The sequence below is a fragment of the Miniopterus schreibersii genome, assembly GCF_964146895.1.
Source record: "Miniopterus schreibersii genome assembly, chromosome: X".
NCBI classification, from domain to species: domain Eukaryota; kingdom Metazoa; phylum Chordata; class Mammalia; order Chiroptera; family Miniopteridae; genus Miniopterus; species Miniopterus schreibersii.
In genome coordinates, this window is record NC_138104.1 from 67,848,033 (window position 1) to 67,917,942 (window position 69,910).

The following is a 69,910-nucleotide window of genomic DNA, read 5'->3' on the forward strand; positions in this document are numbered from 1 at the left end:
GGAGTTCAAGAAGGCGGAGTGAGGGGTCCAGGCAGATTAAGTCAGAATGCTGGGAGAGCACCCAAAACCTGAACAGAGGTAGCCAGAAAGGGCCATGGATGGGGAGACGATTCCTGGGTTTCTAATCACTTGGACAGAGCCACTGGACCTAGGGGCAGGAGCCCTCTGGATGTCCAGGCCCTGCTGGAGGAAAAGGTCCAGAAGGCAGTTGGAGGACAGGCCTAAACGCAGGCTACCTCTTGCAGTGCTCAGGCAACCCCTTGAGGTAGCAGCCTGTTGAAAATGACAGAGTGAGGGTGAGGCGGGCAAGGCAACCACTGCAGGGGTCTGCTCTCCCACCCCACCAAGCTGACCAGTTTGTGCCAGAATGGAGCAAATGCCAGGAGGTCCCAGTCCCGCTCTGTGGAAGTTTTCAATTCAGTTAAGCCAATTAAAGTCTGAAAGATGAAAAAGTACAGAAATGGTACATCCCTGCCCTTTTGGTGCCTATAAACCATTCTAGGCAGCCAGTCCAGGCCGGAACATCTCTGTCAGGGCTGCAGAACTGATAGGCCCACCCAGTCACTTCTGTTCTTGGTCATTTCAGTGGTGGCTGCTGTCCTTATTAATGGCCAACAGAGGCCATTGCCCAGACTTACAGAGAACCCAGGGAAACAAGAATATATGCCATTAGATCTCTACAGTGGCCAACAGTCAAAGATACACCTTGATTTAACTGATGGCTCCTGTCTGCCCTGTGACCTGTGGCCTTAGTCAAGACAAGGAAGGTTATCTCAAGCACAGTCTTAGACTTGGGAAACCCCAGATCTGGAGCAGGGACCCTGAGCACTCTGAGAGTGGCCTGCTGGGGATTGTGAGCATCCCTGCCTTTCATCCCTGCACCTCACCCTCATGCTCTCTAGGACTGTGATTCCCCCACTCCCAAGGCTCCCAGCTCCTCCTTGGCCAGCCAGGCCCCCTCTCATTCACTTTTCTTTCTTTTTTTTCTTTTTTTAAATTTTATTATTGTTTAAAATAATACAGATGTCCCTTTTTCTCCCCAATGACCCGTTCCACCCCGTTCCTTCCCCCTCCCCAGTCCCTCTCCCACCATTGTCCGTGTCCTTGGGTTATGTATACATGCACATAAATTCTTTGGTTACTCTCTCCCCCTCCACCCACCCGCCCATCTCATTCACTTTTCTAGGCTTCCGTCCTCACCCAGGGATGACCATGCAGTGGACTTCCCACCAACTCAATAACCACGTGTCTCAAAGAGCTAAGACCCAAAGAGCAGGAAATACATGCTCACAGGTTGTTGCAATACCAAGCAGAAGAAAATGGGAACAGTTATGGGATTCTAGACTTGGCAGCAATCAGTTTGGACAGATACTTTCTGGAGAACGTTCCACTTGAGTTGCCCCTCGAATTCTTTGCAGGTCATCAAATGGAGATGGAACAGAGGGTGTGCAGGGCAGGGCGCATGCAGAGTGCCCTGAACTTGAAGGCTGTTGGTTGTGGCAGGGTGAGCAATGCCAGTGCCATGGGCAGACCAATGTGGGGCGCTGTTGAACAGCCGGAGCTGGAAGGCCCTGTGAAGGAATGAGGCTTTTTACTTAACGGGGAGAGAGGGGATTTTCTGGAGGCCAGTGCAGCGTGGAAGCAGAGAGACTGACAATGCCTGAACCAGGGAAGGTAGTGACCCAGAACACAGTGGTGACAAGCCATCCAACTGGACAGAGATTATTAAGTGGTAGATGGGACATGGGGTCTGCTTGGTGGGGGATGAGGGAGAAGAAGCAGGCCACACATGCAAGCAGGGTGCCAAGGGATACTGAAGCATGGAGGGGCACAGGGCCAGCAGAGAGGCCATAGTGAGGGGCAAAAATGCTTTCTGCCTTGGCAGAAGGCCAGGCATCACCTCTCTGCCCAGTCTCCTTATCATCAGTCACTGTGAGCCCCCATCAGCCACAGCAATGACAGCTCACCAGTTAGGAGCAGCTCAAGGACCCAGCATGGCTCTGTCTGGGCTGCTATTGCTTAATGGAGGGCATGGCCACACTGGGGGCAGGGGCAGGGCGTTGGAGGGGGAGGACGGAGCTGGCCTTGGGTGAACCCTGGAGGGGTGGGGGGTAGGGATGCCATGCTCCTGGCCTACAGGGTACCCTGCCCCTAGGAATGGGCATTTCTGTTGAGCCACTGGGATGAACCCCCCTAACTACGCACCATTTACTCTGTCACCCCCAGAGCCCACCAGTGCCATGTGGCGGGAGCCAGTGCTTTCCAACCAAGTGTTATTCAAGTGGGTGTAGATGCTGAAAAGATAAAAGGTTCCAAAGGAACAAAATCTTCCATCTGCTTCCCTTTTAGAAAGAGCCCCTATAGAGTCCTTAGGTGGCTTAGTGGGGGTCACACAGGCACACAGCTGGCCCCTGTTGCCTTGGCCACATGTGGAAGGTCTCCAAATGCAGACCAATGACCTACCTACCAAGGGCATCAGAGCCTGCGGTGAGTGGCCACCACTCTCTTCAGCCAGTACTGCCAGGGATGGCATGACTTAGGGACTCTGCTCAGGGACAATTGACTCACGTTTATGCCAATGCCCCTGCCACCTGGCCCCAGCACTCACAGGACCAATTGCTTGGTCCTCTCCTGGCAACCCTGCCTGCCTGGGACCTGGAAGACAGCTGAGCCTAGGAAGCCAACTCACAAGGGGGTTTGTGGGTCTGATGCTGGCTGAAACCCGTGTCTGCCCAGATAAACCAGACCCTGCCCCCCCCACCTCCAGCAGCCAGCAGGCTAAGCAAAGGTCTGGAGGGGGGAGAAAAAGCTGGGGGGGACAAAGGCATGGGGCATGGGTGGAGATGCCAAGTGAAGCTGTCTGCAGAGGGCCGAGGAGTGCAGGTGACAGTCTAAAGCTTCCATCACTGTCTCCAGCGGGTTCCTGGGCCCACCGAGGCCTGTGGTCAGAGGCAGAGACCTGGGTCCTCATGGCTCTGCCACCTCAACTCGAATGGCAGAGTGATTCCTGCCATGTCCTACCTGGGTGGGTAGGGTATATTCGTACAGCAACCCAAAAGGAGCCCAACCTGCCTCATATACCACAAAAGCTTTGCTTCCTTCAGATCCCAGAGCTCTGCTGCACCATGCATCTTTGAGCTCACGGCTTATCGCCATTGCTCCTGCCCTCACCCAGAGAGGCTGAATGACCCACAAAAGCCCCCACCCCTTCCCCCTGTTTCTGCCTCTCCAGTCTGTCTTCAGCCAGTAGCCCTCTGATAGGTGGTGACCCATGTCAGGTTCACCTTCCCAGGCCATCCCCTAGTCCTGCCCACCAAGGGATCTGCAGCTCCCTTCTCCCACCAACCTGTCCCATTATCTGCCTTCTTCCTGCTGTCAGAACACTCTTTCCTCCAGAAGAGTGGCTCACTCCACCACCTTGTTCTGATCTTTTCTTAAATGTGCCCCTTCTAAGAAGCCTTCCCTGACCCCTGCACCCAACTGAAACTGCGCTCCCATCGCTCTGATACTGGTTTCTCACCAGCAAGGCCTGCTATGTACCCATCTCCCAGCCAGATGGAGAGTGTGGGAATGCATTCAGTCCTGTCCACCCTTCTGTGCCAGGTGCAGGCTTGTAGTAGATGTTCAGTAAATATTTGTCAGATGGCGAACTGGAAGGATGGGCAATGGGAAGATGTGTGGGTGTGGGAGAGGACGGCACATTTGTGGGTCTGCCACTTGGTTCCTACATCTTCCAGCAATGAAGGCTTTTAAAACATGGATAGCCATTTTCTGAGGTGCCTCTCTATTTCCCAGACTTCTCAGGCAAGGACTGTCCTAGGTACACGTGCTTTTTCTTGACAGGTGGGGCAAACATCTGGAGGAACTGGGGCCGCCATCATGTTACAAGCCCCCTGAAGGTTGTGGTGCATTCACTAGGCTCTGAGTGGTGGGCTGGGCTCTCCTGAGAGCAGCAGGACATAGGGCTCTGGGCTATTGTGTTTCCATGGGAGGTTCTAGATCAGAAATCTGGATTGGAGGCAAGTTCTGCCTCCAAGAGGATTCTCCTGAGCCAGGAGCTTCCTCAGAGGTGAGGGATGAGGCCCAATTGATCCACGTTGCCAGGAGGCCTCTGCTGGTGTGAAGACCAAGGTCTGGTGTGCACTGAGACTACTTCAGTCCTAGTTTAGCGTATGGCCTTGGGGGATGCTTCCACTCATGCGCAGGCAGGCTGCAAAGCCAGGAAAGAAAGGTAGAGAAAGACCAGCAGGAGAAGCTAAGGGCCTGGGACAGGCAAGCCCACCAGGCTCAGCAAGCCCTTGTCATATAAACCGCCAGACCCTGTGAAGACCGAGGGCGGGGCAGCCCAGCCAGCAGTTCCTTGGGCAGGTGTGGGCAGTGGCAGTGGGGTATGGGGACAATGAGAAGAATGACAACTTCATGATGCTCTGCAGAGGAGTGAAGGTGGTGTAGCCAAGGAGTCAGCTGGCTGCTCTCTGTGTGTGGGTTGGGTGGGTGGCACTGTGCTGTGGGGCAGGGCAACAGAGACCTGTGGCTGCTTTCCAATTTCTCCTGTGTGCCCTGTCCTCCACCCCTTCCCTTCCATTCCCTTCCCTCCTTCCCCCTTCCCTCTCTCCCTCCTTCCCTTCCCTGGCCCTTCTTCTCTTCCTCTCCCTCTCTTTCCCTCTCTTCCTTCCCACTTCCTCTGGGCCTCCTCCCTTCTTTGCCCCCACTTCCCAGGTACCCACAGGGCAGCAGAGACACCCTGACCTGACACCCAGCTGGCCCTGTCCAAGGCTTGGCCTGCTCCCTGGATCCCTGTGCATCACCGACCCTGAAACCGTGAGCTGTGAGCGGCAGAGGCTGAGCCAGGATTTATAGCATGCAGGTCTCACAGGGCGAGTCTTAATCAGGCAAGAGCCAGAGCAGGACAGATTGAACGATTTGCTGGAGGAGGGGCATGGCCTTGAGAGAACCATGGCACAGCTAACCCACCCATGCCAGGGCAAGACCCTCACTAATCAATCCTGCCCTCCCAGCTTGGGTGCTCACAGTGGCAAGGCTAGGGGTGGCCTGACAGGTGAACCTGGCAGGGTAAGAGGGCCACTGACCCAGACTGGGGGATGAATTTTGCACTTAGTGAGTCATGACTCGGACTGAGTCAGAGAATTACAGAGAATGATTTACAGAGAATGTTCTAGAAGAGTGGACCTCAGTTTTGTCTCAACTGTGTCCCTGACTTCTTCTCACCTCCTCATCCCCAGGTGTCTACACTTGACCACTTCCCTGCTGCCACCACCTCCGCTATACCTTCCCCAGGCACTGGGACCTCAGGTGGCCACCTTCCCTTAACTGAGGCTGTACCTGTGAGAAGGCCCAGCACCCTCTCCTCCCAGTGCAACAGGCAGGATGGGTGACATGGCCAACAGTTCCATCGAGTTCCACCCCAAGTCCCAGCAGCAGCAAGAGGCCCCACATGCAGGCGGCTTTGGGTGCACGCTGACTGAACTGCGCTCCCTCATGGAGCTCCGAGGGGCTGAGGCGCTGCAGAAGGTCCAAGAAGCCTATGGAGATGTCAGCGGGCTCTGCAGGAGGCTGAAGACCTCGCCCACAGAAGGTAAGTCTGCCCATAGAGACCAAGCACAGCTATCTGTTCACAGGAGACTCTGAACCATGTGCCACCCAACACTCCTCTTGGCTATCTAAGGGCATCCTGAAGATGTTCCCTACCCCCAGGGCAGGCTGGGTCAAGGGCTGGGTGGTGCTAGTGCAGCAGCTTCCTAGAGACACTCTAGACCATGACCATGCCCTCCCAGGTAGCCATTTTCCCCTGAGCAGGAGATGGTCTGCATGGGATAAGGAGGTCACCCTCTGAGCAACCTGCAGTCTTCAAGGAGCTGTGGCCGGACCCCTGCACCCACACCTTCATAATCAGCAGCTCCTTGCTCTCGTCTCTTCTTCAGAATAATATAAGTCTAGGAACAGAAAAGGGGAAGGGAGGAGGCAGCGCCAGGCCAATGCATGCAGGCAGGATGGCCTCTTTCTGCGTGTTCCAGGCGCCCCGTGTGCTCACCCCTCTGTCCAGTTCAGCAGGACTAGAAGAGGAAGAAGAGGTTCAGAGTGTGGGCCCTCTGAGGGCTTGGGTTGCAGGAAGCCTCTCCTTGGCAAGGGAATAGGTGGCTTGGGGACAATGGGACCTGGGAGGGTGGTACCCAGAATGCTGAGTGGAGGTGGCACTGGTGGCAAGATGTCCCAAAGAGGTGCAAGCTTGAGGCAGTGTAGATGTGAGAAGATCTGCCACAAGGAGCCTCTAGGGGACCTAGGGAACATCCTGTAGAAGGTTCTAAGAGTAGAGGCCTGACTGCCATCTTGGGTTCCTGCCTCTGCCCTGTGGTCCTTTTCCCTTGATCCAGAGGCAGTCTTCTGCCCTGCCCTGTACCAGCCTCCCCTAGTCCTTCCTGCTGGGTCTGCTGGGACACCAAGACCACCAGGAGCCAGGCTTGGCCCCAGGTTCCAGGAGCTGGAGTGTTTTCTGGCCCAACTGGCACCTCCCTGGCAAGGATGCTGGAGCTATCCCAGCCCAGTGCCAGGCTTACTCTGGCCAGCGCTAATTGATCTCATCATCTCTGCTCTCAGCCCTGGCCATTGCCTTTGTCTCCTGCTCCCTGGTCCCATCTGTCTGTGGATGGCTTGTGGGCTGGAAAGGGAAGTGGAGATGGCCCACCTGGGAGGAAGTGGGCCCAAGGGCCAGGTGAGAGGGTGCCCACCTGACCAGGTCAGGAACTCCAAGGTGGGTGGGCTTCCCTGGACTTCCTGTGTCTCTCTTGGTTTGCACTTTAAAAGGCCCAGCCTGATACAATGTGTCACGGGGGCAGATGGTTTGACTCAGGGCCAGAGGATCTCTCTCCTTCCCTCCTCCTTACCTCCCCCATGATCTGGGGCCATTTAGCCACAAGAGCTCAGGCCTCCCCCAGATAAAAGGAAGCAGATGGACTTCAGCTGGCAGCTCTTTCCTCTGCCTGTCAGGCTTTGTTAAATATTTAAAATGTCAAGGCCCCTGGGAACTTGCCTGATTCTGCCACAGCAGCTCTGGAGCACACCCGGTGCTTGTGGAGGAGCAGGCATGGAGAAAGGCAGGTGTCCAGGTAGGTGGCCCACCCCCAATAGAAAGAGCCAGCCAGGCCTGGTCTGTGTCCTGAAGGATGAGTGGTACAAGGACCACCCCTCCCCTCTCCAATCCCTGGAGCCCTCAAGGTCTGGGCACCAGGAGTGGTTGACTCTGGCCCTCCAGCAAGTGTGGGATCTTTGAAAACCTGCTGACTTAGTCCCCAAGTTCTCACCCAGACCCTCACTCACTCTTGCTCAGACAGTGGACTCATCTCATGGGAAGGATTAGCTGTGCCCCAGGCCTTACACCAAACCCCTGGCAAGGTGGGCAGACTGGCCATGCTGGCAGAGTGGTGCTTTGGGGAGGGTGGGCAGGTATATGGTGTATTGGGAGAGGGGACTTTTAGCAATCCGAAGAATTCCAGAAGCCAAAGAACCTGGGTCTTAGGCCAAGCTCAGTGGTAGGCCTGCTTGGGGGACCTGGGTCCTGGCCCTTCCCGTCTGGCCTCCACTGGCAATCATGGAAAGGAGGGGGCAGATTAGCCTGGAACCACACGATGCGGTCTTAATCCAATTCCAATGGCATCTGGCCTCTGCTCTGGGCAGGGCGCCCATCTGTGTCCATGCCAACTGGCGGCCCCGCACCCTGGACCTGGGCTGCCCTTGGGGTCCTGCTAGGCCAGGGAATGCTTGGAACCAGAGGGGCTGCAGCTGCCTCCCCACACTGTGAGTACTTTAGTGGCAGCAGCTGTCAGGACCCCAGAGCCCACAGGAAGGTCAAGGCCTCCAGCTAGTCTAGGGCAAGGGAGAGAGAAGCATTGCTGCAGCATCAAGGGCAAACCAAAGCCAAGGGACAGGCTGAGGGAGGGAGGGATGGAGAGAGGAAGGGAGAGAGGGTGGAAAGGAGCTCCTGGGGACTAGGCCCCTTGAGGGCCCAGCTTCCCTTAAGGACAAACTGGGTTTGTAGGGCAGGGAAGACAGGATGCAGCTTCAAGTGGCACCACAGACCATAAGCTCTGGGGGGTGGGCATCCCTCTCATGGACTCCAGATCAATGTCTTTTCCTAGGGTAGGGGTAGGGGAGACCTGGGTGCCTGGGTGCCTCCACAGTCCTGACCCACCCTTTATATCTTCTATAGCTCACGGACACAGGCCCCAGTCAGGAGTGGGGCACAGGCCCTCGGCTCCGTCCCTGGCCTTTAGGAGCTGAGGTCCTGAGCTTCTCCCAGACACCCAACTGGGAAGGTGCAGACTCCAGAAACTTGAGCCACAGCTGGCCCAGCACGATGAGGGGGAGAAGGGCAGGGACAGCTGCGGCTCTGCTGGGAGGGGAGGACAGTATGTGGTCATCGCCTTGCTGAGGAGACGTGCCAAGTCAGTGCCGGCTGTGGGCTTTTCCTCTTATCAGTCCTTCCACCTCCAAGGGGCCCCACACTGCTCCTCCCCAGAAGCCTTCTTTCCCTGCCCAAGGCACCCACCCTCCTTCCTCCCAACTCCTTCAGCGCCACACTTAGCATTTCCTTGTTCTCAAGTCTTTTGGGGCCTGGTCTGGTATGCCTTCCCAAACTGCCTGGGAGCACCCTTCTGGGCAGCCCCTGTCCCTCAAAGAGACCTTGGGAGTGGCCACTACTCAGGGCTGAGAACTGCAAGTCGCCATCTGTCCACCAGGTGTCAGTGTGGGCCTGGCTCTGGGGAAAGAGGAGAGAAAGGCTAGGGGAAAAGGGCAGCGCTGGGTGTGGGGAGCACCGCACAGATGAGCCTGGAAGGAAGCTGAATCTTGAGGGTTGAGGGTGGGGCAAGGGGACTGTGTCATCCTATCTACTTGCCTTTGGGGAAAGTTGCCAAGTGGGTGTCTCGCCTTGGGAGGCAGTGGCCTGGACACCAGTCCCACATGGAAGCCTTTGGTACTTTCATGCATGTGCCTGAGGATATTCATGCTCTAGAGTCTAGAGCCAGAGGCCTCACATAGGCCTGGGTAGGAAGTGGGTTGTCCCAGGAAGAGAAGTAAGGGCCCAGCTTCCAAATGCCAGGCTAGCTCCTTTGTAGCCCTTAATTCTCAGCCCCTGTGTCGACCAGGCCTACCTTCCCTCCCAGCCCACACACAGCAGCTTGTCCAGTGTGTGGAGGTGCCTCCCAAGCTCTAGAACCATCAGGTCAGGCCCCTGTCAGCTTCTCAGCCCACGTCACAGTGCCCCATCTGCTCAGGCTGCAGGGGCTTTCACACTGGGACTTGTTTCTCAAGTCTTCACCCTCCTTGTCCTTTGCCTGGTGGCCTGAGGACACCATGGCATGAGTGTGAACCATTGACGATGCCACTAATCTTATAGACGTACAACAACTGCCGAATATGCAGATGCAATGGGGGGGCCTGTGGGCAGGGCAAGGAGCTCACATCCTGTCCTGCCCTTTATTGTGTCCACCAGCTCAGGGATGGAAGTTGGAGCTGCTTTGGGGTTTGGAAAAGGCATTAGAAAGGAAACAGCTGTCTCTGGAAGGCAGGGCATGAGAGCACAGGGCTGGGAGTAGTCTCTGTACACCTTCTAGGCATCATGGGTGCCAGGCCCTTGCTCAAGGGCATGAGCAAGACTGATGAAATCCCTTCAGAGGGACCCCCTGTAGTCCCTAGACCTCCCCAGGAATATCAGGAGGATGGTCCAGCCCTTCCTCATGCTAGGAGCTCCACATTGTCTAGTGGTTACATGTCCACGCTATCCGGGCAGCTGGAGGGGCCACATCGGCACTCCCTCACACATACCCCAAGGGTTGCCAGGCCAGTGCAGTGTCCACCTTCCGATGCTTTCAGTCCAGAATGGGAAGCAAGCTTGCTCGGGAGAAGGGGAAGGAGCAGGGCCACGTGGGGCGGGGCTGCGGGCTGCCCTTCCCATCACCTCTGCACCTCCACTCTCCATTGCAGGCCTGGCAGACAACGCCAATGACTTGGAGAAGCGCAGGCAGATCTATGGGCAGAACTTCATTCCTCCCAAGCAGCCCAAGACCTTCCTTCAGCTGGTGTGGGAGGCCCTGCAGGACGTGACCCTCATCATCCTGGAGGTGGCCGCTATCGTCTCCCTGGGCCTCTCCTTCTACGCACCACCTGGAGAGGAGAGCGAAGGTGAGGGGCAGGGCCTGGAGGGCCAGCAAAGGGGGGGAAGGGGGGCAGCGCAGTGGAGCTGGCAGCAGGGGAGGAATGGAGCCTGAAATGAGGAAGGGCCACAGGATGTCCCCACTACAGCGGCAGGAAGGAGCCAGCTAGAGTGACTCCCCTGCGCCCTCTGTACTCCCCTCTGTCCTTGGGCACAGCGTGCGGGAATGTGTCAGCTGGGGCAGAAGATGAAGGGGAGGCCGAGGCTGGCTGGATCGAGGGGGCAGCCATCTTGCTGTCTGTCATCTGTGTGGTGCTGGTCACGGCCTTCAATGACTGGAGCAAGGAGAAGCAGTTCCGAGGCCTTCAGAGTCGTATAGAGCAGGAACAGAAGTTCACAGTCATCCGGAATGGACAGCTCCTCCAGGTCCCTGTGGCGGCGCTGGTGGTGGGGGACATCGCCCAGGTCAAGTATGGTGAGTGTGCCCATCACCACCCACTCCGCAAAGGGAACTCAGCTCTCATTTCAGGGGTGGCGTGAGGCAGAGGAGACACCTCCCCTCCCCCAGTGCAGGCCTTTTCCCCAGGAGCACGGGTGCTCTCACCTATGGGAGGTTGGAGGTGGGGATCATGGGCAGGAGGCCCCAGGAAATAGGCTGTCCCCACAGCCTGTCAAGGGCTTCCCCAGCACTGCAGGACACTTCTGTTGTCCCCACTCTCTGGGAGCTGGACCATAGGGCTAGGGGTGGGTGGAAAGGAGGAAGCTGAAGGAAGAGGGCCCTGCATCTGACGGGACCTCCCCTGGGTGAGGTAGGAGGCAGCAGGGAGGAAGGCCGCCTGGACCCATAGCCTGTGGTTCTGGCTGCCTGGCCGGCCTTAGGAGACCTTCTGCCTGCCGATGGCGTGCTCATCCAGGGCAACGACCTCAAAATCGACGAGAGCTCCCTGACTGGAGAGTCAGACCACGTGCGCAAGTCAGCCGACAAAGACCCCATGCTGCTCTCAGGTGAGGCCTCAGGGCACTGGCCCAGCCCTGACGAATCTGGGAGGTGGCTGGCCACCATCCTCGGACCAGCCCAGCATGGAGGAGCCTTGGAAGATATTTGGCCCATCAACCCCCACAACCAGCAACCCCCCCAATAGCCCTTCTGGTGATGGAGTCTGAAAACTTCACCCCCTTCAAGGTCAGAGCAACCTATGGAAGGCGTGGTGGCGGCGTTCCAGCCTCAGGGAACGACATGGGCTTTTCCAACCCCAGAGGACCTTGAAGTCCTGAAGGAAGCCCTCAGAGGTGGGAACTGGCTCTGGGTCAGCACAGTGTTGTGCTCCAAACCAGACCCTTAAGAAGAGCCAGTGGGGACAGTGTTCCCTTTCCAGAAGGTTCTGTCTTAGCCCAGTGTTTATCCCAGTGGCAAATGCAGTGTACAACAGAACAGAGAGGTTGGAGGCCCCAGGTGAGCCTTGTGAACAGTTCAACCCGTGCCTCTGAGACGGGAACTGCTCCAACCCAGGGAGGAGGCTTTGGTCTAGGCTGAGGGTCAACATAGCCTCCAGGGACCTCCAGATGCTGAGTCCCTGCTTCAGGAATTCCCAAGACAGAACCTGTAGGTGCTGAGCATGCCTCCCACCTGGCAGTGCGAATCTCTGTCTTGATCTCTCTGTGTTGGCTGTGCCAGGCACTCATGTCATGGAAGGCTCTGGAAGAATGGTGGTGACAGCTGTGGGTGTGAACTCCCAGACAGGCATCATCTTTACCTTGCTTGGGGCTGGCGGAGAGGAGCAGGAGAAGAAGGATAAGAAAGGTAAGGCCGCACAGACCTCAGGTTCCCAGCCCTGATAAGTGCCGGCCCCTCTTCCACTCAGCTCGCTTGCTCTTCTTTGCCTGCCTGCTGGCAGTTCCCCACTGGCCCAGTCCCTGGCTCCAGCTCTAGGAGAGAAAGCCCTCAAGAGGTGGGAGGCCATACCCTCTCTTCTGATTCCTTTCAGGGAACCCCCTTCTGGGGTCTTTGCCCCAGAGCCAGCAGGGCAGACCCCCCAGTTCTGTGTAAAGGCAGATTCCCTCAGATGGCTGTTCCCCAAAGGCATGTGTGTGCCAGGGTGAGGGGAATGCCCTGCCTTGGCAGGAATGGGGTCAGAGTGACAGGTGCTTGAGAGAATGCTGCCTACCCTCAGGGGTGCTCAACCACCATGGTAAAGTGCTGAGGGTCCCAGGCCAACATGGCAGCCGGGAAATGCAAGTCATGCAGCCCGAGGTGGAGGGCTCCAGAGCAGAAAAGACCCAACAAAGGATGTCCGGGGCCAGAGGAAGCTGAAATGGGCAGGGGTCTTCACTCCAAGGGAAAGCAGTATCGAGGGACAAATATCTTCTGAGAAGCCAGCTCTGATAGCCACCCTGGCCTCCCTGCTGCCTTCTCTTGCCTTTGCTCTGAGCCCCAGGCATGGCCAGTGCCCCCTCCAGTCCTCAGAACAGGGCTTACAAAGCTACAGAACTGCCCTCAGCACCCGCACCCGGCCCTGGTCCTTCAGGTCAGGGCCTCATTCTCTTCTATGACTCAGGCCTGTGCCTGCTCACGACTCACCATTCTCGGACCTGGGGCTCCTGGTCCTGTAGTCAAACCAGGTGGGGAACAGAATTTTCTAGATGTGTGCCTCACCACTGAGAGAACCTACCAGCGTCTACTAGAGGTGTAAACAAACCGCACACATGTGGGTGGAAGGAGTGCTCCAAGCCTGCAACCAGGGCCCCAGAGTCAGTGAGATGCTGGGGCTGGTGAGCTGGGCAGGGGACAGAGGGGTGCCGATCACTGGTCCTACCTCAGTCAGTGAAGGCCACTGGGCCTGAAGAGCAAGTGGGATCAGTCTACCCAACCCCAGCAACACAGGGACAGGTCAGCATAAGGACATGCTAGTATCCCCAGCCCTCGACCACCCTGCTCCTGGAGGTGGTGAGGGAAGAGATGGATGAACTGCTTTTGCCCAGAAGCAGTGGGCCCTGTCTCCTGGCACCTTCCAGCTCCTGGCTGGCCAGGCCCACCCTTCACAGCCAACTGGCACTAATGGACCCTCTTCCACCTTTGCCACACTCAGCACCCTCTCCCTGCAGAGCTTATCCCAGTGTCTCTCCACAGTAAAGTCTCTCCAGGGAAGCCCACCTGACTTTGCCTGGTGGTCTTTCATCAACGACCTGGTAGCTAGTTGGCAAGGCACCCTTTCCACACTCCTTCCTAGGCCCCCCTTCTTTGACCTGGACAAAACCACTCCAACCCCTCCCCCCAGGTCCCTCTCCCCTTGCCCTTCTCCAGCACTCCAGGCTGGGCTACTTAGGAATCAGAGGGGGCACCTCCACCAGCTGGCTTCCTGGAAGAGGGGAACCCTGAGGGGACCCTGGAGGGGTAGCAGAGCTGGGCAGGCTCAGGAGAGGGAGCAGCAGCACCCACAAGCCCTCACTGACATCTTAGCCCAAGGACCAGACCACTGTGGAGATAAGAAGGTGGCCGCTCCCAGTGCCTCCCCCAGCCCTTGCTGTATCCTGACTGAGTCTATCTGCCCAGCACTCCCTGCTGCCACCCACTTGTTTCTTACCTTTGGGCCTTGATTCCAAGTCATCTTTCTCCTTAGGGTACCTTCCCCTCCTTTGGCTCCTGTGCCTCTTCAAGCTGACCACAGTCTTCCTCTTCCTGTAGTGCTCATCCCAAACCTCCCTCCCTCCCCCACAGGCCTCCCCTGGCCCTGTCTGCAGCCTGGGTCCTCTGGGCCCATTCTTCCTCTGGGCCTCCACAGCCGCACTGCTTCCGGCAACACCCCCTCATTTCGCTGTATTGTCACCATGTGTCTACAGGTGTCTCCCCTCCCCACAGAAGCTTCCTTCACCTCTGAACCCCTCTGCACCTTCTCAGGGGTCCTGGGCAGAGAGGATCCAACCCACATTCCACTCTGCCTTGCAAGGAGCCTCCCCCTCCTCCTTGGGACCCCCAGACCAAACCCTACTGCCTGGGACCCACCTGGCAACCTGTGTTCATGGATCCCTAGTGACATAAGCTATTGGGTGGCAGCTGACAGATCAGCCCACAAGCCTCTCCTGCCCCAGGTCAGTCATCTCTGGGTCCTGCCAGCTCACATGTGGCCTCCAGGAGGAGCTGGGCTACAAAGCCAGGCCCCAAGCACAGTGCAAGGCTCCCTGCTGCAGTCCCCTCACCTGTCAGGTCTCCTGGGCCCTTCCAGAGTTGCAGCCCTTGGAAACCAGAGACACAACCAGCACTGTTTACCTTGACCTTGAGAAGTCTGTCATTGCACAGGACCTGACACCTAAGTGCAGGCTTTGGTTGCAATGAGCACATTCATGTAAGTTGTTGGCTGCAGGAGCTAGAGGAGGCAGGCTGGGTCTTTGCCCTTGGGTGCACCCACCACCTGATCCCTCCACATAAGTCCACCTAGGGTCCAGCCTATTCCATGACTCTGCTGCTCCTTCCAGCATAGGTGCCCAATGCCCAGCCCAGTGCCCTGAGCTGGGCGAATTCCTAGAGTCTCTTTTGTCCCTCAAAAGTACAGAGCTGGCTATGAGCCAAGCTGCAGAGAAAGCACATCTCTAAGCCAGCAGGCATTAGGAACCATCTAGCTAAACTACTAGCACTGGTTCTGTCTGGGGGAAGGCACATCCTGACTGCGAAGGCCTGCTCAAGGTGGCAGAGCTGAGACCAGATACCTGACAGCTCTCACTCCCTGTGGTGATGGCCCTCCTGGAAACCTCCTACTGCCAGCCACATGTGACCCAGGGTCCATTGAGGGTTGGCTTAGGGAGTTCAATGGAAGGCTGAGGTCAAGGCCCAATGGGAAGCCCAAATACTCACAGCGCCTATGTGCCATGTGCTGGGAGGTGACGAAAGGGCATCAATGTGAGCCTGAAGAGGACAGGGCCCTCCTCCCCTCTCTCCTGCCTTTCCCCTGTGCTCGCTGCTGGACTGGCTGTGCCCTGCTGTCCTATGTGCATGTGTGTGTGCCAGGGCCATGTGGGTGTTCTCAAGTCTCCGTGTCTGTCGTTCCTTTTCCATTGTAGGCAAGCAGCAGGATGGGGCGATGGAGAGTAGCCAGACCAAAGGTAATGCGCACCCTGCACTCAGGATGGGGTGACGGATGGAGGGCACGACTCAGGGTGGGGGGCTGCCTACCTCAGTTGCAGGAGCAGCACCTAGAAACCAGGTGAGTGGGCAGGGCAGCCCCCTGCAGACCCTGCCAGGAGTGTGCAAAGATCACCTGTGAGCTGGCATCCCGGTGAGGAAACTGAGGCTCAGAGAGGGTGACTTGCCAAAGGCCTAATCAGGCCTGTGGGTTTCCCAGTTCAGCTGCCTTTCTGCTGGGCAGCTCTCCAAGGGGCCGAGACCCACTCTTCTCTCAGCCCAAATGCCTGGTGGGAGCCAAGCCTCTGTGGCCAGAATGAAGGCTTATCAGCAGTCATTCATAGGCACCAAGGATTCAAGGGTGGATAAAGCACCATCTCAGCCCTCAGGACGATCACAGTCCAGATAGATGGCCCCAGGGGTGGTATTAAAGTGCAGTGTGGGACCCAGGGACCAAAACAGGGTCAGACAAGAAAATAAGAATTCAGAGCATAGCTGGGGTTGGGAAAGCATTTGGAACAGGGTGACAACCGATGGCTAGGGTCTCAGGCTGGGGCAAGGAGTGACAATCAGTGGGTCAAGAGGCTCTAGTGGCACAGCTGAATGAGGCCTTGAGTGTTGCTGAGGCCATGGGGTCTGGCCTGAGGCCCGTGGGAATAAGCCTTTGGTGAGTGGTCTCAGGCAGCCAAGGGAGAAGGGATGAGTAGGAAGACTGGAAGCAAGAAGGAGCAGCAACACAGCGAGGTGGCAGGAGGTGTGCAAGGGTGGTGTCAGGAGCACCAAGAGCCCCATTGGGTAGGGACAAGAGCAATGGAGTCAGAAAGATGAGTGGCAGGGCTGAGTGCCCCCTCTGGGTAAGCAATGGGCAGGATCACTTGAGGCAGTGTGGTTGGAGACCCTTAAGCCACAGAGTATGTGAGGTGACAGAGGTGATGGAGGCAGGGTAGGAGACACACCACCATCATCACCACACCAGGGGTAGCATGAGGAGTGCAGGGCCACTGGGGGAGTCATGAGGAGGCTGCCTGTTCCAGAGAGAAGGCAGGGAGGTAGCTAGAGGAAAGTATTGAAAGAGTAGTTCCATGGAGAGAGGGGTGCAAGGTTTGCCCAGGGCAGCCCATTTGGGCAACAGCCTCTGGCAACCAGGGAGCAGGCTGAGAGCACTCATGGTGATCTGAGTCAGTGCTGGAAGTAGGGGCTGTCAGGAAGAGACAACCTGAGCAGGGAGCAGGAGAGGAGAGTGCAAGGGCTCCTGGACCTCCCTGAGAGGAGAGGGGAGGTGGCTTGGACACTGGTGGGCCAGTGAGTCAGTCAGCTCAGGGCTCTGGAATGTTCTTTGGGCCCCAGGCTTCGGCTCTCAGGTATTGAGACTTGGGGCGTTACAGGACTTGCTGCCCTGTCTGTGTGCCCAAGTTACTTGTGCTTGTGTCTGTCCTCCCTTCCCTGTGAGGCCTCAAGAGAACCATCTCCATCCCACCCAGGAGGGCCTGGGCTGCCTAGGACAGAGGAGAGAGAGGAGAAAGCCCCTTGTCGTGTCGTACTCAGAAATCAGAGAAACTCCCTGAACCCCGTGCCCTCTTGTATGATGTGGCATGTCTTTCCCTATGAAAGACCCTTGTAGCTGTCACTCCAGCAGCCAGGCCCTAACCTTGACTGTGGGGCTCTTCTGTGTGCAGCTAAGAAGCAGGATGGGGCAGTTGCCATGGAAATGCAGCCCCTGAAGAGTGCAGAGGGCGGGGAAATGGAGGAGCGGGAGAAGAAGAAAGCCAACGTGCCCAAGAAGGAGAAGTCGGTCCTGCAGGGCAAGCTCACCAAACTGGCTGTGCAGATCGGGAAAGCAGGTGGGGGCTGCAGAGGGGTGGCCCAGGGTCCCCATTGGGCAAGGAGGACACCAAGTTTCCTGGACATGAGGCCAGGCCATGAAAAACAAGTGGGAAACAGATGTGGCAGATGGTGTGGGCCAGATAGCAAGGGGATAGGCCAGTGAGCTGATGGCCATCAGGGCCTGGTCCAGCCCTTCTGGCAAGCATGGATTCTGAACCCACCATAAGGCCTGGGACAGGGGCATCTCCCCCAACTCAGCTCAAGCTGGCACCAGCTCCAGTGTCCCTTACCTCTTCCCTCTTGCTCTCTCCTTTTCTCACCCCTGCCAACCCCCATTTCTGTCCCCACCCTCTGTTGCCTCTGTTGTGGCTGGGCAGGGCTGGTGATGTCCGCCATCACCGTCATTATCCTGGTCCTCTACTTCGTGATCAAGACCTTCGTCGTGGGTGGCCGGGTGTGGCTGGCAGAGTGCACACCAGTCTATGTGCAGTACTTCGTGAAGTTCTTCATCATCGGTGTCACTGTGCTGGTGGTGGCCGTCCCGGAGGGCCTACCTCTTGCTGTCACCATCTCTTTAGCTTACTCTGTCAAGGTAATAATACAAAACACAGTAGTAGGACTAAGAATCTGTGATACCAGGTTACAAACCCAGAACTGGGGTGTGAAGCCGGTAAGCATCTTGAACACAGTGAAGACTAGAGAAAATTTGGTATCTATCACTCAGGGTCAGAGCAAGGGAGCCTAGCTGGGACCCAGAGCCGAACTCGGCCATCCTCCCCCACTCGGCTTCCTGGGCACAGTGACATGAGCCAGAAAGCAGGCAAGCAGTGGGATAGACCTGGCATCTGCAGGATGAAAGTAGGGAGCACGGAGAGCACAGGGAGTTGGAACTGGTGCCACTCGCAGAGGTGGAGGCAGGGGGAGGATGATCAGGAGAGGTCCCACTGGGAGACAGTGGGTGGAGCATGGCAGAGATTAGGGGTGAGGGGAACTGTAGAGAGGGCACTGTGGGCAGGGGAGTGGTCGTGGGCAGTAGGGAGGCCCCAGGTGAGCTCTGGGAAGAGTGACTGCCCAGAGTTGGCCACTCAGCCTGTCTGATGAGAGTCCTTAAGCTTTACTGGCCTGCTACCTAGGTTTGACCACCACCCTGCAGCTACTCCAAGTCGTGCCTTTGGGCACTGCCATCAGCCCCTGGTCTATTAGTGCCAGAGTCATAATGATGTCTGTACCCTTTACAGAAAATGATGAGGGACAACAACCTGGTCCGACACCTGGACGCCTGTGAGACAATGGGCAACGCCACAGCCATCTGCTCAGACAAGACGGGCACACTCACCACCAACCGTATGACCGTGGTCCAGTCCTACCTCGGGGACACCCACTACAAAGAGATTCCGGCCCCCAGCGCCCTGACCCCCAAGATCCTCGACCTCTTGGTCCACGCCATCTCCATCAACAGTGCCTACACCACCAAAATACTAGTGAGCCAAGAGCAGGGCTGGGATGAGAGAAGGGGCCTGGGGCTCACTATGCTTTCTTGAGAACTTTTGACCAGAGCTACAATAGTCTCTGGGGTGTTGGTCACCTCCCCTTGTCCCTGGCCCCAGTACTCCTGCCCTGGCTGCTGGTTTTAGAAGCCCCTTCCAAGCCCAGTGAATGGTGGGGAACCTGCCCATCTAGTCCACACTGGAGGCACTCTTCAGCTCTCTGCCACAACACCCTAAAGACGTGGTGACCATGGCTGGGCTGGGGCCCTAGGGGTAGCAAGGAGGGTGGACTTGGGCCTCCAGCGCCATGCTGGTTTGCCTCACCTCACAGCCTCCAGAGAAGGAAGGTGCCCTCCCGCGCCAAGTGGGCAACAAGACAGAATGCGCTCTGCTGGGCTTCGTCCTGGACCTGAAGCGGGACTTCCAGCCTGTGCGGGAACAGATTCCGGAAGATAAGCTTTACAAAGTATACACCTTCAACTCAGTCCGAAAGTCCATGAGCACGGTCATCCGCATGCAGGATGGTGGCTTCCGCCTGTTCAGCAAGGGTGCCTCAGAGATCCTGCTGAAAAAGTGAGTGGGTCACAGGAGCGAGCTCAGGGCTGGGGATGCCAGGGGCTGGGGGCTAATTGAAGGATACAAGCATCTGGTATCACTACTGTGCTAAAATAGACATAACATAAAATTGGCCATTTTCGTCACTTTAAAGTGTATAGTTCAGTGGCATTAAATGCATTCACAATGTTGTGCACGATTACTACTATCCAGTTACAGAATATCGTCATTACCCCCAAAGGAAACCCTGTGATGTCACTCACATCCCCCCTCCCAGCTCCTGGCAACCACTAATCTTTCTGTCTCTATGGATTTGCCTATTCTGGACATTTCACATGAATGGAGTCCTATGGCCTTTTGTGTCTGGCTTCTCTCATTCAGCATAATGTTTTCAAGGTGCATCCACATCATGGCATGGATCAGTGCTTCCTTCCTTTTTAAGGCTGAATAATATTCCATTGCATGGATAGACTACATTTGGTTTGTAACTCACCCACTGGCAGGCACTCGCATTGTTTCTACCTTTTGGCTACTGCGAATCATGCTTCTATGAACATTGCTGTACACATTTTTGTTTGAACACGTTTTCAGTTCTCTTGGGTGTATTCCTAGGAGTGGAATTACTGGATCACATGGTAATTCTGTGAATAGCTTATTGAAGAACCACCATGGTGTTTTCCACAGCAGCTGCACCATTTTACATTCCCGCCAGCAATGCATGAGGGTTCCGCCTTCTCTCCACGCTCAACAACTTCTGTGACTTTCTTCTTCTTCTTCTTCTTCTTATTATTATTATTATTATTACTATTATTACTACTACTATCCTCGCCATCCTAGAGGATGTGAAGGGGATCCCTCGGTGGCTTTGATGGCTATTCTATGATGACTGGTGATGTTGGCGCCTTCTCAGATGCTCCTTGGCATTTGCACTTCTTCCTCAGAGAAATGTCTATTCAGATATTTGCCCATCTTTGATCTGAGTTATCTTTTTATTGTTGAGCTGTGAAAATTGTCTATATATTCCGCATACTAGATCCTTAACACGTATCTGATTTGTAAATATTTTCTTCCATTTTGTGGGCTGCCTTTTCACTCTCTTGATAGATTTTTTTTTCTTCTCACTCTTGATTTGTCCTTGGATGCACAAATGCTTTTAGCTGGGAAGTCCAGTTTGTCCTCTTTTTTCCTTCTGTAGCCTGTATGGGGTCTCTTACTGGTGAAGAAAATGTTCTAAGGTCGACTGCTGTGAAGGTTGCACAACCCTGTGACTATACTAAAAGCCAATGAACTATACACTTTAAAGGGGTGAATTGTGTGGTATTGGAATTATATCTCAATAAAGCTGTTAGAAAAACTGAGGGGGAAGCATGCAGCTCTGCCTCCAAGTGCCCCAAACCCCCTAAGCCTGATCAGCCTCCACACCTCCCCTTGGCCTTGGCCTCTCTCTTCCCCAGTATTGCAGCAGCCCCACCCATCCTCCTCTGCCCACCTGGCAAACGCTTACTACAGAGCCATCTTCTAAGGCACGACCTTATTGTATCTCTGCACCCATAGCAAGCCTTCCAGGGCCTTCAGGACGGGGTCCTCAGCAGGACATCCGGGGTTCCCAGCACCCATAGGACAACCAAGTGCACCCCCTACCCACCACGTCCCAGCCTCTGCTGACCACTGCCCCACCCTGAATGCTCTTCCCAAAACTTTGCCCATGTACAGCCTCCCCGGTGTGGTTCAAAGGCCACCTCCTCCCTGAAGCCATCCCCCATGGGGCCCAGTGGGTATGGCAGCAGGACTTGGAGGAGCTCAGTAGTTGGGCACTGGGCTCCAACCCCTGCTCCATTCTTTACTGGCTGTGTGAATGTGAACAAATGACTATCCCACCTGGGGCCTCAGTTTCCCCTATAACATGGAGATAACAGGAATACTTACCTCCTGCGAATGTTGTGAAAATTACACAAGTGAATTCATGCCAACTTTTGCTGTGATTATGCCCCCCCTGGCCTCCACAGCCAGCTCCTTCACCCCTCCTTTGCCCCTCCTTTGCCCCTCCAGCACACCCGCCTTGACTATTTTGCTCCTTCCTCTTCTACACCCGAATTCTGCCAGCTCTCCCCATCCCAGCCCTTCTGAGAAGCTACCAAGGTCACCAGAGCTTGTACAAAGGTTGCTGCCTTTGTCATGGCCCACTACATGGCATTCAGTTTTTGCCATTGTGCCACACTCTTGCCCTAAAGTCCATGGAGTCTGTGCGGAACTGCAATGAGCCCTGCGCTCTGGCCTCCCATAGGTCTCCTAGCTTACGCCACTCTGAGATTTTAGCTCCTGGGGTTGCCAGACCAAAGGACCACAAACCTGATGGCTTAAAACAATGTAAATCTGCCCTAGCTGATTGGGTTCAATGGTTAGAGTGTCAGACTGAAGGGTCCCTGGTTCGATTCCAGTGAAGGACACGTACCTCGGTTGCAGGCTCCATCCCTGGCCCCAGTTGAGGCGAGTGCGGGAGGCAACCAATCGATGTGTCTCTCTCACATTGATCTTTCTCTCTCTCTCTCTCCCCCCCCCCCCTTCAGTCTCTCTGAAAAGCGATGGAAAAAATATCCTCTGCAGAGGATTTAAAAAACAACAACAAAAAAAAACCCATAAATCTATTTTCTTCCAGTTATGGAGGCCAGAAGTCTAAAATCAATGTGTAGGCAGGGCCACACTCCCTCCAAAGCCTCCAGGGAAGGGTCCTTTCTTGTGTCTCCCAGCTTATTGTCACTGGCAGTCTTTGGCGTTCCTTGGCTTATAGATGCATTGCTCCAGTCTCTGCCTCCATCATCACATGGACTTGTCCCGTGTGGGTCTCTGTCTCTGTGTATCCTCTTCTGTTTTTATTACACCAGTCATTGGATTGAGGGTCTACCTTAATCCAGTGTGACCTCAACTTTGCAACCACCCTACTTCCAAATCAGGTCACATTCCAAGGTTCTGGAAAGAACACGAATTTGGGGGACATACTTTTCGGCCCCACACAAGCAGAGTGCTTCCTTCCTTGGAGAAGCCTGTGCTGTGTTGGATGGAGGCTCAGACTGACACCATCCCAGACTCTCAGCCAGCCTGGTCCCTCCCGCTCTGTCCCTGCCCCAGGTGCACCAACATCTTAAATAGCAATGGGGAACTGCGGAACTTCCGCCCTCGGGACCGGGATGACATGGTGAAGAAGATCATCGAGCCAATGGCCTGCGACGGCCTCCGCACCATCTGCATCGCCTACCGGGACTTCTCTGCCACCCAGGAGCCTGACTGGGAAAATGAGAATGAAGTTGTGGGCGACCTCACCTGCATAGCCGTCGTAGGCATCGAGGACCCCGTGAGGCCAGAGGTAGCTACCCTCTCCTCTGGGATAGGCCCAGGTTGTTGGGATTGGGGGATGGGCAGCCTTTCTCCCTATCTGGCTCCCAGAATGTGGCCTTTGGACATAAATGCAAGGAGAGAACCACCTCTTTCTCCTTCCTTCCCGGCTGTCACACCACTTCCTTCTAGAGTTATAGGTAGAGCAAACTGGTGGCCCACAGGAGTCTAGAAGTGTGGGTGATGACAGAGCCTCAGGTCCTCCAGGGGGCATAGCTACCACACCCCAGATCAGACCCTCCACAGTGCACTGGACGCTGCTTGTCTTCTTGCCTTTGCACCCATGCGGAGGCGCTGTCCTGCCTGCTGGAAGGCCCCCTCCTGCTTGGCCTCCAGGCCTGGCTCAGGCTCTGACTCCACCAACTGAGAGAGGTGGCAGTTAGAACTTCGACAGCTGTGACACCCTCAGGACTATTGGAAGGAGAAAGAGGAAACAGCAGGATGCTGAGGCTCTGGCTTGGTGAAGTGGATGGATGGATGGCACTGCCATCACTGGACTGGGAAGTCCAAGGGAACACAGGTTTGGGGGGCAAAGGGCAACAATTGTAGGTTGAGGGTTTGTTTGCTGCCAAATAAAGTTCAGGACATCCCTTTGGAGATATCAAGTGGGTAGGTAGCAATTGGAGTGGGGAGCTCAGAGCAATGGTCCTAGCAGAAGAGATTCCAGAAACATCTTTATATGAGCGATGTCTCGGAGCAATGTGCAGCTGGAGCAGAAGCTTTCAAAGGAGACTCAAAGGAAAAGGCCAGGCAGGGAGGGGAAACCATGAGGCCCATGTGGCCAAAGCAAGAGGACTGCTTAGCTCCATCACTGCAGAGGCGAATTCTTGACATTAGGACCTCATTGGAGACCTTGACTGAGCAGGTCCTGTGGGATGGCGAGGCAGGGAGCCAGTACATGTACACAACTTTCCTGAGATCTTTTCTGAAGGGAAACAGGACAGAAGCTAGCCATGGTAAAGAGTGAAAGACCAATGGAGAGGGTGGTTGGTCCTTAAGGATGGGATATCCTCCAGGGAGGGAGAGCCTGTAGCACACCAGGCCCGGAGGGAGTGTGCGAGGCACAGGGTGCAGGCTGCAGGCTGCCGGAGGCAAGGATGGGCCCTCTCTCCTCCCAGGGCCTCTTCACCTCTTGTCAGAAGCAGAGCCACTTTGATCCTGCCGGTTGACCTGAACACATGTGTGTACCAGCGGCCCTGGGGGGGTGCCAAGATGAGGGAGAAGAAGCTTCAGGGCTCTCCTCTGGGAGACAGGCATTCACACACTAGATCATGTACAAAAGGCCCACGATTCAGAAGTCAGTGCTTGCCACATCTAAACACTGCCACATGTCGTCAGTGACCACATGTCTACGAATTCCAAGGAGACTGGGTCCACCATGTGAAGAGAGGGGGTCTTAGGAGGAAGGGGACAGTGGCAGAAGGGAAGGGAGAGACTTCCAGACAGAGGAACAGGCTCAGAGAAGGGCAGTGGGAGGAGTAGCCTGGGAAAGTGGGGTGCTGCTGAGGGTAGCAAGGCCACCCCCCAGGGACACAGGGGTTGGGTCTTTCTCTTCATCAGACCAGGGAGAAACTGAGGCATAGAGTGGAGGAGGGCTGTGTCCACACAGCGAAGCTGAGTCATAAAGCCGTGTTGCCCAGCATAGACCTAATGGCCTTCCCCTTCTGAATGGAGCCCTTCACACTCATCTCCGCCCTCTGGCTGGTGTTCAGTGCTGCTCACACAGTGGTGGGTGTCCCCTCCTTACTTCCTGGGAGGTGTCTACAGTACAGTAGCAGCTCTAGACTTTTCCACCCAGCTTTCTGGGGCTGCCAGGCGCAGCCAGAAGGCTGGAGCTCCTTTGGAGTGTGTCACAGACCCAGGAAGATGATGTTCCCTGACTCCCAGGGCCCTGGCCAAGGCCATTTTCACACCATTATAACCAGCCCACCCTCCCCTTCCACCTCAGCCACTTGCTGGATGGAGGGGTGTGAAGTGAGGAACTGGTCTTGGCCGTACAGCATAAGGAGCTCTTCTGGCCTGATTCCCTGGGCCAAGGAGCCCTCATTTCTGGTAGAAATAATAGTTGAACTAACTAAAGCTGAGTCATAGAGGTAAAACTGGAGACCTTAGATGTATTTGCAGATCTTCTGGTCCAAGTTGGCTTGTTGACAGAAGTGCCAATGAATCCACACTAGGGGGACAGGGGCAGGTGGACCTGTCCAGAGCGGCTGCACGAGTGGAGTGAGGCCCAGCCCTGCTCCTGCTCGGTGTTCTTCTAGGAGTGGGATGTTATTATTTTGGTAAGTTTTCATCTTAGAAAATCTGGAACATGGGCACAAGTCCCTTGAAGGGTAAGATGAAAGCCCAGCTTCAGTGGTGGCCGGCGGGGAGAAGTGTGGGGCAGGAGAGACCCGAGGCCAGCGATGGCTGCTTATTTCAAATCCAGAAGCAATGTTGGTGACAGGGCCCAGGGAAAGGGACAGCTCCTCTCTGGCTTGAGAGTGGCTGAGAGTCTGCACAGCAGATGGCACTGCAGCGGTCAGGCGGGGGAGGCCAGACAGACACCCACAGAGACCAGGCAGTGAGGTACAGGTCAAGGAGCGAGTGTCAGGGCCCAGCGGAGTCCTGGGTGGGAGAGTGGATGAGTCTTTGCTAAACCTTGGGGACCCAGATGACTGCAGCCGAAGGAGGACTGAGGTCTCAGCCATGGAGGGATGGTGGCCACAAGGGCCCTGGAGGCAGGCTGTATTAATGGCGAGTGGGCTGGGCCACAGGGAGGCAAGTAAGGAAAGACAGTTGCCTGATGAAGGAGACGGTGCCCTTGGAGGGAAGGGGGCTTCTTGCTACCTACATGGAACAGGGGAGCAAGGCCCAGGTACAGCAGGGCTCCCAGGAGTCAGGTTCATCACAGCCACTTGGTGGCAACGGAGGGGTGGCTTCCAGCCATTTCAGGGACAGGAGGGAACTCCCTAGAAAGGGAGCATCTCCTGTAACTCATCATCCAGCACCCCAAGAGCCACAAAAACCAGACGATGTCCCTGAGGCACATGACTAGGGGTGCAGGAGGCAAGCCTCCTTCCTGGGGCTCAGCCTTCTGGGCCACTTGGCAGTATTTGCTTTAGGAATCATCAAGTCAGTGTCACAGTCCTAAAATGGAGGTTCTCTTACTAGGCTCCAGGCCCCACTCTTTCTCATGCCCACTTTCTCACTGGCTAAGATCACAGCCACTCCCCATGACCTCAGGGGCACCAGCATATGGGGCCTCCCGAGTCAGTGTCCTTCTGCACTCCACCTGGCCCCACCTGCTATCCACCTCCCCTGGGGTCTCCCACCTGTGCTGCCCCATCCCTACAGCCTGGTGGCTCAGCTCACCCCCTTGTCCCTAGGCTCCCAGGCCTGGCCTCTGGGCCTTACCTGGGACACCGTGTGCTCTCCCACTCTCTCTCCCTGGGCTCAGACTGTCATCAGGGCCTATTCTCAGCTGGGAGCAGTGAGTACCCACCAGGTGGGTGTGCTAGGTCCATTGGAAAGAGCAGGGAGCTGGGTCCCCAGGCTGCACCCCTTGCCGGGGCTATGTTCTGGCATCTCACGTGCCTAGGCCTAACCTCCTTATCCAGTTCCCCAAGCTCCCAGTCTGCTGCTCAAAGCTCCCTGCAGCTTTGGGGCTCAAGAGCCACCTCTGCATTGGTTTTGGAGCAGGAACATCTCCACTCTCTGGGAGGATGCCACCACCTCCAGACTGGTCTCAACTCCCTTCAGCCCTTTTTGTATTCAGCAGCGGCAGGATCTCTTTTTTCCCCCTTTTTCAGAATCCAGTATTATACAGGGTGTCCCAAAAAAGTGTATATACACACTGAATAATTATAAAGGCAGTGTTTGTTTATTTTTTTAATACATCTTTATTGATTTCAGAGAGAGGAAGGAAGAGAGAGAGAGAGAGAGAGAGAGAAACATCAATGATGAGTCATTGATTGGCCACCTCTTACACATCCCTGACTGGAGATCAAGCCCGCAACCCAGGCATGTGCCCTGACCGGGAGTCGAACCATGATCTCCTGGATCCTAGGCCAATGCTCAACTGCTGAGCCACGCGCAGCCAGGCATAAAGGCAGAGTTTATTAAAATACGTTTCATTTTCAAAACTGAGCTATCAGCTGTTACAGGGTGTATACATTTTTGGGGGGACACCCTATATTTTGAAAATGGAAATGTATGCTACATAACCAAGCAATGTTTCGTTTCTTCTAATGAGTAGTAAAACCTGAAGCCCTAAATGTCTTAGGTTTTATATTGTTAAAAAGCGGGGGGGAGACAAGTGAGAGAGTTGCCCAGAGTTTGGTCACAAGCCAGCTGACAGCCTGGAGCCTTCCCTAAGTCAGGCCCCAAAGGGACAGGCCCACAGTGGGCCCTTCTGTCTGGCAGGTGGCTGGGGACAGAGGTTCCTTTCTCATTCTTCCAGACCTAACTGACAGCCGCCATGCAGCTAGCCTGGTGAGCAGAACATATTGAAATGGAAAGTGAGCTGACAGAGCCGGGTGATTTCTGTAATCACCTTACCATACACAACTCAGACAGTGACCCTAGACAGAGTAAAAGCTTCTAGTAGCTTCTCCGAGCCTTGCTTGTGGTGTCAGGGCCTGGATCTGAGTCGATGCTGGTTCCAGGAGCCCAGCACAGTGAAGGAGGCACCTTAAGGGGATGCGGGCTGAGGGACTGAGGGAGGCACCCTGTCCACTAAGGGCTAGGCTGATGGCAGTTGCAGAACATACAGGCGATTCTCCACGCTTCCTCCAGGCCTACCCTTCTGCAGAGGCCTTTCCTCGGGACCACAAGGGTAGTGAGGGTGCTGCAGATCTGGATGGAAGAAAGATCTGGATGGACACAATTGTCTTGCTTTGATGGCCCCATCCACCTCTATCATCAATTCCAGGTCCCTGAAGCTATCCGCAAATGCCAGCGTGCTGGCATTACAGTCCGAATGGTGACCGGGGACAACATCAATACAGCCCGGGCCATTGCAGCAAAATGTGGCATCATCCAGCCTGGGGAGGACTTCCTGTGCCTGGAAGGGAAGGAGTTCAACCGGAGGATCCGCAATGAGAAAGGCGAGGTAGTTCCCAGCCCATTTGCCCTCCCACAGAGGACTGCCTGGCTCTGTCCAGTGTTCTGTCTATTTCTCCACCCTCACCCACCACCTCTGTTCAGCCCTGCCTGCCTGCCCGTCCAGGATCTGCAGCGGCTGTGTGTTTCCCCTTCCCAGATAGAACAAGAACGATTGGACAAAGTGTGGCCTAAGCTGAGGGTCCTCGCCCGATCATCTCCCACAGACAAGCACACTCTTGTCAAAGGTAATGAACCAAGCTCACTCTTGCTTGTCCCTGCCCCTGCCCCTGCCCTTGCCCCTGCCCCTGCCCCTGCCCCTGCCCCTGCCCCTGCCCCTGCCCCTGCCCCTGCTTGAGGTGGCATGATGCTGGCTGGGGGCGGCTATCACCCCTGCGTATTTTCTGCTCCTAGACATCCAAAGCTAAGCTCCCAAATGGGTCTCCAGGGCCTGCCTAAGAAGTATGGTCCTTGGCTGTAGACCTGTTGTGGTTGGGGAGTAAGTTTGTGTCTCTGAGCAAATCACTGCCCCTCCCTGAACCTCAGTTTACACTTTGGGAAAATAATGGAGACCCTCTCAAAGGGCTGACATACCAGAGCTCACCCCTCCATTTCTCTGGGCTAACAACATGAATGGAAGATGCCAGTTGAGCCTAGCCTCTCATTGTAACAGAAGGGGAAACTCAGCTCCCTGGAGAGAGAGACATTTATCCAAGTCACATAGCGCTGGGCTCCTGCCTTCTACCAAATCACACCACCCTGCATCATGTCACTGGGTGATGGACCTGGGCGGGAGGAGAGGCACGGGGCTCCCAGTCAAAGCACAGAGACTCAGTTTTGGAGGTGATGGGAAGCACGGAGGATTGGGAGGGTAGGCACAATCAAAATCCCAAAGGGTTTCCAGAGCCAACTGTCCCCCCCCCGACACACACACACCCCGGGCTGGTCATACGGGGCCCCGCTGTGTTTCAGGGATCATTGACAGCACTACTGGTGAGCAGCGACAGGTGGTGGCTGTGACCGGGGATGGCACCAACGATGGCCCAGCCCTCAAGAAGGCAGACGTGGGCTTCGCCATGGTAAGCCACCCAATGCCAGCCTGGTTCACCATGCCTGGCAGGGCCTTGTGTCTCTAGGACGTTAGCTTTATGCGGGAACCTGGGAGTTAGTGTTAAAACAAGTCACAGAGTGCCTGAATGTCTCTCTCTGACATCCTGGCCACTTGGGCCTCCCACAGGTTCTGCCAGTCAAGGGACACAGGTGTGATTTGTTTAAAGGTATTTGGTGTGATGATGCCCGAGGTGAGAGTGGGGACTGGCCGAACTGCTGAGGGGCTTGGTGGGGGGGGATGCTTGTCAGTTGTGCACCTGCCTCACTCACTCCCAGTCTCATCTAAACGGACCTCTTCCCCAAGTGTGATCAGCAGTGTCCCCAAGCAAGTGTTTCTTCTGTGCTTCTCTTCTGTTGCTTCCATGGAGCTAGTTCTTTCTGTAAAACTCTGACCCCACTGAGCAGGGTGACGTGGTTGGTGCTGCCCAGGTAGCTGGCCCTGGCACCACAGCCTTCTGCAAGGAGTTGTGCTTGGCCACTGAAGGCAGAAATCCAGCAAGCTCCCCTCCCTACCTTACCAAGAAGGAGTGCCCTTCACTCTGCCACATTCAGTGCAGCCCACCATAGGCAGGCACTGGGGGTGTGGACTGGTCCTTCCCAGAACTCTAGACCCAGAAGGGGACCAAACCCCAGCCCCTGGGCACTGTGAGAACCAAGCTATTCTCGCATCAGAGCCTTCCAGCAGCAAGGATGGAGATCCTTCTCCAAACATCCCTGTGTGGACCAGGAGGATATGTCCTCACTCTGCCAAAGGTGTCCCTGTCCAGGACTCAGGGGCTCCTAATGCAGCTGCTCTAGCATGCCAAGACTGGACAGAAGACTCATTGGTGGCCATGCATTTGTGGCACTCTTTTTGTTTATGAGCAAAGCTGCGAGACAACCTGCCATTCGTAGTACAAAGATATGTTGGATGAAATGAGAGCTGCTCCCAGCTGGTGGGGAACCCCATTTGGAAGGAAAGGCAGAGAGTCAGCCAGATGGGCTGGGTGGTAGAAGGGAGGTGGGGAATGGGCCTAAGGACACTGTGTGTGTGTTCCCCAGGGCATTGCAGGAACTGACGTGGCCAAGGAGGCCTCAGACATTATCCTGACCGATGACAATTTCACCAGTATCGTCAAGGCAGTCATGTGGGGTCGCAACGTCTACGATAGCATCTCCAAGTTCCTGCAATTCCAGCTGACGGTCAACGTGGTGGCCGTGATCGTGGCCTTCACGGGTGCCTGCATTACTCAGGTGGGCACTGGGACCGCCTTACCCAAGGAGGACCTTGGGCTCTCCCTCCCGCAACCCATGGGGCCTATAGGAGGCAGCCACTGTCCGAGGCCTCCTGCCTCATACATCTGGACCCCAGTGTGGAGAGCAAACCCAGGGGACCCCGCTGGCAGGAGTGTGCAGGTGAAGAGCTCCCCTCTGAGGCCCTGTTGGGAGAGTCAAGTGTTGATTTTTTTTTTTTTTTAACTGAGATAAAATTCACATACCAAAAAGTTTACCATTTGAGAGTATATAATTTAGTGGCACTTTGTACATTTACAGTGTTGTGCAATTATCATCTCTATCTAGTTCCAGAATATTTCTATCATCCCAAAAGGAAACCCCATACCCATTAGCAGACACTCCCCATTCCTCCTCCTCAGCACCTGGCATCCACTGATCTACTTTCTATCTCTATAGACTTACCTATTCTGGACATTTCATATAAATGGAATCAAACAATGTGATTGTTTGTGTCTGGCCCCTTTCACTTAGCACAATGTTTTCAAGGTCCATCCATGTTATAGCATGTGTCAGTACTTCATTCCTTTTGATGGAGGAACAATGTTCCATTGTGTGGCTACAGCACATGTTGTGTGTCTGTTCCTCCAGCCATGGGCATTTGGGTCATTGGCACCTTTTGGCCAATGTGAAGAATGCTGCTGCGCACATGCCTAAATGAGGCTTTATGTAGACGAACATTTTCAGCTTCCCAGGGTCTAGATCTACTCATGGAGGCACTGGGTCCCCTGGGAACTCCGTATTTAACCTCTGAAGGCACCTCTTCGCCTTTATCAATAGTCCAATTCTCCCCATTAGTGAGTGTCTAGAATTTGTCTCCCTTTCAAAGGTGTTTTTTTTCAATTGAGATAAAATTCACATAACATAAACTACACCACAATAACCATTTTAACCCTTTAAAAGTGTACAATTCAGTGGTTTTTAGTACATTCACAGTGCTGTGCAATGTATCTCATTCCAGAACTTTTTCATCACCCTTGTACCCGCTAAGCAGTCACTCCCCCACTCTCCCCTTCCTCAGCCCCTGGCACCCTTTCATCTGCTTTCTGTCTCTGTGGATCTGTCAGTTCTGGAAGTTTCATGAGAATGGAATCATACAGTATGTGGTCCTTGGTGCCTGGCTTCTGTAAGTCTTATTTTTAACCAACAACTCAGAGAGGATGAGGAGAAGGAGGGTCTGGTGCAATTTCCGCCTCTTCCTGCCCCTCGGGTGTGGGAGACCAGGAGACCACCCATTAGTCAGGCTCTGTCACAGCCTGGGGCAACTGTCAACCTCCTGCTAACAATTTGGACCACACCTTCTAGATCACAGCCACCAGGTGAGAGAAGAAGCAGGAGACTGGCAACATATTAAGAGCAGGAATTGGAAAGCCCAGTAAAAACTCCCTGCTAACCTTAGAAAACATAGGAATGGAGATGTCATGTTTCATGGGAAGGTTGGATTTGTTGCATTTTCGCTTGAATGAAATTCCAGTGACATTGACCCTGAGCTGAGTTTCTTCCCAGGAGTTGGGGGCCAGTGGGGTTTCCAGCTCCACATTGGAGTGACTGCCTCCTCTCCACAGGACTCTCCTCTCAAAGCCGTGCAGATGTTGTGGGTGAACTTGATTATGGACACATTTGCCTCTCTGGCCCTGGCAACAGAGCCGCCCACTGAGTCACTGCTGCTGCGGAAGCCGTATGGTCGGGACAAACCTCTGATCTCCCGGACCATGATGAAGAACATCCTGGGCCATGCAGTCTACCAGCTCACTGTCATCTTCACGCTGCTCTTCATTGGTAGGTGGCCTTGGGGCACACGGTGCTGTTACTGGCCCTTTGGGCTCTGGGCCTGTCTGGTAGTGGAAGACACAGATGAACACCTGGGGATCCAATTTCCAGTGAGGACCCCTCGACCCTCACCTCCTTGTTGTCCTCTGTGTATGCCCCACCCAGGTGTCACAGGCCCCTGAGCAGCTGAGAAACTGTCCACTGCTCCACAGAGCAGGTGGCATGTCTCATCGTATACCCAGACCAGATCATTCACCCATCTGTCCACTGACCCCATGACTATTTCTCCAGAGGACAGTGACCAGAGCACTCTACTGGAAGTTGTGGGAGGAAGACCAGGAGAGAAAGGGGAGAGGAAAAGTGAGAGGGGGAGGGAGGGAAGGGAGGGGAAGGAAAGGAGGGACAGAGGGAGGGAGGCAAAGAAGGGAAGGTGGAGAGGGGAGGAGGGGAGGTTTGAGAAGAGGAAGGGAGAAGAGGGAAAGAAGGAGGGGGGAGAGAAAGGGGAGGGAGAAGGAGAAAGGGCAGAAGAGGGAGTGGGGGAGGGAAGGACAGGAGGGAGGGGTGGAAGAGAAGGAGGACAGGAGGGGAGGGGGAAAGAGGGGGTCAGGAAGCAAGAAAGGGAGCAAAGGCAAGGAAGGGGAGAGAAGGCAGAAGCAGGAGCATGGACAGCAGAGAGAACTGATGGGGAGAGGCTGGGCAGAGGGTGCTCAGGGTGAAAACCACAGGGTCCCCAGCCACTGGCTGTGCCTGCAGCCCAGACATGGAGAGCACTGAGCCCTCCAGCACCCTGGCTACTTCTAGGAAGTTTGGTGCCAGTGTCAGTTGTCCAGTCCCCCTCCTAGTTTTCTTCTGTGCCGGGTAGGCTCTGTTGAGCAAATTCCTTTTCTTATAGGGGGGGTGGATGTGTTGGTTTGTCTGTTTGTGGTCTCTCTTCCTTATGTCGGGGAGCTCTCTGAAAATCTGGGGCGCTGGACCATAGGGTGGCCTGGGTCACTGTCACAGTACTCCAGAGCCTGATGAGGCTCGGCTTTCAGCGCATATTCCTGGGAGCAGATTCAAAGCTCAGTGCAGGAGTCATGGTGGGGGCCCCCAAATGTCAGTACCTAGGAGTTCTCTGGGGGGCCTTTCTCTGATTTCTTGGGAGCGAAAACCTCTCCTGGCCTGCCCGAGGGCCCAGCCCGGCTGCCTTGTCCTAGGGGCAGCGCAGAGTAGGGCTGAGCTGCCCTACACCCTGCAGCCGTCCGACTCCTTCCCAGCCTACCCCCAACTCCACCCAGCAGGCAAGTGACAAAAGGTCTGTCTCAACTTCTTCATTCCTGCCCTCGGGTTTCAGGGTTCAATGCCAGTCCCCAACCTCCCCCCCCCCAAGGTCCAGCCCCTGACCTTGGCTGTCACCCTGTAGGGTGAGGGACTCCTTCCTCTCCCCTTACAGTTATCTCACTGAGGAGTCAGGGCTGTGCCTGGCTTGGGGCCCTGCTCTCCTCATGCGCCCCTCGGCTTACAGGGGAGCTTTTCTTCGACATCGACAGTGGGAGGAACGCACCGCTGCACGCACCACCCTCGGAGCACTACACCATCATCTTCAACACCTTCGTCATGATGCAGCTCTTCAACGAGATCAACGCCCGCAAGATCCACGGCGAGCGCAACGTCTTCCACGGCATCTTTGGCAACCCCATCTTCTGCACCATCGTCCTGGGCACCTTTGCAATTCAGGTAGGAAGAGTGGCCCCACTCTTGGGAAAGGCAGGAGAGCAGGGAACCACGTTTGCCTGCTACTGGCCTCTGTTTGAATCAAAGCAGGCTTCACCCTGGGTCCACCTGCTGGGATCCAGAGGGGCTCAGTGGGCTTTCTCAGGCCTGACCTTCTCACAGGTCCCTCTGGGTCTTCCACTGCCATTTCTAACACTTTAGTCCTTGGTGGGAGGCCACCATAACTCCAGAAGCTTCCTTTGGAGATGCCCTTGTCCCCAGCACTGACACACAGGCCTCTGCCTACCACAGTGCTATGGACAGACTGGTCAGTAGGGTTCATTAATTAAAAGTGTGATGTATACTGAAGCCAACAGGCTAGAGTACTTTGTTCCTCACAGTTCTCAGAAGAGGGTCTGCCATGCCATGGGGCCCACCAGGAAAGCACCTGGACCAGTAAGGAGGCTGAGGGAAAGCAGGGAACTGTAGGCAAGAAAGAGCCTTTACTGCAGTTTCTAAGGGAGGAGCTGTAAGGCGGGGTGAGCAGGCTGAAGACTGCCTAGTGTGAGTGAGTTCAGGCTTCTGGGGCAGAGAGCTGTCCCTGGTTGTCTGGAACCTGGCCTTGGGTGAATGGGGCCGGGGACAGTGGTCTGAAGTGTGAGAGCCCAGTAGTGGAGGTGGTTGGTCTGTATTTAAAAAACTCACCACTAGGTGGAGGCTTCCTCTCAAGGAGGAGGCAATGAGGGAGCAGGAGGCCCAGCAAGGTGAATAGGGCATGTCACCTGGGTGTCCAGCATGTGCACACAGGGTGGAAGTTAAAGCATCAGGTCTACAGAAGCTTGAAATGGGGCTAATCTGTTGAGCCCACCTGCCTGGGAAAACCAGCAGCCTGTCTGAGTCTCTGAGCAGGACGGTGGTGCCAGCCTGGAGGCCAAATGCTGGAGGAGGAGGGCGGTGGCAGTAGGTACACCGCAGGCGGGGCCCGCCTCCCTCCCACCCCTCTCCTGCAGATTGTCATCGTCCAGTTTGGTGGAAAGCCCTTCAGCTGCTCCCCTCTGTCCACGGAGCAGTGGCTCTGGTGCCTGTTTGTTGGTGTTGGGGAGCTGGTCTGGGGACAGGTGAGTGTCTATCTTGTCAGCTTTCCTAGTCCTGCCCCCTTCCCATCTGCTCTGCAACAGTGCTGGTGATGGGCACAAGGCCAGGGAATCGTGGGCAGCTCAGGGACCCCGCCCCAGCTCCCTGCTCCAGAGCTTCAGAGCCCCAGCCTGGGAAAGCATGTGGCATGTTCAGGTGGGTGGCACAGCAGGGCTCAGGCCCCGGACATGCCACGACTCAGGTGCAAGGCCACAAGTGTCAGCAGAAAGAAGGCAAAGGGCCATGGCTGGAATGTCACAGGGCCTTGGCAAAACCACCCATCACTCCCCTTTTCATGATTGGACCTGACAGTCAGCCCTTAAAACTGGGTGCCTTGGAAAATCCCCACCTATTTGAAAACAAACAACATTCTGCTAAATCCTCCATGGGCAAGAGAAAATCTCGAGGGAAATGAGGAAATACTTTGAGCTGATGGAAAGAGAAACCCTGACACCTTGAGCTCTGTGGGCTGCAGTTAAATCCATGCACAAAGGGGAGTTCCCAGCACTTGGGGATTAAGTCAGGAAGAAAGAGCCTGGGTGCTGGGGCTGCTCAGAGCACAGGAGGGGCCAAGCCCAGGCCTCTGACATTTCCCGGGAGATCTAGAACATGGGTGTAGGATGCTGCGTCCAGGATCCACTTTGTCCTGTGTGTTACTCACCTCAGGCTGCCACAACAACTATCACAGACTGGACGGCTTAAATAGCATAGATTGTCCTCAAACAGCTCTAGAGGCTAGAAGTCCAAGATCAAGCATACATAGGGTGGGTCCAGGAGAGACCAGGCACAAGCTTCCAGGTCCCCTGCCAGTGCAGTTGTGCAGACAGCACAGTTTCTTCCAGCAATGATGTGTGACATGCACAGGGTGCTGCCACCAGGGACATGTCCCTGAGCAGTGGCATGTAGGGACTTTACTGGGGTGGGTCCTGTAGGCCTGGAGCGTGAATGTGGCTGACCTCATTCACTCAGTCTCCAGCCCCTGGAGGTCAAGCTCATATGTTCAGCCCACGCCCCCATCAGAAAGCACTCTGACAGCATAGAGTACCAGGCAGGGTGCTCGGCCCAGGCAAACTAAGACCCTCTCATCAGGCAGGACTGCCAGGAGCTTAGAGTCCCCGTCCCAGGAGCTGGGGGCCAAGCCAGAGCTCCCTCTGGTACTGCAAATCCCTTAGCTCACACACTAGGCAGGAAGGTTGCACCAGCTGCTCCTCTGGCCTTCTCGCTGGCTGGGGGGCGACAGGGAAGAGCCATAGGCATGCACACTGGGGTGCTGCAGCCCACCCCCCTTCCTGGCGTAGGGCCCTGGGCTCCAGCCATATCACTGCCCCCTCTCTGGGAAATACTCCCCACTCAGTTCCCCAGGGACTGCTCTGGGTCTGCTCTCCAGAGGAAAGAGGCTGGCTCTCCCTCTGGAGAGTGGATTTGGCACCAAGCAAAAGTGGCCCAGGCATGTAGCCTCAGAGACAAGGAAGGGATGTCCAGTCCCGGGTGTGGGGAGACACAGCCTCAGCTATTATCAGAGACAGGCAGTCTGGGTTCCTTCTGAGCCCCAGCAGAGCTCCCACCCTGAAAAGCCCAGCCCTGCTCTGATGGCCACCTCTACCTGCTATCCCTCGCCTCTGGTCCCCAGGTCATAGCCACCATTCCCACCAGCCAGCTCAAGTGCCTGAAGGAAGCAGGGCACGGGCCTGGGAAGGATGAGATGACTGACGAGGAGCTAGCAGAGGGGGAAGAAGAGATTGACCACGCCGAGCGGGAGCTCCGCAGAGGCCAGATCCTCTGGTTCCGGGGCCTCAACCGGATCCAGACGCAGGTAGGCTGCCATGCCGCCAGGTTACTCCGGCTTTTCTCTTCAAGAGGGTGGCAAACAAGCAAGATGCAGAGAATGGGTGAGGTGAGCCTGAAACTGACAGGAAAACCCTTGGGTCTTGCTGCCATGATCATAAGGGCAGTTGCTAGTGTCCCTATGCCATCCACAGATGTACCCACCAGCAGTTGTGGCACTGAGATGGCCTGTCCCCAACCTCCCATAGTGGGAACGGTGTTAGCTACAGGTGTGTGCTGTGACCAGTGGCTGTCTCTCTGGGGCCTCTGAGGAGCTGTTGGGCCTCGATGCATTTGACGGAAACTGTCCCCAGGTCACAGGAAAGGGACATTCTGGGGATGACATAGATGCCATTTCAAGTAGCCCTTGGCAAGCTCACCATTCATTGGGTTATGTTGTGAATTCTATGGAAAGATGTCATTTGGGAAGTGGACTCTGGCCACCAAGTTGGTCCTTTCTGTTCACCCCACTACAAATATCAGGGTTGTAGTCCTCTTTAAAGTCACGCAGCCACTATGATTGCCAGCTGTGGGCACTTGCCAAGGATTCACGAGAGCCTGCCTGCCCAAGCCAGCCCTGTTTTCTGCCCCCAACTCTTCCCAGCCAGCCTTCTCTCCAGAATGTTCCATACTCGCTGTCTCGCCATGGTTTTCCCACGCACTCACTTGTGATCCCATCGCAGCCTAGCCTCCCTCAGCGTCCCAGAGGTTCTCATCAGGGTCTGCAAGGCACCCCCCCCCCACCCCGCTCTCAGTCAGACCGCCCCTCCCTTCCTGCTTCAAAGCTGCTTCCCAGCGCCCTTCCAGAAGTGCCCTCAGCCCTGCTGTCCCTGGTGGCTTGCTGTCCCCTCTCCACCGCGCTCTCTGCTCCAGCCTGGCACCCCCACCTCCCTCTGAGACATTGGTCCACCTTTCCCGTGGCCCTTGTGTATTGGAAAATCCCATGGACCAGGGTGTGTAGGACCCAATAAGGAAGGAAGTAGGAGCGGGTGAGAGCTTCCCCACCAGTGGGGGATCCTGCCTGACTCTCAGCCCTCAGCCCTATCAAGTCACCTGCAGCCCCCTTTCATCCAGCTTCTCCCTCATCCCCTGCCAACCTGCCCCACCACGCCCCATGGACGCTGGTCTCTTCTAGTACAGTTCCCGGCACCCCTCACTCACCACCTCCTCCTCGGCCCAGCCTAGAACCCCAGAGTGCCACACTGGCACCAAGATGCCTCACAGCACCCACACTGGGCTCAGCCCAGACCACAGGCCCTGCAGCCCCAGCTCACCTCCTCCCAGCTCCCCAGCTCCTGACCAGTGACTCCAGAGCCCCAAAGACATCTCAGACCCTCTTCTCATCTCCCTGCACACCTGCTGCATCAGGGTGGCTCAGCAGCTCAGCTCTGCCGCCTTGTACGCAAGTCCCCAATCCTGCTGCTCCCCTGCCCCCCCCCCCCGCAGCCTCCTCTCAGCATAGCAACTCCCTGCCCCTCCTGGGCTTCCTGCTGTTCCACCTCCAGCCCAGGACCCCCAGCCCCACTGCCCCTGACCTAGCTCCAATTGCTTCTCCTCCTGGGGGTCCCAACCAGAAGAAAGGACACCACCCGAACTGGCTTGGCAATTCTCCAGAGTCTGTTTAGGCAACTTCCGGCCTTGGGCCCCTCTGCCTGGGACAGGACCCGATACACATCTCTCCCGGATGTCTGCCCTCCAGCCTGTCACACATCACCACAGGCAATGTGCCCAAAGTCCCTTTCCTCGGCAGCCTGTGCCTGCCCCACCCCAGGTCCAATGCTGCCTTCCAGTGCACACGGCTCACCAGCTGCTCCCACACAACCCCTGGGGGTTTGTGGGGCTCAGCCTCAGGCACCTTCCTCTCTTCCCCAGGCTCCAGCCTCATCTCTGGCCATGAGCTCCCAGCCTCCTGCCGGTTCCACCAGCCTTTGCTCAACTTAGCCCCCCCAGTGCCACTCTCCACATCTTCTTTCATGTAGCCTCTCTCCCTGTCCTAAGGGTGAAGTCCAGGGTCCAGACAGTGACCTTCAAGCCCCTGCCTCTTGGTGTCACCCCATACAGCCTGCACCCCTGTAACCCCTGCTGCCTTTCCAGATGTGCACTCTGCTCACCTGCTTCGCTGTGCCTCCGTGCTGGCTGCCATCTGGGCTCCAGGCCTCCCCAGCTCCCGCCGTGTCCCCTTGGGGCCCCTCCTTATCCTGCAGCAGCCCACTCAAAGGCCACCACTTTGTGAAGCCTTCTCAGAGTCCACTCCTTTCCGCCACCTTGGACCCTCGTTGACTCGTGGCACACACACTCACGGCGGTTTTTTCTCCCCATGACCAGCCATCTTTGCACCCCGCCCAGGGTGCTGGAATCACTGAAGAGCAGAATACCTCAGGGACCTTTCCAAAGCTTCAGAGTCCAGACCGCCCCCAGAGCTTGGGATCCTTTAGGGCTGGGTGAGGTGGCACCAAAGAACTCCATGTTTAAGGAGCTCCCCAGGGGTCCAAGGGGCTTCTGCAGTGGAATAGCAGGAGGCCAGGTCTCAAGCTCATTCCTCTCAGCGCACCGAACACCTAAGCCAGTGTGGCCAGGGAAGAGTGAATGTCTTAGGTCTGGTAGAACCCTGAGCTCCTGGTAGAAGAACCGGAGTAGCCTTTATAGCCAGATGTCTAGGTTTCCCCGTTGCCTTCTGGCCACTCAGCTGTGAGCCCCCACCCACCCTGTCCTGGCCCTGATGGGCTCTTGTCTGTCATGCAGAGCCCAAAACCAGCTTGAGCCTTGGGGGGGGGGGAGTACAGCAGCACCTTGCCCCTTGGTCAGCCCATTTCACTTCCACCAATGAACCTAAGATGATGCGCTTAGCTTTTCTAGCAGCTGCAACAGCAGCCCTGCTCTGATCTGAGGCATCTCAGGAGAGGTCAGTGGTGCCCAGGCCACCTGTGTGTCTGTGTCTCCTGCATGCCTGTGGGTTCTTGGGCCTGCACTGCCCCTGGCCAGCAGAGTGGATCCCCGAGGTCAGAGTCTTGGACTTCCAGGCTGTTCTGACTGCCTGTGTCCATGTAGACACTGGCCGGTCAGGTCCCTGCTTAACCCAAGAGGAATGGGGCCCAGAGAGAAGGGACTTTACCAAGGTCGCCCAGTGAGAGTGTGAGCCTGCTGGGGCCCAAGTCTCTGTCCCCTGACCCCCTAGTGCACTCCATGACCTCTCCACAGAGCCATTCATTCCTCCATGAGGTCTCGACTTTGGCGTGTCACATTCACCTCGCTTCTCAACAATGCCGAATCAGTTGGTTGCTTTAGCTCACTCTTCAACAGTGTTCGTTCTTTTTATTCAAAATACTTGCTTGAAAAGCAGAAATAAAGTCCCCCCAGGTTGTATGTACACCCAAGCTAAGAGAAACATTCTCTAGGTAGTTGGCCCTGGATTTCTGGATTTTGTGAACCACAAAATATGGCTCCCCAGATTTCAGAGGCCAGCACATTTTATGTTGCTAAGTGACGGCATTTCTAACCTGCTACTTGCTCTCACCATCATTTCATACTAACATATGAAGACACCAGGTGGTTAGGATGCCACAGCATAATAAAAAAACCAGAGCATGGAGCTTTTTGGAGCAGTCATGACATGGTGTATTTCACATTCTATATAAACCAATGAGAAGTTTCAGCAGTGACTGGGCTTCCAGGGGTGGAGGATGGGTGACAATTTTGCAGTATTTTTACTGATACCATCATCCCATCAGGATACCACATGCAGAGGCCAAATCAGAGTCAGGAAAGACATCTTTCCCTTCCCTCGTCACTTTTGCCACAGCAAGAGTTCCCTTTTGAGACAGACCTATCTCCATAGCCTTAGAAACATCTCAATCTAGGGAGGAGACGCGCTCCCTAAAGAGACAGTGACTTCATGGCATGGGTCATCTTCTTTCAGTGTGTTGGGGGACAGTCAGCACTGTGCTAGCCCTCCATGGAGGCTCACTATGCCTTACTCACAGGTCTCAGTCCTGGTTGTGAGGCTCCCCTGCTCAAGAGTGGGATGTGCTGGACAGAAGGGGGACTCGGCGGCCGAATACATGACAATAAGACTTTTCCATAGCGTGCCCAGGGGTTGAAATGATGGACATATTCATTTTGGTTGGGGTAGGGGGAGTCTGAGCACTCAAGCTGCCTTCTTTCAAGAAGTCTGGCCCTATGTCAGATACCCCACTGGACCAGCTACTGCAGGGCTTGAGGGTGGGGCAGGTCCTTGGGCCCAAATCAGGTAGACAGTGCACTCTGGGCTCCAGAAATGCATACTTGCCTGCTGTTCACATCATCCAATGAACTATAGAGCACTTTCCACAAATCAAACCCACCTTCTAAGACGAAAAATTCCCTCCCACCCTTGAACTGAGGGCATTCCCAAAGAGGTGGCCAAAAGTGTGCCACACCAGGCTGGCCTCCCAGAATGTAGGCACATGGTCTCACAACAGTGGGACATTCACTGTGGCCACTCAGCTGCAGTTCCTTGGAACCCCACACCCGGGTCTGGCCCACTCCTGGGCCCCCATGCCAGTCCAAGGCAGAATCAGGAAGTCCAAAGACACTGCAACTCCCAGTGAGTTCACCCATATGGTTCAATCTAGGATCCATTTCCCTTTTGGCTCTTAGGAAGCTTAAAGGGTAGGGGACAAAGCAAAAGCTATGTCTGCTCCCCAGAGTCCAGGCTCTCAGCTCTCCCTCCTGCCTTGCCTGTGGCCCCCTCCCCTTCTTTTTAACTCCATTCTCCCACCGAGGCTTCCCCTGGGTGTCCCTCTATCACTTGGATGAGCCATAGAAGGAGAGTGATGGGCAGACCTCCCGGCAGGGTAGGGCAGGTTGGTAGGGTAAGGTGTAGTGTAAAGAAGGATAGGCCCAGGGAAGGGCTCCTGTCCCCCTGCCGTCCATCAAGGAGCCCTGCTACAGGGAACCTTGTTTCTAATAGGAGCATGTCATATCCCTCAGGTGTGTTGGGGAGGAAAAAAAGGTTGAGAACCACTGACCTAGGATAACAAAGTATTGCAGACACAGGTATTGATTGATGAGTGGCTTGCCATGAGCTTGCCGTGAATGCAAATGACTAAATGTTTGCAGTGTGCCTAGCTGTTAACTGCCCGCCCCCTAGTCTTCTGAGTGCTGATCATTTTGCTCAGCAAACCCTCTCTTGGTGGATGACACAGAGGCCGACCTGGGCCATGGCCACGGCCCCGCCAGGGAGCTGGGCGACCTAGATGAGGCTTTGCTGTCATGATATGTGCCCAGTGTGGCCCCTGTCCTTGCCCAGCCCCATCCCCGTGCGGTAGCCCGGACAACAGTGCAAGCCAAACTTTATCTCATTTTCTCTCCCACAGATGGAGGTAGTGAGTACCTTCAAGAGAAGCGGTTCATTTCAGGGTGCCGTGCGCCGGCGGTCTTCGGTCCTCAGCCAGCTCCATGACGTAACCAATCTTTCTACCCCTACTCACGTAATTCTCTCTGCTGCCAATCCCACCAGTGCCGCTGGGAGTGAGTCTTGAGTCCCCTTTTCTCTCATAAATGGCATCTCTGGGGGAGGAAAGGCCTCCCCATTCTTCCCTCTCTTTTTTTCAGTCTTGCATCCTCTGCTCACCGTGGCTTTTCCGTTCTTTCTTTATTGCCCTGTCCAGTCCTTCCTGCCCAGATGGTGTGTCTCTCCAAAGCCATATTCTCTTATGAAATGTACTGAATCCATGGCACTGCTGGACCTTCTGTCCTTTTCTTTGTTTGGGTTTGTGTGTTGTTGTTTTTTTTGGTTTTCATTTAGTGCTCCTTCTGTCATTGGTTTTCTTTTCTTGAACTTGTTTGCACTTGCCAATGGTTCTTCATGAACTTGGGGTGCTTCTGGTGGTGTCTGGTGTCAGGAGGGACCTTGCTCAGTGTTCAGTGGGGCAGCGAAAGGGAGGCAAGCAGGCTCAGCGCCACCTTCCAGGGCTGGAGGGGAAGGCAGGTGCCTTTTTGGCATCATTTGCAGTGGAAGAATCCAGCCCACCTATTTGAGACTTAAGTGTCAGCTTCCAGAACTCTCCTTGAGGTGGTTTCCAAAGGCACTAGACCTGATATGAGCTTCGGGAAGTCGCTGTCACACGTTCCTAGATGGGCTCGGAGGTGGCCCGCTGCTCCTGCTTAGGCGCTGCCTGCCCCATAGACCCTGCCCTGGGCCCCACCGGGTGTGAGAGGGGCCGAGGGGCACCGGAGCTCAAGCCTTCCTCCCGCCCCAGCCTGCACTCCATCTATGACATTCCCATTGGTTCCCAAAGCACCTTCGCTCTTTCCAAACAGGCCTTGGCACTGGAAGGTCTTAACGCGGTCTGGTCGCCCTTTTTCCTCCTTCCTTTGAGAAGCTGGGAGAAATCATTTCTCTTCTATATGCTCCAATGCACAGTTTCTGCCGTGTCCGTCACATTTTAAAGAGAAACCAGGGGCTGTCCTAAAGGGGTAGAAACTTCTATAATTACTCACATCTTTTCACAAAGACAAAGGGCAAGCCACTAGAGCACGGAACCCGCCAGCCCACGGAAAGCTGTGGTTGGGCCCCCTGCTCCCACCTAGGGCAGCCTGCTTCTTGTAACAAACTGGAGATTTCAAACACCAAACAGTAAACCTTTGAGTATGAGCCCAGAGCCCCTGCCAGGACGGTTCAACGTTTCCTCTTTCCTTTCCTTCCAGAGAGACCCGGCAGCCACCCCCCTCTGTGCGCCCACCTCTGGCAGAGGGGTCACTAACCACCCCGCCCCCAGTACTTCGTTCTGCTTGATCTCACCCCCTTTCCTTCTTCCTTTGTCTTGTCTGGTCCTTTTCCTTTTCTTTTCTTCTTTTTTTAGGAACTGATGAGAGGTCCCAGTGGGGGTCACCCTCCTCTTGCTAAAGCTGTCTTTTCAGGCCACTCTGCCCTTTAAGGAAGGGATGTGAGCCGCACCGGCCCCCACCAGGCCACCTTGTCCCCTTTGGAAACTGCACACCCCCCTTCTCCAAACCACAGGCCGCACGCGCCTCCACCTTCCTCACACACACTGGGCCACCCGCCTGGACCACAACTATTGACCAGCAGACGCCACAGGTGAACTGGAAAGCTCTGGTCTGTCCCAGAGGGACCTTGCCACCACTTCACCCAGAGAGATCTACAGAAGGCCTGGCCACAGTCAGTTAAGGACAGAAATGGTCACAGTGTCCTAGGAGACTAGGAGCACCTCAGTCAAGCACTGGCTTGGCGGCAGCACCTTCCTTCCTGGGAACGAGGAGACAAGAGGGGACAGGGGTCTGCGTGAGGGGCACACGCTGACCTGCTCCTGTCCCTGCCTCCCCTTTGACTTCCGCCACATGTTCTTTTGCCATCTCTCTCTGCACTTTCTGTCTATCCATCTGCCTATCTGTTGACTTGAGAGGAAAGCAGCCAACACAGACCCCACTCCACATGCCCCTCAGGCTTTCTCCATAGCTCTGGCCTTTTCCCACTCCTAAGCCAGCCCAGGCCTCCCCTCTGTGCTCCTAGTGAGGCTGCTGGCTCTCAGGTCCCTCTGAATTCCTCTGGCTCTCTCCCTGGGGCAGCTTCTCTCTCTCCTCTCTTCTTCAGCTCCTAGTACCTTCCTTCCTTCTGCAGCCACCTGTTGCCCACCCCTCACCCCTGTCTTCCCACTTCCAGGAGCCCAGCAGTGCCACCTCTCCCACTGGTCATGAGCCACTCCAGGGGGACCTAACTAGCACCTGGCCAGAAGAAGGGCTTCTGTCCCTTCCACACCAAGTGCTGCTGGGCAAGGAGTAGGTGACAGGGCCCCGGTGAGGTCTGAGTACCTTCTGTCTGAGGAGAGCACTGGTGAGCCTGACAGCAAGGGGGTCCCAATGTCCTGACTCAGAAGGGTCAGCCTAAAAGGCTTATCCCAGTTAAGTGGCAGCACCTCAGAAAGGACCCCACTGTGGAGAAAGATGCTGGTTGGAAGACCAGGCAACACCGGGGGACGCACCTGCTTCCAGAAGCCGCCGACCCAAACTGCCTCCTGCCATCATCACCGTGTGGCAGATGGTTTGGAACTCTGAACCGGCCCCCAGTCCAAGCAGCGAGGACCCCAAGAAATCACCAAACCCAGCACTCTCATCAGGGGAAGGCCTAGCAGCGTGGGGGCTAGCCCCAGGCCCTCACCTTCTCTTGGAACTTGTCAGAAGGAAGGCAGGGTGCTGGCCACAACAGAGCTCCCAGCTTAGCCAAGAGGCACATTGTAGAAGGTACAGAGGACGGGGCACAAGGTTTCCTAAGGAAAACCCCGGCTCTTGTGTGAAAGGTCCTGTCTTCCTTGCCCACCTCACAGCCAGTCTGCACTTGTCCCATGTGCTGAGAAAGTCTCTCCAGCACACCCAGGCCTCTTGGCCAACACCACTTCTAGTGAGAGCCTCAGGCTCTCCAGCTGGAAGGCCCAGGACAGGGTGTGGACAAGGAGCCTAAGGGTCAGAGTGATAGGTGACCTCACTTATCAATGCAGGCCCCAGCACATAGCACCAATGTAGGAAGTAGCTGGAGAATGTCCTTGGAGCCAGAGGGAGAGGAGCATTCCCTGGAGGGGTAACCAGGGGAAGCCAGAGAAGCTGTGAATATTGGGACTCAGTGTGTCCACATCCACACCTGCCCACCCTTCGTAGCCAACCTCTGATGCCTGAGGCACCCCACACCATGCACACAAGCATCTTTGCCTACTCCAGACTCAGGAGTCCCAACATGGCCCCCACTCCCTCGGTAGAGCACAATGATTTCCCAGGTCCAGGATGGCCTTGGCTGCCTCCTCCCCACTCACTCAACCATTTCTCCACCCTCCCTGGCCTAATGGCCGCCCCACATCATGGCTATTTCATCTCATCCTAGGGTGTAACACCTTCCCTTCGCAGTCACCACCTCATATCAAGAAATCTCAGCTGTGTGAGGTCAACCCATATGAGCAGCTTAGGAAAGAGCATTTCTTAACAACCATTTTCAGTCTTTTCGAAACCAAGGGAGTACAAAATCCTATCCCCTCTTGGTATGTCAGTGCCCCACCCCATTCCTGCCCCAATCACATTCCCCAGCTGAGTGTCAGAATCCCCCAAGGTGTGGCCAGCGATAAGCAGCAAGTCCAGGGAGCTGGATGGCTGCCTCCAGGTACAAGCTGGCACACCCCAGTCCCTCCCCAGCCACATTTGACCTGATGGCCCTCCCATTCCAACAGGCAGCTGAGCCTGGCCCGACCCTTCCCAAAGCCACACCGGGCCTCTATACTCGAACGTTTACTGTGACAGTGGTTCATGAGAAGGCTCCTGACCCAGCTCAGCAAAAGGGACAGGTGCTGGCAGTGAGTTTGGTAAGATGTGGCCAGAAGGGCTCCCTCAGGGCTATTCAGTTCTAATTAACCATGCCGGAACCAGATCACCGCAGCTGCTTTATTTTAACTGGCTTTTGCAACCTTCTGTCCAGCTTGGCAAAGCCAGGCCAGGTGAGCCCCACGATTTCCTTGGACAGCCCCTTCTGAAGCCCAGAAGGAACATGCTCATCACACACAGGGCAGAGAAACCCCATCACTGAGGCAGTCTCATGGAGGGAGAATCCTTGCAAAGCCAAAGCAGTCTTGTTTGCTCCTTTCTCAGAAAGTTCAATGATTTAGAGCCAAGTCTCCCCACTTGGGTTTCTGGGAATAGTGTATTTGCATTTTTTTTCTGGGCTATTTCACATTGCGCGCGGTCTCCACACTAGAAACAGTATCAGCCCTGCCCTTTCTGAGCCTGGGTTAGCTCAATGCAATGTCTTGTTTACATTGGCAGCATGAGCCTGGGCTCTCCGGGTCCTGGGCACACAGGATAGGAGGCAGTCTGCACAGAACTCACCAGCCGTTAGTTAGTACTTTGGCTGCCGACATACACAAAGCTGCGTCTGTAATTTGGTTTGGGTTCAATCCCTCAGTGCAAGGGCCAGCTCTGGAGTTTGCATTTTCACATTTCCTAATCCCATGGTGAGGACAGGGAGCCTTCTCCTTGCTGTCCCTTCAATTGTGGCCACGTCACCCCACACTCTCTGTGTTGCTTTCAAGTCATGGTTCACCCTCACACCTGCAGGGAGGGTTTGGGCCTGGGAACTCTGAAGTTCCTGGCAAACAGCTCCCATGGCACTCCCTGGCTGCTGCGTCCAGAATTTGCTCTAAATCCAAAGCCCAGATGCCAGGGGAGGCGACAGGACCCTTCTCCTTGCAGAAGGTTCTGGATTAGTGGTTGGTACAGAGATGGACATGTTCGTCAAGTGTGTGGGGGCTTTCAGGGAACAGCGGGAGGGCAGGGCAGGAATCAGGAGAATTCTGTGAGCTCAGCAATGAGGCAGGAGCAGAAAGTGGGGAGCATGACAACCCGAGCCCTCTGCTCCCCCAGCAAAGGGGAAAGGCCAGAAGGTGTCAGCATAGTTTCTGTTGTTACTGTTGTCATCATTGTTCAGGAGCCTTTGCTTTTATTTTCCTCTTCCTTTCTTTTCATTCCTTTTTTATATTTCTTTAATGGGAGGGTGTCCCTCAGTCCTTGGCTTGCCTCCCTGTTCCACATCCCTTCTCCACCCCCCACCACCTGCATTGCAAACTCAAGTGGTTGAAAGTCAAAACAAAAGTGGGGCGCATCCACTTTCAGCTGTGACCTTTACCCCGTCTGTCTGAGCCCCAATCATCCAGCAGTAGTAGGGTGACAGTGCAGAGTATGACCCAAGCACCCTTTGGCTTCAGCTCGGTGTGCCTGGGTGGCCCTGTGAGCCTGGAGTGTCACCCGGGTTCAGGCGGAGGCCGGCCAGAGGTCGCATGTGGGGCAGGGCCAGGCAGCAAAACACAAGCAGAGGAGCAAGTGTACACTCAGTGCAGCAGGGCACAGCCTCTGAAGAGAAGGGAGCATCGCAAGAGAAATGTCAGGGACGCTCTTTTAGATAGAGGTTGTCCAGGGCAGCCTCTCAGAGGCTGGATATGGAAACGGAGTGCCAAACAAGGAGCAAAGGGCCGCGCGGGATGGTCGGCAGAAGACTGGCCCAGGCAGGGAAAAGGCAGTGCAGTGGCCTGGGGTGGGACTCAGGCGAGTTAGAGTTAAGTGGGTAGAGAGCCATTGACTGGTGACGCCCTCACGGCAGACACATGCCAGGCCATGTGGGCCCTACTTTCAGCACCTGCCCACTGAACCCCTGCTGGATGCAGGTGCCATGCGAGGTGCTGGGTACATCAGTAAACCAGACAGACAAACCCCTGCCCTCGGGGGCCTTATATTCCAGAGAGAGGAGACAGAGGAGAGAATCATGGGGTGGGGGGTGTTTGAAGGTGAGTCATGTGGGAAGAAAATGAAGCAGGAGAGGCGCTGGGTTCTGAGGGAGAGGGGTGGGTTGTGCTCTAAACAGGGAAGGAGGTGAGGCCCACTAGGGAATAGCCTTTCTGGTGGGGGAAGCCCCGGTGCAAAGGCACTGAGGCAGGAGTGTGCCTGGGGAAGAACCGGGAAGCCTGGGCTAGAGTGCAAATGGGGAAGGGAAGAGAAGGGCCTGAAGTGGCCCTGTTGGGGCTTCGGGTTTTCCTTTGAGGGAGACACGGCTGTTGAAGGATTTGGACCAGTGGAGGGTATAGCATGCTCTGGCTTCTGTTCGGAAGGATTGCTCAGGCTTCCATGCTGAGAATAGACTTCAGAGGTCAGCAGAGGCAGCAGGAAGACCAAAGAGGAGGTGTAGGGGTGGGTTGAAGTGAGAGGCAAGCAGAGCTCTGAGTCTGGAGAGAGCTATGGGATGGCAGAAAGCTGGTATTAAGGCCAGGGCAGATAGGAGCCTATAGGAAATGCATTGGTGTAGATGAAAAAGAGAAATGGCCCAAATACGAGCCCTGAGGCCCTTGGATAGGAGAGGGTAGGTAGAGGAGGGAGGAGGACCTGGAGACCCAAGCCCACCGGGAGGCCAGGCTGTGGTGCCAAGAGCACTGAGTGCCCAGCCGGGAGGTCCCCAGAGAGTGGGGGCGGGAGACGACAGGGCAAAATGAAATGGGGGCCATGAGTACCAACAATTCTCTCCAAGCTGTCGCCAGCAGCTAGAGGGGATTTGGGCACCAAGAGAAGGTCTCTTTCAAGATGGGACAAATGAGTAACCTAGACAAGGGAGAGGAAGATGGCGGCTGGCGCGACATCCTGGAGTGGGTGCAGGAGCTAGGGTGGACATCTGGGCAGTGAAGGAGCGGGGGCATGAGGGACATCGTGCCTTAGTTTGGGTGAGACAGGAAGCTGCAGGAGAGCCTCCCAGCCCCAGCCCTGGCCAGATCCTCCTCGGCCTTCCCAGATACCTCAGCCATAACCCTAGAGTCAATCATCTTTACTGGAGTGTTTCCATGTCTCTCTTTTACTTCTGAATTCTCCTGCTGGAGTGTTTGGAGTCCCCACCAGCAAGGTGGGGGAGGGAAGGGCCTGACCCAATAGTCAGAGAAAAGGGACCCCAAGGGTGTCTGTCACACAGGTAGGAGGAGATAGAGGGACCAGATGGGGGGGGGAGTCCCTGCCTTTGGGGCTTGTGAATCCGAGGGGCCTCCAGGGCCCCAGCAGGCAGGGCAGCAGCAGCGGAGATGGGAGGGTTCCACAGTGAAGAGGTCGGGAACCAGGGGCCACAGGACACACTGATGTACGGCACTAGGGTCAGGTATCCAGGTGCCTCCCAGGTTCTACTAGAGCCCTTTACTGGGATGGGAAAACTAGGCGAAGGCTAAGGTCAGCAGGGCCAAGGCAGAGGGTGCTCCTCGGCCTTCCTCAATGGCCCATTAGCCATCTGAGCAGAGGTGAAGGAGCAGCAGGTACAGAAGTCTGGCATGCCAGGAAGGGTAGGCCTGGCTGCAGATAGGGGGAGGTGATACAGAGGGTGCGTTTGGCATCAAGGGTATGTGTGGACTGTAGGCAGCACTGACAGACAGCCTTGAGGGTGGTGAGGTCCCTTTTGGAGTGGTAGCAATGGAGAGGTGGTCTGAGGACCCCACCCTGGGCCCCTGGGACCATCCCAGGCCAGGAGAGGAGCCTGAGGAGGCAGTGAGAGCCAGGTGCTGGGAAGGGCACCGCTTCCACTGTCTTGTGGTACTTTTGCTGGGACACACTGAACTCTGCCACGGGCCCGCCCCTGGGACCCATGTGTCAGCGCTGGCTGCCAGGGCAAGTGCCTCGTGGGAATGTTTGCCACTCCCCACCTCAGGCACCCACGGCGCCTGCCAGCGTTGAGCAGCCTGGAAACGCCCCGTCATAGACAAATGCCAGGCCCTTTGTTAATAGCCCAAGATTTGAACGCAGGGTAATGGAACCTGCAGGGTAATGGAACCTGCAGGTCAGCCGCAAACCCAACAGAAAGCCCCAACCAGCAGAATGTCTGAGCAGTCGGCCCTGGCACCCTCTGTTGGTGACTGAGCAACTGCTCTGTGCCAGGTTTTGGCAATAGGCAGAAAAGAAGCAGACCTAATTCCTCCCCCAAAGCCAGTGACAAGACAGGCATTAAAGTGAGTCTTTAATTACACCCGGGAAGAGCGTACTGAAGGAAGAGCATCCTGAAGTAAACTTCCAGGCCTGAGCATCAGAAGCTGGGGAGGGAAGGGCTGACTACCCTTTTGGGGCAAAGACTTTGGAGTTCGGCCAGGTGCTCAGAGACCAGAGGAGGGTTTAAGCAGGGACCTGGCCTGATCATGTGACCCAGGTCCAAGTGAGGGGATGGGCTAAGCAAGGGGAAAGGCTGTGGCCAGAGTCACTGGATCATTGCAGGCAAAACCACCACAAAAGGCCCCCAGGGTCAAGGGCAGCAGCTTGCAGCTTGCTCTCATTTCTGTGACTTCAGGGGTGTGGCCCACAGCTGGAATGGGTACTCCAGCACCATGGCCACACAGCCATGTGGATGTCCTGGTCGCTCCCCCACAATTCTGGCACCAGAAAAGGACCAAATAATGAAGCTATATCTACAATGGCTACAAAAAGTACATTTTGGGGGGTTTTTTTTCATTAAAAATGTCAATTCTCAATTTCTGTGTCACCCTGATCTCCAAAGCCAATCTGGGGGAATTAAGGAACTAAGTGCAAATAGTTGGCTGGCTGCAATCCGAAGATGTGGCTTCACCAAATTCATAGAAAACTCTAACCAGATTTAATATGTGGAGGTAGAAAATTCCAATTTTATGGAGCTCTTTGGCTCACTATTTTGCACTTGAAAGACTGTGAGGTTTGCCTGGTTTAAACTGATCCAGGAGCACTGTGCTTGGCAGAGCAATGCCTAGGGTCCAGATGCTGGAGGGTTGAAAGGAACTCATTGTCAACAGTGTGATGATTCGTGACCTAAATGAGGGAGCAGCAAACTTCTGAAAAGGGCTTTGCAAGCCAGGTCTTTGTCCCAACTACACAACTCCGCAGTTGGATCTTGAAGACAGCCATAGACAATGCATAATGAAGGGTGTGACTGTGTACCAATACAAATTTATTTACAAAACCAGGTTGAGGGCCAGAGTTAGCTCTTAGGCCACAGTTGGACAACACCTTATCTAAACCAAGAAAACCAAATCCCAGAACCTTGGACCTGGAATGACTTTGGAACTGCTATTGTGCTCACCCACTCACATAGGGAGGGGCTGGCTTCGCCATCTCAGCACAAGGCCAGCTAGCTCAAGTGGGGCCCACCAAAGGCCTTCCCATTGACTCTGGCTTCTAGAAGCAAGAGGGAGCCCAGACTGGGGGCCAAGAAGTGAGCAAAGAGAGACAGCAACTCTGTGACTTGGAAGCCCAATGACACTTGAGCACACATGTAAGTGAAGGTGGAACACCATAGAAGGGGGGGAGGTCAGAGAGACTGAGGGGCTAATTCTGGGAGCAGGGTCTTGCAGAAGGTACAGAGGTCAGAGAGCCACCATGGCTAGGGAGCAGGGCATTGTGGGAAGCTCTTCCCTCTGGAGAGTTATGCTGATTTGAGGTCTGCAGATGCTAGTGGGGTGGCCAGGGAAAAAGGTGTAAAAAAGCCTGAGTGGAAGAACCAAAAGAAGTTGTCTTGGAGAGTGAAGAGGAGGAGGAGAGTACAGCATGAGAAAGGTTGGAGGGGCAGGTAGCACCAGATTGCAAAGAGCCTCTGGTGGCAGAAGATGTGTGGATAGAAGGGTCTGCTAAGGGAAAAGATGACCCAATCAGATGCACCCAGTTGCGGGCCAGGGGGCTATAAAGAGACACAAGGAATGCCACAGTGGATCAGAGCATCTAGGCGGGACAGGTTTAGTGGGTGCAAATAAAAAGTGGGGCCATTTTCAGTCTTGGATGCCTCCAGATGGGGGACTAGAAAGTTCTCAAGCCTGGAGCTCTGAGGAAGGGCCTGGGCCACAGGCTCTGGTTGTAGCCAGATGAGTCCCAGAGCCATGTCCAGAGCTAGGGGGTGGACCTGGGGGTGTGGAGAGAGAGGAGGGCCAGGGCCAGGCCAGGGCTTTCGGGCACCCTGGGACAGAGAAAGGAACAGTGGAGGAGATGGGGTCAGAGTATCCAGTGAGGTAAGAGGGGGGCCAGGTATGGGTAGTGTCAGAGAAGCCAGGAGAAGTTTCTAGAAAGAGGAGCAGTTGGCTATGTTGAGTGCCCCTGAGGAATCAAGTAAGATGGAGACACAAAAATGGCTGCTGGACTTAGCAGGAAGACTGATGGCCAGATAGTCTGGTCATGGCAGGTGTTAGCTGTGGCCAGGAGAGCTGAAAGGGAGGAGAAGAGGTCCCTAGAGAATGAAGGGACACCCACTCAAGAAAGGTTGTCAATGCATCCATAGGCTAGAGACTTTCTCTTACCAGGAAGTTCTTCAGACTTTCTGGTAAGAGAAAGTGAAGAGCTCACTCTCCGGCATTCTCCCATCTCCAGATCATCTTTCTGTTCTACCAAATTGGAATTCAGATTTGGCAGAGACCCCAGGGACCACCTAAGCTTATCCTGCCCCAGTGCAGGGAAAGGGAAGGGAGCAGCCAAGAGCCCAGGGCTTCTGTCACCCTGTAGTTCCAGAGTATCTGCCCAGGTCAGCCTAGAGAAAGCCACTGCCACCTGTCCTGCATGTGGGTAAGTTGACAAGACTGAGACCCAAACTGAAAACCCTTACCACAGCCAGGCAGAGCCACCCCAACTGTTCCATTTCAATGGATGAACATTTGTCACACAGTAACCCCCTGCCATTGATGTGGGTGGAATTTGCCAGCACCCAGTCTGCCATTGATTGTCTCCTTTCTTCCTTCCTTCTTTCCTTGCTTCCTTGCCCCCTCCTTCCCTCCATCATGCCCCCTGGGGCTCCTGTCCCTCCATCTCCCGCTCCAGATCCGAGTGGTGAAAGCATTCCGTAGCTCGCTCTATGAAGGCCTGGAGAAACCGGAATCCAAGACTTCCATCCATAACTTCATGGCAACGCCCGAATTTCTGATCAACGACTACACCCACAACATCCCACTCATAGATGACACGGACGTGGACGAGACCGAGGAGCGCCTGCGGGCGCCGCCCCCACCCCCCAACCAGAACAACAACGCCATAGACAGCGGCGTCTGCCTGGCCACGCGGGGGACCAAGTTGGCTACCTCGCCAGTGTTCTCTTCCGGGCCTGGGAGTCTGCTCCACAGCGTGGAGACGTCCCTCTGAGCATAACCACCGCCAGCACGCGCACCCCTGCACGCGGGCACCCAGGCGGGTGCGCAGGCCTGCGGGAGGGCACAGCCAGGTGGCTGCAGACGTTGCTCGCTTGCACAGCACTTGCAAGAAACGGTCCATTCATGACTTCTTACCCGGGACCAAGGAGATGAGGAGGAGGAGGAAGGGACGAAAAACCAGAGAACAAGAAGAGCTGTGTTTCCCACTTTTTTTCTATCAAAGCTTTTTTTAATGACCACTACAGTGCCACCAGATATTTGTCATTGGGCTCTGCGGTGAGGCAGGGGGTTGGTTTTGGTTTCTTGGGAACTTTGTTGCACCCACTGGAAAGCAATTGGATCAACAGATTCATACAAAAGGAAAACAGGCAAGCGCCACTTTGCGAGGTGGGGAAGGGCGCCCCTAAGCAGGCAGCCCACACACGGACCCAAAGCACCAAGCACCCCACCCCCAGGACACGTGCAGTGGGCGCGCGTGCGGATAGACATCTACGCACATATATGACCAGATGCATATTTAAAGAATAAGGAACTATTTATCAGCATGATATCTCCATTCCTCTTATCAGGTGTTTTTATTTCGAAATTTCATTATTTATTGTGGCAGGCTTTCTTTTTCCCCCAGGGAACTAGACTGCAAGGATAACTTTTTGGTTACTTGCCCTACCCAGAGCTCCTCTCCTCCTCCCCCCCCCCGCCCCCATCCTCCCTCCTCTTGGCACCGTTCAGGCAATGTCTCCATTGAGGTTCCCAGTAGAAGGTCGGAGGTGAGGACGAAAGGGCGAGGTTAAGATGGAAGCAGCTACAATTGGAACATTTGCACTTTGAGACCCCTGCCTATTGATGGGATTTTTTTTTAAAAGGAAAATACCAAAGTATTGATGAGAATGATCCCTTCCAGGAGGTAGAAGGGGGAGTTTTGCTTTCAGTTTCCTTTGGTTTCAACTCCAATTCCAAGTGCTGAATTCTGGTTGGTGGGCTTTCTTTGTCCAAGGTCCAACTTCAAGAGCATGAAGCTCTGCCCCCTGCCACCTCTGACCCCATGTGGGGACCCAGGATGGGGGGAGGAGTGACAAGAGTCAGACAGAAAGCAACGGAGGAAGAGGTACCATCAAAACCCAAGAGGAGCTGACATGGCTGCAATGCAGACTCCAGCCCTCTTGGCACCTCCAACTGGACTCCCACACTTTGCTTTGGCAAATGCCAAGTTGTTGCTGAGGCGCCCATAAAGTGACTGGGGAAAGTTCTCAGTACAACCAGCCAAAGCACTCTTCTGACCCCAGCTTTCTCATTTAAAGACAACTATGACCCATAACAGCATGGATTTGTGTCTGTAGCCACCTACTGCGACATCAGGGAAACAGAAGCTGAGGCAAAACCCTGGGAGTTAGGGCACCTCATGTCTGTTGCTCGGATCCTACCTGTGGCTCTCCCTCATGTGCCTGGAACGCTGAGGAGGTCAGCTTCCTGGCATGGGCTGCAGGTAGGGAGGGCGGGGTCTGGGTGCCCCACGTGGTTCCCTCAGGAGCCTCTCCTTTCAGTGTGCCAAGCCTTGATTTCCCCCGAATGCACCTTAGCTGGGGAGGGAAATGCAGAAAAAGAGATTCTTCTACCATCTGAATTCACCTGTCTCACATTTTTCAGGGAGGCAGTGGGAGTCCAACCACGGCTCCATGTGCTTGGTGTCACTTGGGCCTGAGGCTGAGCCACTGGGGGACAGCTGGGAGCTGAGGGACATGGTGTCAGAATGGAAACTGCAGGTGCGATGGGCACATTCGGCAGTTGAGCGGCAGCTGGACTGGTGGCAAGGCTGGTCCGCCTATCACGCCCCCATCTAGCACTGGGTCTCGTCTTACTTCCATCTGCATCTGTGCGCATCTGCGCCGGCAGCCAAAACATGCTCAGGCTCCAACATTAACATGAATGCCATGTCACCCCTTAACAGGAGTAGTCACATCTCGGGCAAAGGAATTTCAGTTAGCAAAGAAAATCCCACTTAAAATGCCAGCTACAGATAACTTAAAGCCATTCCTTTTTTCCAAAGGGCACATTGAGAATGTTACCCACGTGTAAATTGTCCCTATGTCCTTGTTTAAACAACCACAACAAAAAGGGCAACTCAATGTGTTGAGGGTCTGTGTGTTCTTAAAGAAGAAATAAAATTGGAAATGTCTAAACTGAAGAAGACAGGCTCCACAATGCTACACTCATGGGCTTCCTTCCACTCTCTGTTGTAGACACCTTGTCAGAACAAATGGTCCACATATATTAAAGAAAACCCTCGCTGCTGCTGTACAAAGTTGCCTACTGTACGTGTCGATTGTCTAGTCCCTAGGTTGCCTTTCCGTGGGCTGCGTGGTTCAGAAAAGGGGGGCCGTGACCTCGGATCATTGCTCTGGTTTCTGTAGTCTTCAGGCCGAGGGACCTGTCTCATCAGGGAGCCCCTCTCTATAAAACATTATATTATATGGAATGGCTTGGTCAACTGTGTTCAGTTATTAAATATGTTTTACATTTTTATCTGCCTGTTATAAAGATGAACAAAAAATATCTTAATGAGGAAGACCACAGATGCATAATAATTTAAAGTCTGTAGTTGAATTTCCTAATTAAAGAATAGACCAAAATTTCTGTGTATAAAAAAATGAAAGGCTCCTACAATCCTGGTCTGGGTAATGTGTGTGATTTATTATTTGGTGAATTCGCATCTGCAACAAAATAAAGGTGTCTTCGTCTGCCTCGCCCTGCTGGGCCAAGCCCTGGGAGTGGCGGAGTTCTCCTGAGTGTGCAATCGCCTTTCTAATCCTATGGAAGGGTTTCACCTGTCCTTAGGGTCAGGCACTCCTGGCAGAGGTTTGCATGGTGGTCCTCTAACTGTCTTGACCTGGAAGGGCTGGACCTGAATGCCTACTCTGGTGTGTCCTCAGAGGAGGGTGGGGGTGGGGGACCAGAGATGATCAAAACAATTCAATACCAGCAAACAAACCCAAACTCCAGAATCTTGGCACACAGGTAGACTCTGTCTTCTTTTCATTGTGGTAAAATATACACAATACAAATGTTACCATCTTAACCATTTCAACCAGTGCAGTGGCACTAAGCACGTTCACATTATTGTGCAACCATCCCCACCATCCAAGTCCAGAACTTTCCATCTTCCCAAACTGAAATCTGTCCCCATTAGACACTAACCCACACCCCCCTCCCTAGCCCCTGGCGCCAACCACTCTACTTTCTGTCTCTCCGAGTTTGACTCCTCCAGGGGCCTCGTAGAATGGAATCATACACTATTTGTCCTTTTGTGTCTGGCTTATTTTACTCAGCATAATGTCCTCAAGCTTCATTCGTGTAGAAACATGTATTAGAATTTCCTTCCCTTTTAAGGCTGAATGACATTCCATAGCATGGATAGACCATAGTGTGTGTGTTTTGGGGTTTTTTTTTTCATCCTCACCCAAGGATATCTTTTCCGTTGCTTTTCAGAGAGTGGAAGAGAGAAGGAGAGAGAGAGAGGGAGAGAAACATCAATGTGCAAGAGACACATTGATTGGTTGCCTCCTGCATGCCCCCCGACCGGGGCTGGGGATGGAGCCTGCAACCTAGGTACGTGCCCTGGGCCAGAATTGAACCCGGGACCCTTCAGTCCACAGGCCAGTGCTCTAACCACTGAGCCAAACTGGCCAGGGCTAGACCATGTTTTGTTTGCCTATTCATCCGTCAGCGGACACTTGGGCCACTTCCACCTTTTGGCTGCCATAAGTAGTGCTGCTGTGAACATGAGTATACAAATACCTGTTTGAGTTCTTGTTTCCAATCTGTTTAGGTAAATACCTAGAGTTGGAATTGCTGGATCAAACAGTAACGCTATGTTCAAGTTTTTGTGGAACTGCCAAACTGTTTACCACAGCACCTGCACCATTTTATACACCCCAAGGAGGGCCCAAGGGTTCCAATCAGACTTCCTCTTTAATTCAAAGCCATGGAAAGAAAAACCATCATTTTACTCATTCACTTGCTCCATGGGTCATTCCCCCATTCATTCTTTTACTCACCAGGTGTCTTTGAACACCTGTGCGAGGGGGCATCTGTAGTCTGTGGCCCGTACCCTCTGCTTCACCAGCAGAGCCACAAAGTCAGCTCTGGCCTGAGACTTGCAAATGACTACTGCGGTGACAGCGCCAAAACTCCCCACATCTCATTTCCTCATATTTCAGCCCCTCCACCCTGTAGTCACCCTTTTAGAGTTTGCAGTGCCAGAGGATGCATTTTCAGGGAAAGTGCCAAGAAAGAAGAAAAATGGCTTCTCGGTTCCCTCCCAACCACCAGAATCTACTAAAAAAGGCAAAAAAGACAAATAGCCCCAAACAGCAAACAAATAACAGATCCCTTGCTTCTCCATTGATGTGTGAGTCCCCCTTGAATCATAAAACTAAGTAACTCTAGATTGGGCCAAATGCCATAGCAAGATGGCATTATGGAGAGAGACTGTGTTCCACCAAAAAGAATCGTTAATTTGTGTCTGGCTTCTTTTCCATTGATTTACACTACCAAATATGGTATGGGGGAAAAGGGCACTTAGCCAAATGGCTTTGGGGCAAGGAAACACTACAACACCCATCTCTCCACAAAGCCGACACCATCTTTACCACCCAATGACACTTGGGAGCAAGGGTGCATCTTGGCAGTCTGAGGAAGGCCCATGTAGGAGTTTCCTAAGACCGCTGTAACAAAGTTCCACAAACTGGGGGGCTTCAAACAACAAACATTTATCCTGTCACAGTTCTGGAGGCTGGAAGTCTGAAATCAAGGACTGAGCAGGGCTACACTACCTCCACAGCTCTGTGGGAGGGTCCTCCTTGTCTCTTTTATTTCTTCTGGTGGCCGGCAATCCTTGGTGTTCCTTGGCTCATGGCCACATCACTTGTCTCTGCCTCCATTGTCACATGGCCATTTCCCACTGTGCATGTCTCCTCTCTTCTTCTAAGGACACCAGTCATGTTGCTTTAGGGCCCCCACTCCTGTAGAATCTCGTATCACCTAATGATATCTGCAAATACCTTATTTCCAAATAAAGTCCCATCCCCCAGGGGGTTAGGGTGTAGACACCTCTTCTGGGGAACACCACTCACTCCCTCACAGTTGGAAAGGAAGGGATGGGCCAAGTCCCTTGTAGGACCTGGTTTGCCCTCCTCCTTCTACCAGGTTGACATGCCAAGTAAGGCTCAGACACTTATCACTTTACAGTAATTAAGATGTGCTCTGGACTAAAAAGTTCCTGGGAGCTTCAGGTTCTAGAAAATCTTCTTGATCTCTCATTGCTGACTTTTTTGAAACTAAAACAAAAGAGATGAGAAGTTGTATATCTTCAATCCCCATTACTTTTTACAAAAGCCTCAGTATGAACAAACAAAAACCACCCTGTACCACTGACTTTAGTTTATATCCTATAGCCAAATGTCCTTACAAAGTTGGGCTGTCATGTCACATATTCCCAGACAGTGTCACATACATCCCAATACCTTCCCTTCATCTCTATTCCAATGACAACACACACTGAAGGTAGAGCTTCCAGTCCTGGCCACATCAGGAAAGCACGCAGAGTGACAAACACTGAGATGACAGGCCAAGAGTCACAAAGCCAGCCTGTCCCAGGGAAGTGTGACAAGCACACAAGCAAATCAAGGGATTTTTTTTCTTCTGCTCCCCCCCCCACCTTTAAAAAAAATTTTTTTATTGATTTTTAGAGACAGGAAGGGAGGAGAGAGAAACATCGATCAGCTACCTCCTGTATGCCCCCTACTGGGGATCCAGCCCTCTAACCAGCAACCCTCTGGTACACAGGACGAGTCACTTTTTTTTTTTTGGTCAAGGGATTTTACAATAACGATCACAGTCTGAGGTGATTTGGTCTGACCTGCTCAGTTTATAAAGTGGGAAACTGAGTCCCATAGAAAGGAAGCCACTCAACTGGTATTCTGTCATCAGAAAAGGAAACCTAGACCCACAAAATCTCCAGAGAGCCTGCATTAGCCCCTGCCACCCCGAGCTTTCCGGTTGTGCTTTCCTGGTTCAGCATGGTAGCTATCAGTGGGGGGTGGGGATGCTCATTGAATCCTTAGGGAGCTTTATCCAACCATTCCCCTTGGGTCTGATTTGGGGAAGGAGGTGGGGAGGGGGATACACTGGAACAAGTGTAGTTTGAGAGCCCTCCCGTCCAGAGCAGGGTTTCTGCCTTCTGAGAGCTAAGAGTGCGGCCTCCTGTCAGGTGCATGGAGACCAGCGGCCTCGCTGGAGGCGGAACCTGAGATCCAGAGAAATAGAAGTTTCCATAGGAGCTTGTGATCTTGTCAGGGAAGAGATGATGAAGAATCCAAAAGTGAAACATCCATCTCTTAGTTCCATTCAAAGTAACAGTAACTGCTGGCCAAGGGCAGTGCCTTGTCAGCACAGGACGAGCAAGGCCTGGGGAGGGGGGCTGGGCCCGGTTTGCTGAGAAGGGCGCAGCAGAGGTGAGGCGCTTTTTAAATGGCCAAAGGCAGACAGGACTGGCAAGAGCACCAAAGCTGTCCTCAGAGGCCTGCCTGGGTGGCCCCCACCTGCTGCTCTCCATGCTCAGAGTCCTACCCCTGGGTCCTGAGCGTGGGCACTGACCCTGTTCTCCAAGGGCTCCCAATTAAGCTGGGTGTAGAGGTGGAAAGGACACAGAGGAAAAGGGGGCATGTACTTGGATCCCTCACCCTGAAGACAAATAGCACAGTCACTTCATAAACTCAAGCAAGCCCCACTGCCTGACTTGTCATGAATGTGTGACCTCTCCTTGTGCCTCCAACCAGGGATGAGTGCTCTAAAGCACCCTGGTGGACTCCAGGCATTCCAGCCATCCCCCACACCAGTGGATGCCATAGGGCATGGCAGCCAGTGTCCACAGCCCATGCTCCCTTGGTAACAACCTCTCAAATGAAGGGAAGTACCTGGGACAGTCCCCCAGACCATACGCCATTGTGTGTTACAGGATGGTCCCACCGGTGTGTGCTGAGCCCAGTGCGGGTTCCCAGGGAGAACCACCCAGGCTCTGTTTCTCGAAGGCACCCACGAGCAGTCCTTCATGAAGAACTGCCTTTTGAGTGGCAGTTGGGGGGGGGGGGTGCCATGGCTCTGAGATTCTCTAGACTCCCCATCTAGACTCAGTATCGACATTAAAATTTTGTTATATACTACTTCAATTTTGGTCAGATCTGGGTTTTTTGAATCCAGATGATAATCCCTAACGCCCCTTTCCAAAATGTATGCTCACTCACCAAGCAGGACGATTGCCAAGCACTGCAAATGTCCCAGTAGAGGAGTGATGACCCGTGGGCTCCTTTAGAAGACACCACCATGACATGGGCACATGCTGTGCCATCATGTGCTCAGGAAGTGACGGGAGGCCTGCCCAGGACCGGCTCCAGGCAAGCCCACCTGGAGAGCAGGGCAGTTGTCAGGAAATCGAATCTGAACAGCACCCATAAACACCCCAGGGCAGCACTGGCTACAAAGCAAAGACACTGTTGATTTGTATCACCTTTTATTATACAAAATAAAATTTCATCTATGTTATTCATTCATACTTTCTATAAATCTGGCCTTTAAAAAATCCCCAGGGGTACAGTCCCACCTGTTCTTTGATTTTCCTTCCAATGATTCCAAACCTCAACTGTAGTCTGCATCCTTTCAAAGGACAAAAGCTGACATGGATGCCTTAGAGCCGCCCCACACAGCATACTCCTGCCCACCGGAGGTGCAGCTCCCGTCCCCATCCGGACCATGGCTACTGGGGACAGTTAAGGCATGAGCATCAAAGCGGCAGCACGTCATCGCCTTCACCAGCCCATCTCCAGCAGCACAAAATCAGTCCTCCCAGCTAGTCCTCTGGGGACTAGCCGTCACGGCGATGTGGTGGCGCCATCCCCTGGCAACCGAGCATCCCAGGCTTCTCTTTGGGCAGGCCTGGACCAGGGCCTTAGGGGATCTCTGTGTCCATGGTATAAATCTGAATGAGATCAGACACAATGTTATCAATGGTTGGCTTGGTAAGGTCGTCACTAAACACCTAGAAAGAAGGAAAACAGGCTCTGGTTAGACTCCCTCTGCGCTCACCAAGGCTCCTGCGCTTAGTGTGTAGTCACATGGGCAAGGGTGGGGGCGGGGGCGGCACGAGGACTTCACTATAGGAAATGATGATGGCTCTCTGCAAAGCCAATTCAGTTCCTGCCTGCCAAGGTTGATCACAAAGCAGAGAACATTCCTGATGGAAAAGGCCTGGGTAATCACCTGACCCAGATAGGAGAGGGAACTTGTCCTAGGTTACACAGTGAGTTGGTAATAGAGCTGGGCCAAAAGATCAGGCTCTTGCCTCCCCACAACCCCTGCCAGGGCTATCTCAGGTCAGAGGTCTCTGGGGATCTGGGGAAAGGTGCAAGAGTTCATTTCCAGAAATAAGCAGGCTAGATCCCCTGGACCCTACCCCAAACTGGGCTAGCCCCTGGGGAATGCCTAGACTTGCTCTATAGCCTGGACCAGGCATCCTCAACTGTGCCAGAGTTTACAAAATTGTAAGGTGAGTCCCCAGGGGCCCAAACCAAGAGTGGCATGCAGCTCAGGGATGCCCCTGCATGTTTCCAAGGAAAGTCTTGTCCTTGCCTGGCTCCTGGGAGGGGATCTCTCTAGACCCCTGGCAGTCCTGCCTGATGAGAGGGTCTTAGTTTGCCTGGGCCGAGCACCCTGCCTGGTACTCTATGCTGTCAGAGTGCTTTCTGATGGGGGCGTGGGCTGAACATATGAGCTTGACCTCCAGGGGCTGGAGACTGAGTGAATGAGGTCAGCCACATTCACGCTCCAGGCCTACAGGACCCACCCCAGTAAAGTCCCTACATGCCACTGCTCAGGGACATGTCCCTGGTGGCAGCACCCTGTGCATGTCACACATCATTGCTGGAAGAAACTGTGCTGTGTGCACGACTGCACTGGCAGGGGACCTGGAAGCTTGTGCCTGGTCTCTCCTGGACCCGCCCTATGTATGCTCCTTTTGTTTTTCTTGTCAGGGTCCACTACCTGTGTGCTCCTGGAGACCCCAAGCTGAGAGTGACCTTTAAAAAGTAGTCCAGGGCCAAAAGCTGGAAGTCACCCAAGTGTCCTTCCATGGAGGGCTAGACAAACACAATGTGGTCAGTCCAGACCACGGAATAGTATACGGCTTTAAAGAGGACAGAAACTCTGACACATACTACAACATGCTACTGATTTAGAGGCAGTGCCTCATGGACCCAGAGGCTCAACACAGCTTAGCACAAGGCCTGCGGCCACTAGCACATCCAAATGCAGGCAGACTTCTGGCAGGGAAGTGCATCAAACTTTGTTACGTTTCCTGAGCAGCATAGCAGAGCCCCAGCAGACAAGTGACAACAAAGGTGGTTGCTGCATAAAGTAGTGGTGGAGAGCATGTGAGCAGGAAAAGTATTTTACAAATCAAATATAAGCACTCTAGGCGAGGTGCCATCGGGAGATGGCCCTCATAGCTCACCAAGTCCAAAGGGTGCCTGGATTCATGACACTCACAGTGACAAGGCCGAGTCACCCAGGAAAGGTGAAGAGCTGGGTAGGCGTGAGCACACACACACACACACACACCCCCACAAAGAAGCCACTTCTTCCCAGTTGTAACAGTTACTGGTTAAGTCTGTGGTGCTCAGAAAACAGGCTCATGGTAGAACTGCCCTCTGGCACTCCTCTTGTGAGGGCCAAGAGTGTGAAGCAGAAGCGGTACAGTGGGGCCCAGTGATGTTCAGGAGTAAGTGAAGAGAAAGGATCACAGAAAGGCAGACACAGAGAAGAGCCATCAACGACAATGGGAACACTGTCCCTGACACACACACCCACACACACACACTGAGGACACTGTAGACCCAAGCAGCTGAGGGACTGGGGCTTCGGTGCCCACCAGATGTCCTGAGAAAGCTACTCCCTTATTCCAACAGAGCAGGGCCACTGCATGCACAGGGCCTGGGAGTCCCTGAGAAGCCCCCGCATGGAGCAACACTTTCTGTCCACACAGACGCCTTTCATCCACATTCTATCACGGGCGCATCTGGCCCAAGAGCGGACTATGGGTGCGTTTGTTCAGACATGTGAGCACCTATGTGTGCCAGGTCTAGGCACTGGATGCTGGGCAGCTGATAAAGCAGACAACCTCCCTGGCCTCCAGGTGCCTACAGTCTGGCGAGTGGGCGGGCAGGGGGTATTTGACACACAATAAAGGCCAGCAAAGCAAAGAGCAGGAGAAGCTGTCGTCTCTGTGGAGGGTAAGCAGGCCAGGGGGAGGGGGTATCGAGAAAGGGGAAGAAATCGTTTAAGCCAAAAGCTGCAGAAGGGAGGGGGAGCAAGGAGCAGGCCAAGGAAGGCACTCACTGGGCACACTCCTTTCAGGGAAATAGATGACATATTTAGAAGATTTCTGGCCACTGTGGATTTGTGGAGGAGGGGTGAAGCACAAAAAGGAGAGACCTTCAGTTACTTCAAATTCTGTTTATATAGAACCTCATTCTAGGACAAGGCCAGACAATGAGGTGTTATGAAAAAAGGAACACCATGCCTGGCTGGCGGGGCTCAGCGGCTGAGCATGTACCTAGGATGCAGGGGATCTCAGTTCGATTCCCGGTCAGGGCACATGCCTGAGTTGTGGGCTCGACCCCCAGCAGGGGGCATTCGGGAGGCAGCCGATCAATGACTCTCATCATTGATGTTTCTCTCTCTCTCCCTTCCTCTCTCTGAAATCAATAAAGACAAATTTAGAAAAAAAAGAAAACAGGAACAGCAAGTTTCAAGTATGGGAAAGAAAAAACAGAAAATGATCTCAAAATTCCATTTTGAAACAATGGGGCTACTAGGGGAAAATCTGACAGGACTGCAGAAGTCCTTGAGCACAGCCCTTCTGACAGATAGATTTCAACTCGCTCTCTACAAACTGCACTTTGGATGCTGTAGGTCTAGGGGAAGCAGGGAAATATCTCAGTCATCAGTCTCATCTCTCTCTCAACCTACCATCTGTCTAACCTGTTCGCCCACCCATCATCTTTCCATTTATCCTCTCTGCCCCCTCCCATCTACCAACTATCTGTCTCTATCATCTACCTATCGGCCTATTATCTAATCTACCCATCCATCCATCTTCTATCCATCTTCTCTCTCTCTCTCCCCATCACCTATCTACCTATCCATCATCCATCCATCTTTTTAGAGCACCCCCTGTACTTCTGATGGGAAGCCAGGTTTATTAACCTCTGATCTGTGAAAAGCTCCCACTCAATTCAATAAAAGTGCTTAGCTGAGCTCTGCGATTCTCAATCAGGGGTGACCCCTATCCTGGGACACTTGGCAATATCTAGAGACATTTTTGGTTGTCATAACTAGTGGGGAGGATGCCCCCTGCTTTGAGTGGGTGGAGGCCAGTGATACTGCTCAATATCCTACAGTGCCCAGGATGCCCCACCACAGAGAATGATCCAGCTCCAAATGTCCACAGTGCCAAGGGGGAGAATCCCTGCCTTAGACTAGAAATGACAGGGTATTTTCAAGCTTCAATATTCCCAAGGAGCCCACATCTCTCTTATGAATAACTGCTACAAAGACACCCAGATACAGAGACTTCTGAAAGTTCTTAGGCAAAGGAAAAGGGGACACATGCCAATGCACTGAGCAGTCACCTCACCTGCCACCATGGCTTCTCGGCCTCGGCCTCGGCGGGCACCTCGACCCCATAGACCTGCAGGGCCAGGTGGAGCACTGCCACGGCTATGTGCTGAGCCCGGAACCGGAGGCACAGCCCCCCGTGGTAGCTGTCCCGCAGCAAGGCCCAGGCAGTGACGGAGATGGGGGTCCGCTGCCAGCTGTAACGATTCAGCCAGTTCTTGAGGGAAATCAGGTAGTGGAGCAGGTACTGCAAAGACATGCCAGTCAACCAGTTGGCTTTCGGGGCTCTGGCCCCCAGTCAACTGCCTCCTCACTGTGAGGCACTGTGGTTCCCCTGCCCGCCAGCTACTCTCCCATAACCTGCCTCGGTGTATATAAAACATAGATCGGACCAGGTCACCTCCTATTCAAAATCCTCCCATGCTGCCCTGTATCACTTAGAAAAAAGCCCCAGTGCCTTCCACTGGCATCCAAGCCCAGCCTCCCTTTCGGCCTCATAGCCCACCCCACACATACCAGGTGGGCTCCATCTCAGGGATCTGGCACTCCTTGCTCCCTTTGCCTAAAATCATCTCCTCTCCTGCCCCAGTCCCCACGTGCCCACCTACTCCTGTCCCCCAGGCCCAGCTTCTGAAACCCGCCTGGACCACTTTTGATGGCCACCCCATGGAAATCCCTCTCCATCACATGGCCCTGCTCCAGCCACCATTGGCAATCACTCTGCCCATCTCCTTGCCCCACTCAAACATAAACTCCAGAAACAGGGCCCTTATCAGCAGAACAGAACATGGTGCCTGTGTGCCCAACCTGAGGCTAGGATGCTGGTGGTGGGACACCTGCTTTTAGAACTAGAGACAGGTGACTGCATTTTGCAATAGTGTCGGTGGCTGCAAACTCTTCATAAGTGACCTTCCAGCTCAGTTCTATCAGCTCCCGCTCTTCGGAGACAGCTACTTTGCCTGAACCTACTCAACTGAATACACTAGTAAGCCCACTAGACAGATGTGAACACACCTGCATGGAGCTGCAGCACACCTGGAGGAGGGGATTCACCCACCACTTTATGCCTTCCCTGACCCCTAGGAAGGGAAAGACCACGGCTCGTGGGTCACACTGGGCCCTACTTGTGGTGGGTGCTGTTCTTCCCCAGACTCTGCTCTCTGGCTGCCCTACAGAGCCAGGGCCCTCCTGCCTTGCCCCTGCAGCAAGCAGGCACTTGAAAACACACTGCTTCAAAATTGCCACCAGGCATTTCCAGGAGTGGGTTCGTGGTTTGGAAGGGAGGGGTGAGATTCTAAAAAGGGCAACATGAGGGACCCCTATGGTGATGGAGTTATTTTTTATCTAACTGGGGTGGCAGATGCATGGTACACAAGCATAAATTACATTGGATAGCACTAGCACAGTACAAGTAATGACCAAGTAACACCAGGAACCAGGGACAATGTAGCAATGTCCACACCCTAGCTGCTACATTGTATTAGTTTTACAAAATGTTTCCATTCAGGGAGATTGGGCAAAGTGTCTATTTTAAACGAGATGTCCCCGTTATTTCCGACTGCTTGCAAATCTACACTTACCTCAATAAAAATTCAACTTAAAAAGAAACAAAATCCTGGCACAGAGCCTCACCCCCCCCACACACACACACACACTCCTCCAGCAGGTCACAATTTCCAAGTGCCTTAAGGGTTTAATGTGTTCCTTTTGCTGCTGTTTGAAACAGTTCTTCTGTTGGGACTTACGTGTTCCTAGCAGTCAAAAAGTGTGCTACTTAGCCCTGGCCAGTGTTGCTCAGTGGTTAGAGAGTTGGCCCCTACACTGAAGGGTCATGGGTTTGATTCCCAGTCAAGGGCACATACCTGGGTTGCAGGTTTGATCCCTGGCCCTGGTCAGGTTGCATGCGGGAGTCAACCAATCAGTGTGTCTCTCTCACATTGATGTTTCTCTCCAAATCAATTAAAAAAAAAAACCTGAACTGGATGTAAGCTCCAAGGCAGAGCAGCAACTCTTGGGGACAGAAACTCTAGTAGGCCACAAAAGCAGCCCTGTTTCTCCGTGGCTCACTGAGCACACAATCTATGTGGGTCACAGGACCTTCAAGGGCTTCCAAGGGTCTCATGGATCCCAGCTTGTGGCCACAGCTGAGCAGGAAGAAAGGCAGAACCTGAGAAAACTCCACAAGTGGAACAGGAGAGGCCACCTAAGCCAGTCACTGTGTGCCGTCAGAGCCTTGGTGCCCAGCTGTGACTCTTCTCTTCTAATGTCCCCCACGAGCTCTCAAGGATTAGATGGGTCCACTTTCGGTATAAAGAATAAAGAGGTTCGTACCTTGTGTGGGTGCTGAAAGGAGACTTGGAAACGCAGCACCCTCAGCACAAGGAGCTCACACTGCACAATGCTGTCCCGGATCACCCAGAATCGGGAGTCCAGCTCCAAAGGCTCACTGCCTGGGTGAAAGTACCTGCATGGAGAAACAGCAGTTCTTACAGCAGCCAGGAAAGTGGCCCCAGCAGCCCCTGAAGTCATATGATGTCCAGATATAAACTCCAATATCCTTCTGCTGTACAATTAACATAGTGTCTTCTTCTGTTTTTATAAATCATTCTTCATCTACTTGTCTAGTGTACAGGATAAAAACAGTAACAAACGGAGGAGAGAAGCCAGCTCCCAGCAAGATGTCAAGTGTAAAGATGGGCTCTTTGCAAGTGCTCCAGAGGAACTGGAAGTTCTAGCAGGCTGCACCGGCTGTTTCCTGTTACAGTCAGCCTGGCATTGGGGACGGTCTTTAATACCTGGGACGGCAATGCTCAGGGATCTCACTCTGGGCACAAGGGCTTTAAACACTTCATGGGGATGATATATTCAGAAGAGAACATGTATTTCAGCTTTATATTTCCCAGATTGTCTTTCTTTCCCAGATCACTCTGTCCTTATTTACACCACATACGTCTGTAACACTCTCACCTACACTGGATCACCAAGATGTAGGAGAACAGGACTTACACGCAAGTAATCAAAACTGTCTGCCGATGACTCATCCTTCCTAACTCCTCACTCATTTCCCAATTCCCACAGAGCCCCACCAGGGGCCCCATGTCTAATCATCGACCCATACAATTTCCCTCCTGTCAGTTCTCCTGCTGGGGGCCTGGCAATTACGAGTGGACTCCAGCTGACTCACTTCCCTCTGCTCTTTTTCTTAGTCTTTTGAGGTCCACTGTGAACCTGTCATGCTTTTAGGGTGTGGGGAGTGCTTTTTCTGTTACCTGTTTATTAAAAGAGAAACAGCACAAAACATCTGTCTTTCCTAACAATTAGAGTTCCTGGAAGGGCTATGATGCTCCACTAGTCAGTAAATTTCCATAAATCACTTTCTCCTGGGCCCTGTGGGTCTCAACGCAGCCTGCCCGGCTGGCTGGGCTCACATATCTTTCCCCAACAGGAATACAGTTACCTGGGCCCAGGGGTGCTGTCCACTGACCACTGTGCCCTCACCAGGGCCAGAGACACTACTTAGCAACTCTGACTGGGTTTCTCTCACTATCTAAATACAAATAAGCTCTGGCCAGTGTGGCTCAGTTGGTTGAGAGTCGTCCTGTGCACTGAAAGGTCGCCAGCTCGATTCCCGGTCAGGGCACATGCCCAGCGTGCAGGCTCGATCCCCACCCAGTAGGGGGTATGTGGGAGGCAGCCGATCAATGTTTCTCTCTCACCCTTCCTCTCTAAAATCAATAAAAAATAAAAATAGAAAAATAAAATAACCTCATTTATTTCTCTAGTCCTGTGGCTCTAATTCTTAAAAAAATATAAATATGAATGAGACGATTGCTCAGCTGGGCCCACACACTCCCCTGTGTGACGGGACCTGTAGGGCCCACAGAACCCAACTGGTTCAATCTGCCCTGTTCAATGCTCCAGATGAATCTTCTTCAACACATCTTTCTAGCTCCCTCTACTCCAGCTCTGCCCCCGGTGACACCAGGGGCTTCTTCATACCCACCCCTCCCCACTCCACCTGGCCTTTGAGGCTTCCCATTTCTGGTCCCAACTTCTTTCCCACAGAGCCCCCTCAGGCTTCTGACACCAGGCTCGTTCCCACCTTTGCTGCTAGTGCTTCCAGCCTGGTTCAAGGTCACCCAGGTGCTTCCTTCTAAGCTTGACTGCTGGTGCCTGGAAGGCAGGGCACAGTGGGGCCCTTCTCTGCCCTCCCATTCAGATGGACATCGGGAAGTCTCCCCAAAGGCCTGGGCCTGGACGCTGTTACCTGTTGGACACATTGATGATGTCTCGGGTGCGTAGGTGCTGCTCTTCCACTTTGCCAGCCAAGTAAAGGGAAGACATGGCCACTAAGTAGGGGTCATAAGCATCCAGACTGATCTCGCAGAAGAACTTATGGTAAATGGCACAAGCCGTAGCGACAGGAATGGATTGCATCCCTAGCTTGACACCTACCAAGAAAAAATAGGCAAGAGATACCTCAACCCAGGGCTCACACCCCCTAAAGTGTGAGGGGCTGCTGGGCTGGGTCCTAAGGGCACACCTGCCTGGACAAGACTGAGAGCTTGGAGCCTAGCCAGCAGTGAGCGCTGGGTCTTTCACAAAGTCCTCTCCCTGAGGGTCAGAGCAAGTCTTCTCAGATCCCAGTGGGCTATTGGGAGCTCTACAGATTCTACTCTTTTACCAAGTCCCAGGTCACACCCCAGCTTCAGATCTGCAGACCACCGTAGGTGAAGCAAGCTTTAGATTACTGCTGTTAGCACCTGGCATCTCAGCTTCTGCACAACATCTTGGATAGGGCCACACACAATTGTGTGTCTGTTTCCACCTTACCAAGCATTTAACTAGAGATCACCATTGCTCCCCTCAGCTCACCTAATCAAAATCCTGCCAAGATGACAGGAGCAAAAAAAAGGCCTCTGAGCATCAAGCGGGTACCACAGTCCTGAGGTTTCTTAACCAATGTCACCCCAATAAATTCAATAAAGAAATAAAGAAATATAGATTATACTCAGACCCTGGCCAGAGTGGCTCAGTTGGTTGGAGTGTCATTCCATACACCAGGTGGCGGGTTTGATTCCCAGTCAAGGAACATACCCAGCTTATAGGTTCGATCCCTGGCAGGGGCACA

At 54.1% G+C, this 69,910-nt stretch overlaps 2 protein-coding genes across 4 annotated transcripts in view; one reads left to right on the top strand and one right to left on the bottom strand.

Annotated features, from left to right (window-relative positions):
• Nucleotides 1-5,243: 5,243 nt before the first annotated feature.
• On the top strand, nt 5,244-55,719 carry ATP2B3 (ATPase plasma membrane Ca2+ transporting 3; the record flags this gene model as incomplete). Of its 2 annotated transcripts, none has more annotated exons than XM_081126607.1 (21): nt 5,244-5,596; nt 10,000-10,197; nt 10,386-10,643; nt 11,048-11,173; nt 11,844-11,969; nt 15,221-15,262; nt 16,958-17,122; nt 17,483-17,697; nt 18,344-18,586; nt 18,924-19,165; nt 22,274-22,508; nt 27,450-27,629; nt 27,780-27,867; nt 28,592-28,698; nt 29,771-29,962; nt 31,567-31,780; nt 33,276-33,487; nt 34,474-34,581; nt 36,228-36,410; nt 41,390-41,455; nt 41,776-42,237. In XM_081126607.1, the coding sequence occupies 20 exons, from the start codon at nt 5,389-5,391 to the stop codon at nt 41,414-41,416; spliced, it is 3,369 nt and encodes a 1,122-aa protein (XP_080982733.1). In that variant the 3' UTR covers nt 41,417-41,455; nt 41,776-42,237. The 2 variants fall into 2 exon arrangements, with proteins under 2 accessions (XP_080982733.1, XP_080982732.1); XM_081126606.1 differs by lacking the exon at nt 41,390-41,455 and adding an exon at nt 52,730-55,719 and having other exon boundaries at nt 5,389-5,596; nt 41,776-41,862.
• Nucleotides 55,720-60,602: 4,883 nt separating this feature from the next.
• The window catches only part of CCNQ (cyclin Q), an 11,667-nt gene continuing 2,359 nt past the window's right edge, over nt 60,603-69,910 (bottom strand). The window contains exons 2-5 of one of the 2 annotated variants that reach the window (XM_081125895.1): nt 69,047-69,230; nt 67,111-67,243; nt 64,799-65,026; nt 60,603-61,084 (exon numbers count right to left, since the gene is read on the bottom strand). In XM_081125895.1, coding sequence (XP_080982021.1) covers nt 61,055-61,084; nt 64,799-65,026; nt 67,111-67,243; nt 69,047-69,230 — 575 coding nt within the window. In that variant the 3' untranslated portion in view covers nt 60,603-61,054. Of the gene's footprint in view, nt 61,145-64,798; nt 65,027-67,110; nt 67,244-69,046; nt 69,231-69,910 lie in introns of both variants that reach the window. The other variant, XM_081125894.1, reaches the window with a different exon arrangement.